The 72,089-nt window shown below is 47.2% G+C and overlaps 1 protein-coding gene across 5 annotated transcripts; it reads right to left on the reverse strand.

The window, feature by feature from the left end:
• Positions 1 to 2,179: 2,179 nt before the first annotated feature.
• On the reverse strand, positions 2,180 to 32,645 carry LOC114809003 (telomere repeats-binding bouquet formation protein 1-like). Of its 5 annotated transcripts, none has more exons than XM_029057384.2 (10): positions 32,522 to 32,645; positions 26,073 to 26,429; positions 25,282 to 25,395; positions 20,405 to 20,533; positions 18,526 to 18,586; positions 18,311 to 18,426; positions 11,078 to 11,203; positions 8,685 to 8,821; positions 7,099 to 7,298; positions 2,180 to 2,935 (listed from the first exon to the last, which is right to left on the reverse strand). In XM_029057384.2, the coding sequence occupies exons 5-10, from the start codon at positions 18,573 to 18,575 to the stop codon at positions 2,893 to 2,895; spliced, it is 672 nt and encodes a 223-aa protein (XP_028913217.1). In that variant the 5' UTR covers positions 18,576 to 18,586; positions 20,405 to 20,533; positions 25,282 to 25,395; positions 26,073 to 26,429; positions 32,522 to 32,645; the 3' UTR covers positions 2,180 to 2,892. The 5 variants fall into 5 exon arrangements, with proteins under 5 accessions (XP_028913217.1, XP_039767016.1, XP_028913216.1 ...); XM_039911082.1 differs by lacking the exon at positions 11,078 to 11,203 and adding an exon at positions 17,046 to 17,198; XM_039911084.1 differs by lacking the exons at positions 2,180 to 2,935; positions 11,078 to 11,203 and adding exons at positions 5,119 to 5,193; positions 17,046 to 17,198.
• Between the last annotated feature and the right edge of the window lie 39,444 nt (positions 32,646 to 72,089).

The raw sequence follows: 72,089 nt of genomic DNA on the forward strand, positions 1-72,089 counted from the left end.
CATTTTACCACCTCTATGTGGATGATGCCCAAATCTACACCTCCAGCCCTGACCTCTCTCCTTCCCTGCAATCTCACACTTCCTCCTGACTTGAAGATATATCTACTTGGATGTTCCACCGACATCTCAAATTAAACATGTCCCAAACTGAACTCCTTATCATCCTGCCCAAACCCTGTCCTCCCCGTCTTTCCCATCAATGTACACAACACCACTCTCCTACCTGACTCACAAGCCCATAACCTTGGTGTTTTCTTCAACTCATCTCTCATTTCACCCACATGTTCAATCTGTCACCAATCCTGTCGGTGCTACCTCCACAACATCGCTAAAATCTGCCCTTCCCTCTCCATCCAAACTACCACCGTGCTGATCCAAGCACTTGCCCTATCCCACCTGGATTATTGCATCTGCCTCCTCACTGACCTCCCACACTCCTGTGTCTCCTCACTCTAATTCATACTTCACCCTGCTGCGTGAATCATTTATCAACAAAATTGTTCAGCCCATGTGTCCCCACTCCTCAAGAACCTCCAATGGCTGCTCATCCACCTCCACATCAAACAGAAACTTCTTACCATTGGTTTTGATGCAATCAACTCGCTCCACCCTACCTCACCTCGCTGATCACCTACTCCAGCCCAGCCCACACACTCTGCTCCTTCAGCTCCAGTTTGCTCACTGTGCCCTGATCTCATCATTCTCACTGCTGACCTCTTTCCCACATCCTCCCCAAAGCCTGGAATGAATTCCATCTCCATTGAGGCCAGACCACCACTCTCTCCACCTTCAAACCATTACTGAGTCACATCTCTTCCAAAAGGCCTTCCCCGATTTTCACTGGCTCACTCTCCCTTCTGCAACCTGTACACACTTCTATCTGTGACCTTTGGACACTTGATATTCGCCCCACCCCCAACCCCACACTTATACATCTTTAAGTGATAATGAATTATATGGTCATATTAATGTCTGTCTCCCCCTCAAGACTGCAAACTCTTTATGGGCAGGGAACGTTTCTGTAGGTTCTGTAGTACTGTATTCTCCCAAGAGCTTAGTACAGTGCTCTCCACATAGTAAGTGCTCAATAAATGCGATTGATTGGCTGAGAATCATGTTTTATCTGCTGCCTCCCTCTGTTTCTGTGACTCAGATACTGATACTGTGACAAAACTGCAACGGTAAGAACTCTGTGACCGTTCTTCTGCGGTGCCCTTAATTCAATGTGTAGGTTAGTGAATACTCTTGGGCCTCGGTGCAGGAGAGGGCCTATTGGGTTATAAGGGGCAGAAAATGAAATCGGGGAATATTCAAATGACCTAGGGGCCTTTTACTACAATTGTACTATCTGTCTTCAGCTGTGTCTAAACCAGGTCGATGATCTAGAATCAGGCTGTCATCAAAAACAATCAAAATGAACATTGCTTAAGAGAGTGGGAATGATAGCACAGCTTTTGCCTGTTCAAATGGACAACAAATGTGGGGGCGATGGCAAATGCTGGCTCGATTTAAAGGGGAACTTGTCTCGAGGTACAGTCCGCCTGACTCACATCGCATCTGTTTTCTTAAGGAACCTCATCATCAGATGCTTGGTGTTCAGCTGGCTACAGAGTTCTCATTTCACTGCAGCGGTTTCAGATTTAATATACGTTCCGTTAGAGGGAGGTGGTGGCTGCCATTTCATTCTTTTTAGCCAGAAGCTCACCATCAGGTTACATCTCATTTGTCATCAACCAAAGGGCCAAAGTTGTGCCCCCTTACATTCCTCAGGGAAGTATAACACAAGGGAATGCCTGAGCAAGTTCTTCAGAGAAACAACTGGCTTTCCCACACCATCTTTCCAACAGGGCCATACTTAAATGAATCATATATATGGAGTCGGTGGCATTTTGGGATCAAGTGAAACTTTCAATTCCAGCTTTAAGAGCCCTGAGTGTATGCGTACGAAAACCTTTCTTTGTCAAGTCACGTAAAAGAAGCGAAGCCAATATGTACGTAGTTCAAGGACTAAGTCGGGGCGTCGGAAAGCATGGTAGACAATAGAACAAAAGAAATAAGAACTTAAAAATGTAAGAGAACCGGTGATGTATAAATCTGTGGGGCCAAGGAGGACGCGTACAATTTCTGCAACCCAGAAATGTCTCTAGAATAAAAAAACAACTCAAAAGGACTACTCAAATATGATTTTCAGGAAAAAAAACTTTTAATAATGTTTCATCTAACTTACTTAAAGTACACATTGATCAAAAGTGCCTTACATTCTCTTCTGCCCATCAGGCCAGAAGTGATGCAAATGCATTTGAGCAATGGGCTTCATAACTTCTTCCTTGGTGGTAGGTTTTGTTCTTAATGGCTTAGGCAGAATGACATCTTAACGTCCCAGAAATTATTTCATTCACTAAGAATACTTTTAACAAACAAATTCAATTAATACATCAAACCTCCTATTTTAAAATTTAGTGACCTCTGCCCCTGTTAACTTTTTGTCTTGGGAAAAACAAAAGGCAAATTTGAAAACAGTTAAAAGCAGTGTATACTCGTGCGCTTCTTCCTTTTCGGCGTACCTCTTTAGCAAGCCAAAGGTCTCCCCAACTCCTGTTACAAGAGGACCCTTTAAGAAACAATATCACCACCCCCAATTTGAATATCTTGCAAAGAAACAATGTGGGATTGGCAAGATGAAACTTGCTCAAAACAGAATTGCCTAAACAGAGAATGGTATATATTTTTTAAAATCTCTACACAAAAACTCTTTTGGGAATTATATATCACTCAATTTCTCTAACTCGTAGTATTTATGGTCCAAAGCCACTGCAGTCTTCCTTCCTAGGTAAAACCATGAAGCTGAATTCCAGTGGTTTCCTGGTTTCTTTACTGTAGTCAAGATGGTGGCTACTTTTTCTTCTGCACCTTCTTTAGGGATTTTCGGGTTGTTCTATAATGGTTATGTAAACATGTAAGATGAAAGGCTTCCTGAGTCTGCATATCTGCACTACCACCTGAGCCATCTGTCCATCCACTCTGCCCCCACCCCTCACTCGGACAGTCGTAATGGCTGAGAGACTTGCCTCCGCAGAGAAAGTGCAAAGAGGGACACTACCTTCCCCATGGACCACAGGACAGACAATGCTAGGGAGCATCAACCACCAAGGGAGATTGATAAATAGGGAACGCCAGCAATTCTCGCAATCCTCGAGAATTGCAATCCTCCAAGTGCCACCCCCTCCACCTGCGCCTCGGACCCCATTCCCTCTCACCTTATTAAAACCATCGCCCCTGCCCTCCTACCTTCCTTAACTTCTATTTTTAACCACTCAATCTCCAAGGGCTCCTTCCCCTCTGCCTTCAAACATGCCCACGCCTCCCCCATCCTAAAAAAACCCGCTCTTGACCCCACTTCCCCCTCCAGTTATCGTCCTATCTCCCTACTACCCTTCCTTTCCAAAATCCTAGAACGAGTCGTCTACAATCGATGCTTAGAATTCCTTAACTCCCATTCTCTCCTAGACCCCCTCCAATCTGGCTTCCGTCCCCTCCACTCTACCGAGACTGCTCTCTCTAAGGTCACCCGTGACCTCCTTCTTGCCAAATCCAATGGCTCCTACTCCATTCTAATCCTCCTTGACCTCTCTGCTGCCTTTGACACTGTCGACCATCCCCTCCTCCTCCATACCTTATCTCACCTTGGCTTCACGAACTCTGTCCTCTCCTGGTTCTCCTCTTACCTCTCTGGCCGGTCATTCTCGGTCTCCTTCGCTGGAGCCTCCTCCCCCTCCCATCCTTTAACTGTTGGAGTTCCTCAAGGGTCAGTTCTTGGCCCTCTTCTGTTCTCCATTTACACTCACTCCCTCGGTGAACTCATCCGCTCTCACGGCTTTGACTACCATCTCTACGCAGATGACACGCAGATCTACATCTCCGCCCCTGTCCTCTCCCCCTCCCTTCAGGCTCGCATCTCCTCCTGTCTCTGGGACGTCTCCACCTGGATGTCGGCCCGCCACCTAAAACTCAACACGAGCAAGACTGAGCTCCTCATCTTCCCTCCCAAACCCGGTCCTCTCCCAGACTTCTCTATCACCGTGGATGGCACGACCATCCTTCCCGTCTCTCAGGCCCGCAATCTCGGTGTCATCCTTGACTCGTCCCTCTCGTTCACCCCACACATCCTATCCGTTACCAAGACCTGCCGGTTTCACCTCTACAATATCGCCAAGATCCGCCCTTTCCTCTCCACCCAAACGGCTACCTTACTGTTACGGGCTCTCGTTATATCCCGGCTAGACTACTGTGTCAGCCTTCTCTCTGACCTCCCTTCCTCCTCTCTCGCCCCGCTCCGGTCTATTCTTCACTCCGCTGCCCGGCTCATCTTCTTGCAGAAACGATCTGGGCATGTCACTCCCCTTCTTAAACAACTCCAGTGGTTGCCTATCGACCTCCACTCCAAACAAAAACTCCTCACTCTAGGCTTCAAGGCTCTCCATCACCTTGCCCCTTCCTACCTCTCCTCCCTTCTCTCTTTCTACCGCCCACCCCGCACGCTCCGCTCCTCTGCCGCCCACCTCCTCACCGTCCCTCGGTCTCGCCTATCCCGCCGTCGACCCCTGGGTCACGTCCTCCCGCGGTCCTGGAACGCCCTCCCTCCTCACCTCCGCCAAACTGATTCTCTTTCCCTCTTCAAAACCCTACTTAAAAATCACCTCCTCCAAGAGGCGTTCCCAGACTGAGCTCCTATTCCCCCTCTACTCCCTCTGCCATCCCCCCTTTACCTCTCCGCAGCTAAAGCCTCATTTTCCCCTTTTTCTCTCTGATCCTCCACCTCTCCCTTCCCATCCCCACAGCACTGTACTCATCCGCTCAACTGTATATATTTTCGTTACCCTATTTATTTTGTTAATGAATTGTACATCGCCTTGATTCTATTTAGTTGCCATTGTTTTTACGAGATGTTCTTCCCCTTGACTCTGTTTATTGCCATTGTTCTTGTCTGTCCGTCTCCCCCGATTAGACTGTAAGCCCATCAAACGGCAGGGACCGTCTCTATCTGTTGCCGACTTGTTCATCCCAAGCGCTTAGTACAGTGCTCTGCACATAGTAAGTGCTCAATAAATACTATTGAATGAATGAATTCTGCAACCAGCATGGCCACTGCCGCTCCTTTCTCTTCAACAGCTTAGCGACACACTTGAGAGAGCTCTGTGAAGGAGCAGAGAACAGGGACTGTGTCTATTTCGCACCTGTGTATTCTTCCCAGGACTTAGTATGCTGTTCTGTACACGGTAAGCTTCGAGACCTCCAGGTGCTCTGAGTGCTCTCCACCATCTGGCCCTCCCTGACCGAACTGCTCTCTCTACCGGCTGTCCCCCAAGTCGCTCTCCTCCTTTCCCCAAAGCCAACCTTCTGACTGCACCTCGTTCTCGACTCTCCCACATCCAAACCCTCATTCGCCCCCTTCCCTCGGCTTGGAACTCCCTCCTTGCCCCCGTCAAACAGAGCACAGCTCTCCCTATATTCGAATGCCTCCTGAAATCTTACCTCTTCAGGCCAGCTTTCCCCGATTCATTTCCCAACACCTTAAGTCATACAGTCCCTGTGGCCAACTCTAGCAGTTGCGAATTTATGTACAGCCTCTAGCAATCACTTACCATGTACAGAGCACTGTACTAGGGGCTTGAGAGAGTACACTATAACAGAGTTGGCAAACTTATTCCCTGCCCACAATGAGTTTTCAGTCTAGCACTCGATCCCCCATTTCAGCATTGGCTCCTTGTGCCCAGATTATGTGCCACTTGGTTATTCTGAATTTCCCAAAAGCAGCCATCAAGTACAATGCACCTCACCAAGTGGGTGCTCAACGACTGCTGTCACCACTCCCACTATTACTATTTGGATCGGGACAAAAACAATTTCCCCGCCACAATTCATCCAGGTTCTCATGAATAGAACTTTCTTGGCATTGTGGTCACACTTTTCACCGTGAAACACTGCTCCTGATTATTCACTCCCAACTACCCATCCAGTCACCCCGTTGCCGAAAGGCTTCAGTTCCGAAGTGGAAAGATTCCAGGAGACAGAGCCACAAGTAGTGGGAGGTAAGAGCTGAGACAGCCACTTGAGACAGTGAAGAGTGGACCCACTCTCTCCCCTAAAGAGGCTTTCCTTGACTGAGCCCCACTTTTCCTCAGCTCCCCCTCCCTTCTGCGTCATCACGACTCGCTCCCTTTGCTCTTCTCCCCCTCCCCATCCCACAGCACCTATGTCTAAATCTGTCATTTTATTTATTTATACTGATGTCTGTCAACTTGTATTGATGTCTGTCTCTCCCCTTCAAGACTAGGAGCCCGTTGTGGGCCAGGAAGTGTCTCTCTTTATTGCTGTATTGTAATAATAATGATGGCATTTGTTAAGCACTACCTAGAGAAGCAGCGTGGCTCAGTGGAAAGAGCCCCAGCGGGGGACTCAGAGGTCAAGGGTTCAAATCCCAGCTCTGCCGCTTGTCAGCTGTGTGACTTTGGGCAAGTTACTTAACTTCTCTGTGCCTCAGTTCCCTCAGCTGTAAAATGGGGATGAAAATTGTGAGCCCCACATGGGACAACCTGATGTTCTTGTATCCTCCCCAGTGCTTAGAACAGTGCTTTGCACATAGTAAGTGCTTAACAAATGCCACAATTATTATTATTATTATATACCAAACACTGTCCTAAGCACTGGAATAGATATACGGTTATGAAGTTGTCCCTCGCGGGGCTCACAGTCTTAATCCCCATTTTACAGAAGAGGTAACTGAGGCACAGAGAAGTTAAGTGACTTGCCCAAAGTCACACAGCTGATAAGTGGTGGAGTTGGCATTAGAACCCAAGACCTCTGACTCCCAAACCCGTGCTTTTTCTACTAAACACGCTGTACTTTCCAAACCCTCAGTACAGTGCTCTGCACACAATATGTGCTCAATAAATACAACTGAATGAACGAAAGATAGGTTCCCTATCCCCTCTATCATACAATGCTAAAACTCATTGAAGTGATCTGGCTCTCATTGTCACACAGTACGGCTACGCTGAAGTAAATGAAACCACTGTGCTGCCCTTGGTTGCGGTTTACCTTCTGACGGGTTTCTGCTTGCCAGAAAGAGTACTTGAGGGATCCCCTCCAGTACTCTCTGACTGACTCTGGACCTCGTCGTTTGCAGGTGGGTGGTAAATCTGAGCACCTAACACAGGATGCTGCTTTGGAAGGTCCTTTTCTTGGCCCTTGCCTTTCAGCAAGGAATCTCCAATGACATCTGCTTTAGGGCCTTGTTCCTGTAATACAAGACACCACAGAAAGAATTTCAAAGAGACAGGTTTGCCTGTGACTCCGCGTAGCACCGCCCTCACACAATGTGGAAAATGAGTGGCGTTAACTCGAGGAAATACAAGTTTTAAAGCCAGGGATTGGGTCTGCTAATTCTACGGTACTCTCACAAGCGCTTAGCACGCTGCTCTGCGCACAGTCGGCGCTCAATGAATACGACTGACCGATCAACCATCGGTATTCATTGGCTCACAACAAATACTTTTGAAAAGCTCAAAATAATAAGAGGCTAAATCAAAAGCAGGGCCAGGAGATACCAATGGCCGAGGCCCAGAAAAGGACGTCCTTCAGATGCACGGAGTTTGGGAGGGGACCTCACTTGGGTGTCGGTAATGCGATCCCTGCCCACATGGAGCTTACACTCTAGACTTGAACACACCTGGACAAAATCTCACCTTGGGCAGGGTCATTTCCTAACATGAAGAATGACTAGATAGATGCCCTTCGAACTACAGCAAATCAATCAATCAAGCATATTTAGTGAGTGCTTATTGAGTGCAAATTCATGCTTGAAGTTGCTGCCAGTTGCCGCTGACTCCAAGTTAATGGGGCCCTAATCATTATGCTCCATCCTAGGACCAGATTCTTTCCACTGCAGTATTTCTGCCCTACACTTCAGCATGTGTTATTATGGCAGAGGGTCTCTTAAAGAGCAAACCAATACCAGTATCTCTGTTCCATTTGGTCCTCATTTCTCTCAGGGGCACCCCAGGAGGGGCAGGGCCCATAGCCTCCCACATGTGCTGTCCCTCTTCCCTGCTCCCCTCCGCCTCTTCTGATGGGTCTTTGCCCCATCACCCTGGGGGTTCCACCCTCCCCAGTCAGGTGACCCCAGGGAGCTACCCACGTGAGGAGTGGCGGGGGAGAGAAGGGGCACTGGGGACTCGGGTGCGTGGCTTTGTCCTTTGTTCCCCTCTCCTGCACAACAGCAACTGTCCAGAACTCCGTTCCCCAGGAGGGGTGGGGTCCCCAGGAGGAAGGAGGGACATGGAGCCATTCGCCCAACCGGTCCTTCCCTACAAATGGCCCCGATTCCCTTCCCTGAAAGTCTCCCTTCACCTCACACAGAAAATAACATAATGAAAAGCCTGGAGGAATGGCATGAATTGTCATTTTCTTTCCTTCCTTCCCAAAATTATCACTCACATGTAAAGAACTATTAATCAGTCGATTATTGATTGAGCGCTTACTGTATGCAGAGCACTGTGCTAAACGCTTGGGAGAGTATGCTATAACAGAGTTGGTAGACACGTTCCCTACCCACAACGAATCTCTCAGGCCTTCTCTAAAATCTTTGGAAGAAGATTTATAATCTTTGAAAGGAACAGGCAAACCTCATCTTCTTCTCTTTTAAATTGTTCTTTAAGCAGGGTGTTTTCTGTTTTCTTCAAGCAGCCAAGAGTGTTTCTTTGCTCTCTTTCAGAAGCATCTTGCGGAATGAATGCCAGAAGCTTATCAAGTAAATTCTCAGCTGTGTAAAAGGGTGAAAAAAAGAATTGGGACATTATTATAAATGCTTTAATGTTAATGCTTTATTGTCTTGAAATAAAATTCACAAAATTTGCCCACCCACCTCTCTGATGTCACCAAACTTCAATTCACAAAACTTCACATAACACACTAAGCTTATATCTCATTCTTTGTCCCAGAACCTCAATTGTCCTTTGGAAATAACAATGGGAGTAACAACAAACAGGGAAAATAACGAGGAAGCACTTAGTACAGTGCACACATTAAGTGCTCGGCACACAGTAAGTGTTCCATAAGTATGAGTGATTGATTGGAATGTGATCCTTATTCAGTATTTTATTTGCAGAATAAGGTTTGGGATGCAAGTCACTAACCTGCCGGTAATTTGGTATCAAATCGTTTAGCTCTCCTGTTACCTTCAACTGAAAATCCTAACGAGTCACAGATGAGAATGTTTTCCTCTCATTTTTTAACCTAACTGGAGCTCCAATTCTAGATGCCTAATGCCTGTTCTTTGAAATAAACCAGTGAATAGGGGAACTAACCCAAAGTGGGTAAGAGACCCTCCACATTGCTAAACCCGCCACTCTTCCTCCAAAACGCTGCCCGGGCGTGCCCCTTCCTCCTCAACCAGTCAACACACCAGTTCAAGTTCTCTTTGTCTCATTTCCTCCTTGGTTTCCCTGCCTTCAGGGTCGACCCCTTCAGTAGACCTGACATGCTGCTATCAGTCAGTCAGTCAATTTGGAGAAGCAGCGTGGCTCAGTAGAAAGAGCACGGGCTTTGGAGTCAGGGCTCATGAGTTCGAATCCCAGCTCTGCCACTTGTCGGCTGTGTGACTGTGGACAAGTCACTTAACTTCTCTGTGCCTCAGTTCCCTCATCTGTAAAATGGGGATTAAGACTGTGAGCCCCACGTGGGACAACCTGATTCCCCTATGTCTACCCCAGCGCTTAGAACAGTGCTCGGCACATAGTAAGCGCTTAACAAATACCAACATTATTATTATTATTATTTACTGAGCGCTGAGTGTGGATTAGACTGTAAGCCCGTCAAACGGCAGGGACTGTCTCTATCTGTTGCTGACTTGTTCATTCCAAGCGCTTAGTACAGTGCTCTGCACATAGTAAGCGCTCAATAAATACTATTGAATGAATACTAAGCGCTTGGGAGAGGACAATATAACACATCTCAGGACACCTATCTCCACTCCTCAAAACCTTCCAAAGGCTGCCCATCTACCTTCGCATGAAACCAGAACTACTTCCTTTGTCAGCTTTCTCCATTTTTAGATTAGTCCCCTTCATCTTCCACTGCCCTGCCCACAAATTAACTGTCCCTTCCCCTCGGCTCGCCCGCTACCACGCCCTCGGCTCACACTCGTCCCTGCCCTTCAATTCTCTCCCTGGCCAAATCCGCCAGGCTTCAACTCTATCCATCTTCAAAGCCCACCTAAAATTCTGTCTCCTCCCCCTTGCCATCCCTGATTAACTCTCAACACTTCATGTTAGAGCAACCCTACGGCCATGCTTTAGCCCTTAGGTTTCCACACCCATCCCTGGTGTGTGAATAGAGACGTATGGCTGATGGTTCATCTGACTGTTCATTCCGACTTTGACTCTACTCCCCTCTCCGATTCTCATCGTGCCAACTACTCCCACTATTGGTACAGATTTTGTAGGTCTGTCTCCCCCAAGAGGACTTCAGCTCCTTGAAAGTAGGGAACGTCTGGCTTCCTCTGCTCTACTCTCCCAAGCTGACTTTGGACACAGGTGGGAGCAGGGAGAAGGGGTGACCGCTGGTGGGTGCAGTGGGACCCAGAGAAGGCTTCTCTCAGAAGAGGGGAGACATAAGCTGGTTTGGGGGCCCTCTTGGTACCAAGGGCAGCTGGGGGAGATAAGGGGATGTGAACGAGGAGGCAAATCATGAGGTTATGAATGGTCTGAGTGACAATTCAGACCAGGAAGTGGAAAATCGGAGTTGGAGAGGAGAAAAATGCTGCAGTGTCCAACTGTCTGCTACCCAGGGAGAGAACTCCTTCTGATGCTACGAGGACAGGTCCAGAGGGTATCTGGGCCTGGATACACAAGCAATCGGCTGGTGTTTTCCTTATCCGCCTTTGAAGCAGATTTGCTTTCTACCACAAATTCACAGCCTCGAAGCACACCACAATTCTTAATCGTCCATGTACAAGGAAGCACAACATTTTGAAGCAGATTAGGGAGGATCATTTTTCCAACAATAATGATAAACTTACCCAAAACTTTACAGTTGTACAGCACAATAAAAACGATGTTGCTTAAAACCTCATAATGAGACTCAGCTAAGGAGTCGATGATAAATTTAAGGCCATTGCTCTGGAGAAGGCTATTCAGATTTTGCTCTGAAGGATATAATGAAGATACAGTTAAAATCGCCTCTAAATCCACCACTGCTAACACTTTTCTCGAAGGATGTCTCCACCCAGTTCAAACAACTGATGATAATAGTATTATCAATAATGATGGTAATTATAGTAATGGTATTTGTTCAACACTTACTATGCACCACGCACCGTGCAAAGCACTCGGATTGATACGAGATGATCGGGTTCACGGTCTAAAGGGGAGGGAGAACTGGTATTGAATCCCCATTTTAAAGATGAGAAAAATGAGTCACAGCAAGTGAAATGACCTGCCCGAAATCACAAAGCAAGCAAGTGGCAGAGACAGGATTAGAACCCAAGTCCCTCGGCTCCCTGTCTGGTGCTTTTTCCACCAGGCTTCGCTGTTTGTCTTTCAGAAAAATCCTCCCTAAATGCTTCTCTTAATCACTGATTCTATTCCTTAAGAGATGCCAGAGAAGACGAGGAGGTGGAGGGGAGAAAGGGACACAGAAATGGCTCATTTGAATACATCTTCCATTTAGGAAACACTCTTTCCTTCCAAGGCATGAAGGCTTTTTAAATGATTACCTGCAGTGCCAGCTACTAACTCTAAGAATATTCTTTTCCCTAATTTGAAGATGACTATATAGTCAACTCTTCCAGATTCTTCTACAGCCAAATTCCTTGTTTGTGGCTAATTTGGCAATTTTGCTTCATTCCCTGACTCTTGCTATGCTATTTGTGCATCTCCTTTGTCCTTAGCATCTTCCATCATCACCAGCAGAGCCTACCACATTCAGAGCACTCTAGAAAGTGCTTGGGAGAATACAATAAAGGTGGTAGACACAATCAAGTGGGGAAAACAAACAGGAGGAAGAAGGAAAGTGGATATTCATTGTTGTATTTATTGAACGCTTACTGTGTGCAGAGCACTGTAATAATAATAATGGCATTTGTTAAGCGCTTACTATGTGCAAAGCACAGTTCTAAGCACTGGGGTAGATACAAGGTAATCAGGGTGTTCCACGTAGGGCTCACAGACTTCATCCTCACTTTACAGATGAGGGAACTGAGGCCTGGAGAAGTTAAGGGACTTGCCCAAAGTCACACAGCTGACAAGCGGCAGATGCGGGATTAGAACCCATGACTTCTGACTCCCAAGCCCGGGCTGTTTCCACTAAGCCACTAAGTGCTATGCGAGTGAGCACGTGCTTAAGTAAGAGGGGATGGAAAAAAGTGCATCAGCTGATTGTGAACAGATAAATGACTAGTTGCTGACATGCTGAGGTGAGGGTTTTCATTATTAATAATAACAATAATGATAAAATGGGGGCATTTGTTGAATGCGTACTATGTGCCAAGCAATGTACTAACCGCTGAGGGAGATACAGGCAAGTCGGGTTGGACACAGTCGCTGGGCCACGTGGGGCTCACCGTCTCAATCCCCATTTTACAGATGAGGTAACTGAGGCCCAGTGAAGTGACCAACCAGAGGAGAGGAGAAATTGGTCAAGGGATGCGATTTCAATACTCCCCACCAACTAGAGCAACTGGCAAAATGTCTACTTGTCATGCCTAGAGATACACTCTTTAGATATACGGGACCCTACAATCGACCAGTGTACATTTATGCTGAGTAGACGGTGGTGGGATCAGTTCGTCCAGAGTAGGAACTTCCTGCTATTGCCTTGAAGGCACTCAATCAGCTCCTTCCGGCCTACTTAACCACTCTCTACTCCCACTCCGCTCCAGCTCGTGTGCTTCGTTCTTGCCGAGCTAACAGGGATCCCCGCGCCTCATTCTTGCTTCTCCTGTCACAGCCCTGTGGCTCACGCCCTGCCCCCCCCACAGGAAACCCCTTCACACCTCCTCAGCTTAGTTCTGCACAAAATAACCACTCAATAAATACCACTGATCAACTGACTGGTGTATCGATCACTCTGCCCACATGTCTCCTGCCCTCCAAACCCTCCCCTGGCTCCCTGCATCTCTCCCCATCAGGCATAGAGGCCTGCACGGCCGGCTTCCGGGCTCTCCACCATCTGGCCCCGCCTGAGCTACCTGCTCTCTCCACCTTGCTCTCCTCATTCCTCCCCAGCCAGCCTACTACCTGTACTTCGCTCTCTATTCTCCCTCCTCCGCCCCCTCATTCAACTTGTCCACCCGGCTTCAAACTCCCTCCTTCCCCACATAGGACAGACTACAGCTCTCCCGACATTCAAATACTTCCTCAAATGCCACCGTCTCTAACGAGCTTTCCCCACTTCACTTCCCAGCACTCTGAGCCTCATCATCCCTTCGGCCAACCTGAGCACTTGAGAGTTCACTTACTTTTCCTCTCTCCCCCAACACGCAATCCCCTCCCCGCCACACACCGTTAGCACTCGTTATTTGTATGTGTCGACTCCACCGATGTATTCTGACCACTCTAGTTGAAAATAATTTTCCGACTCTGCCCCGTTAGTGTAAACCTCTGGGCAACAGGTACCGGGTCACTTGGCTATTCTGTGGGGCCCGAGAGCCTACCAGGTAAAGGTACACTGTCCCAAGTATGTGCTTAATGAATGCTGCTACTACTAATACATCTGACAGTGCCTATCTTCAAGGCCCTTTTGAAATCACACCTTTCCCAGGAGGCCTACCTTGAAGCACCTGTCAACTCCTCACCCCATTTACTTCTCTGCTTAAAGCCACTTGAACATTTCCCAATCCCCTAAGCATTTGGGGAATCACCTCCACACCTGCAGCACTTACGGACATCTCTTTGTCAGGTACTGCTTCGCCTCCCTGAAATGTATTTCAGTGTCTGTCACCCCCCGCTAGATGACAAACTCTAGGTTACAAACTCCTCCTGGGAGGAGATCGTGGCTACAGATTCTACTGGTCTCTCCCATGTGCTTAATCCAGCACTCTGCACACTCAATAGGTGCTCCATAAAACCACGGCGATTGATTGATTGAACAAGATTAGAATGCTCATTAGGAAGAAAGCGACAAACTAGTCAATGCCAAATCATCGATTCAAATCATTTGCATGATTCCTTTGAATTTTTCATGCTGCTCAGTATTGCCATGCAGCTGATGTAGCAATCACACAAAGGCCTCCTCCGAAATTCATAGAATACAATTTTTGGCCTTTTAATTTAGAAAAATTTTTATGTTCTTCATTTTTCTAGAAAGTTCTATAACTTGATTTCGTCAAAGGAACATGGCCCTAATCATAAGAACCATTCATAATTTCCTTCCTGAACAGGAACTGTGACATCTGTATGAAGACAATACCAGTCAACACGATTTCCATTACCGCCACGGGAGAACTTCACTGGCAGTGCTGTCATTTTTAGGCATGAAGGAGGTGTATACAAATACATGCACCCATACACTATATAAAAATAAAAAATGGAAACGTGGACAAGCCCACTCACTGCTCCAGGGCTTAGTACAGTGCTTGGCACATAGTAAGCGCTTAACAAATACCACAATTATTATTAATAATACACATACTTACCACACGACTCTATGCAATGCCCAAGAGTAACCAGAACATTTGTTTTCTCTCCAGAATCCAGACACACCAGGAACAGCAAAGTCAAAAGTTTGGGCACAACTTCATGCTTCGCTAGAATTCTACTACCAGGAGCTAGCAGTATAAAATATTTTTCAACACAAGTATAATTGACACAAACATTTGTAATCATCAGGGTGAAACGCAAAATCCAAATAGACATCTTTCAGGTCCTCCTCTGCCCTTCCTCGAGCATACGGACCACTGTCCCCTGCATTAATCCTCAAACTCTTGCAAATCCAGAGCCATTCAATGACAGTGATCTTCTGCAAGGAATCAATTCCTATCAGGCACATGGGCGCCGCCGCATGGTTGCCTCTCTCAGGGGTGATTCCGCCCACCCAGGGTTTAGCTGTGCTGTCGCTACAACACGCTGATTCCTATCGAGCTGTGGACAGTGAGATACTTCCACCTGGCATACAACGGTGCTATTACACGAGGCTCTTCCACCTACCTGTCCTATCACGCTCACAGACACCACCGGGCCCCCTTGTCCCAAAAGAGAGTGCTCTCAAGGCACGTGATTTGCACTCTCTCTCTCTCTCATTCATCCATTCTCTTGTCACACCAGACCCCAGCATGCACTCTTCATTTCTTCCAAACTTTCTCGCTATGCCTTTTCAGCTCTCCTGCCTCTGACCCCTTGCTCGTATCGTCTCACCTGCCTGGAACTCCTTCCCCCTTCCAATCTGCCATAGTACAGCTCTCCCCATCTTCAAACTTTTTCCTAAAACCCCCTCTTCTTCCAGAGGCCTTTCCTACCTTTCCTGATTAAGCAAGCTTCCCAGGTTGTGTCCATCCAACAGCTACCCTTAGCCCTTCTGTTTATTTGCCTCATAATAATAATAATGTTGGTATTTGTTAAGCGCTTACTATGTGCAGAGCACTGTTCTAAGCGCTGGGGTAGATACAGGGGAATCAGGTTGTCCCACATGAGGCTCACAGTTAATCCCCATTTTACAGATGAGGGAACTGAGGCACAGAGAAGTGAAGTGACTTGCCCACAGTCACACAGCTGACACGTGGCAGAGCCAGGAGTCGAACTCATGACCTCTGACTCCGAAGCCCAGGCTCTTTTCCACCGAGCCACGCTGCTTCCCAACAGTACATAGACACATTCTCAACTTGTAGTAATTTACCCTTACCTATTCATTCTTCCATCCTCCTGCTACCAACAGTCATAGTCAGTCATAGTCAGTCAGACAATCAAATTTATTGAGCGCTTACTGTTTGCAGAGCACTGTACTAAGCACTTGGGAGACTACAATATAATAGACACATTCCCTGAATTTCTTTCCTCTCAACTGTGAATTCATTCTTTGCCTCTTTTGGTTGTGGCTAGTTGTCACAATGCTTTTCCTTTGACAGACCATCCCCACTCAAATGCCACTGACTGATCAACAAGAATCTTATCAAGGACTCATTGTGAGCAGGGAATATGTCCGTTTATTGTTGTAGTGTACTCTCCCAACTGCTCAGTACAGTGCTCTGCACACAGTCAGTGCTCAATAAATACAACCGAATGAGTGAATGAAAACAGGGACATCGTGCGGTTGGAGCGGTGATTGGAGGAACGGAGAGGAAGGAGACGATCTGTGATACGACACTGAGATAGAATCAGTGGGTGGGTCCTGGCGATGATTTCAATTTGGGCAAAGAATGAAAAAGAGGCATCTAAGATGATTCCAGTATTATGAGCAAGGGGGCAGAGAAAGGACAGTTAACACCTTTGACAGCAATGGGAAAGGTGGGAGGAGTTAAGCAGGGCACAGGATTAGCTCGATGGAACAGGACACAAATGCACCAACCCAGCATAGTTAAGGGGGTGACTGCTCCCTGCCCCAGAGTTGGGACTGCAGGGAAAAAGTTCCCAAGGCTTCTGAATGGATCAGGAGGGACTAACAGGAAATGGAGCCACCAGCTGGTGACTCCACTCAGCGGTGGCTGCCATCCAGGGTCAGATTTAGGGGGGGGGGGGGCGGGGAGGGGGGTGCTCAGTGAGATGACTGGGCAGGGGGCTTAACTCTTTCCCAACAGGCTCCTAGGTCTTCCAGGGCTATTTTGCATCCCCACCAGAACCTAGGGCGGTGGCAGTTGTGGCGACAGGAGGCGGAGGGTACTGAGTTTGGGATCCCAGAGGGAGAGCGGCAGTATGAATGATAAAAAAACCATAAGCCCTTCACAGCATTTGTGTGTGAATCAAGTCTCTAAAAACCAAATCCCAAACTGTGGAACAATCATACAAAATGGAATTACTGGAATACGAGATAAACATGCAAATGTTTGAATCACTCACAGTTATGGGCAATGCAGACACCCATGGTACTTGTCACTGCTACTGCCATCTTAGCACTAGGAATACTCTCTCTTGAATTGCTGACCAGCTTGGTAAAAATGTCAGCCAAACCATCCAATCCACCAACAGATATGAAGAATTCCTGAACTGGTGCTTCAGGAATAAAGTTATAAAACAGTCAATACTTTTATCAAGCAAAGGGATCATTGCTGTTCTGAAACATTCATTTCACTAAGCTAATTTTACGTGAGTATCACTCACGACCATGTACCCAACGAATACAACTACATCGACATTTCTAGGGCAGAATTTGTGTATTAAAAGGACACTTTTCCATGTGCATATAAAGAAGTATTTTAGTAGGGACAGGGACTGTGTCCTAAGTTCCTACCTTGGATCTACCCCAACACTTAGAACAGTGTTTGGCACACAGTAGGCGCTTAACAAGTACCATTATTAGTATTATCATTATTATTTGGGTGTAGAGGAAAAACAGATGGGGGCCTAGAACTGAGCCTTGAGGGATCCCTATTGTCAGAAGGTGGGGGGCAAAGGAGGGGACAGAAAAAGAGACTGAAAAGGAGTGGTCAGAGAGAAAGGAGGAAAACCAAGAGAGGACAGCCTCAGTGAAGCCAAGGTTGGATAAAGTTTCAAGGAGAAGCGGGTGGTCGAGAGTGTTAGAGGCAACGGAGAGGTCTAGGAGGACCAGGACAAAGTAGAGGCCATCAGATTTGGCAAGAAGAAGGTCACTGGTTACCTCAGAGAGGGCTGTTTCTGTGGAGTGAAGGGGACAGAAACCGGATAAGAAGAGATCTAGGACTTTACATTCCTTGAAAAGCGTCACTGCACTCTTCTTTATAAAGCGCTTATAAGCTGGTACCACCATCTGGGTTAAGTTTACCCCAGAAAAACTCAAGCATCGGACTGAATCATGTACACTTATTATTCCATGAGAATGGTTCTCCTAAATGCATCTCGATTAAGAAATAATTGACACTTATGGTTCCCTGCCATTACGAGGCCAATAAATAAGCTAAGGGGATGAACTACGTCAGGCTTGATTCGTGCTTCTAACAAGGTCTGTGCACACGGCAAAATGGAACTGCAAATCTTCTGATTTTCCTCTGACAAGAAAAGAAACTTAAACTGAATCAGGTCAAAGTTTAAGTTGGCACAGGTACACGACTGGAAAAATGCAGCCATCAATAATTTTGCCACGTTCATTTCAGTAGCCACCAATTCCATAGAAAATTCAAGATAATCACCATTTGGAGGATTATTGACAGCTGCAGTCAGAGCATTGCACACTGCATACCACAGGGAATATTTCTCCTGACAGCTTTGGATCGAGGAGTCAATTTCTGATTCTATGAGAGTTTCTCTATTAGGAAACAAGCAATTAAGATGGTCAAAATGCTTTAAATTGGCAGGCATTTGTTACTCATTACCTTGACCAGAGACTAGTTTCTTATTTGTTTACCTGAATAACTTTTGCAGAACAGGAATACAGCCCGTTTCTCTCAAAAGCATCTGTCCAGCCCCTAAAAAACAAAAATTGGTTAGATGTCATCATACAAATTTAACTAAGCCCTCAGTGACTCTACATATTCTTAACTGCTTGAGCTTATGGAAAAAGTAAGGATGGAGAAATATGGCCCCGAATGACAAAGACTGACAGGGTAGTAGCGGATCTCATTTTTCAATACACGAAAAAGCTCATTTTGCTTTTTCACAGTGCTCGGTGAACTGTGCTAAGTGCTTGGGAGAGTACAACAGAGTTGGCAGACACGATCCCTGTCCTTGAGGAGTTTAGTCCACTGGGGGAGACAGACATTTAAAAAATTACAGATAGGGGAGCAAAGCGTGCAGGCTGGATAGCCTGTAAACTCGCCATGGATGGGGAAATGTCTGTTGACTCTCGTACTGCACTCTCCCAAGTGCTCAGTACACCGCTCTGTAAACAGTAAGTATTCAGTAAAAATGACTAAATGAATGAATGAATGAATGAATCAGCATGGTACTCAGTGACCTTTGGCAGGTCACAACTTCTCTGTGCCTGTTACCTCATCTGTAACATGGGGATTAAGACTGTGAGCCCCATCTGGGACAGGGACTATGTCTAACGTGGATACCTTTTTATCAACTCCAGCTTTTTGTTCCTTTTTAAAAAATGTTTCTTTTTAAGCACTTACTATGTGCCAGGCACTGTACTAAATGCTGGGGTAGATACGAGTTAATTGGGATGGACACAGTCCCTGTCCCACATAGGGCTCACAGTCTTAACCCCCATGTTACAGATGAGGTCACTGAGGCCCAGAGAAGTGAAGTGACTTGTCCAAGGCCACACAGCAGATAAGTGGAGGAGCCGTATTTGGAACCCAGATCCTTCTGACTTCCAGGTCTGTGCTCAATCCGCGAGGCCATGCTTAGTAGAGTGTCTGACACACAGTAAGCTCTCAAGTACCACCAGCAAAAATGGGGCAAATAACATGGGTACTGTTTTTCTACATCCCTTCAATAACGCTACACTTACAGGGTTACAGTAGTGAGAATTAGCAAATAATTCTAGTTATCACCATAATAATGAAGTTAACAGTTCTACAGAGAAAACCATTCCTAATAATAGGGATTTTGACCTACGTGGAACATTCATTTATTCATTCAATTGTATTTACTGAACGCTTACTGTGTGCAGAGCACTGTACTAAGTGCTTGGAATTAACAATTCGGCAACAGATAGAGACAATCCCTGCCCAACAACGGGCTCACAGTCTAAAAAGGGGAGACAGACAGCAAACCAAAACAAGTAGTCAGGCATCAATACCATCAAAATAGATAAACAGAATCGTAGATATATACACATCATTAATAAAATGGAGTAATAATATATACAAATATACACAAGAGCTGTGGGGAGGGGAAGGGGTAGAGCAGAGGGAGGGAGTAGGGGGATGGGGAGAGGAGGAGGGGCAGAAGGAAAGGAAGGGCTCAGTCTGGGAAGGCCTCCTAGAGGAGGTGAGCTCTCAGTAGGGCTTTGAAGAGGGGAAACAGTATTCAGACAAGCAACTAGAATGCTTTAGAAACTTAATGATCAGCTCAATTTGACAAATTACATTTTCGGCTTCAGCTCAAGCGAATTACACACGAAAACTGTGCTGTTACTGAGTACTGACTGCCAGTAAATCACACAGTACTCTAATGGGCACTTGAGTATAACTGACATGGCTTTATTTGTTTTGGGATTAATACAGGACCCGGATAAAAAGTGGATGCAAAAATAGGGAAAGGAGAGAAAATAAGCCTAAAATGGTTCAAGGGGTGCAACAGAGTGCAAGAAGTGATCAAATGATCTATCTTACCATTAAATTTGGCCAGAGATCCTATGGTATACAGAGCAACTTCTTTTAATGAGCTGGGTGCATTTGACCATGCAAGATCACGTACCAACTTCAAACCACCAATATCTTGAAAGTAGACACTTGCACGGCCTGCAGGATTTGCAAACAAAATGAAAGATCAAACAAGATTGCAGAATTATTCTGAAGAAATGGGCGGTCAATGAGTTGCTTGCATTCATTGTGGCTAAGGCTACCGTATATCCCATTCCTTAGGTTTGTTCCCTTTCAGTGTAAAGCAATTTTCTATAAGAAACAGTCCTGGAATCATCCATTGCCATATTGGAGCCTGACTGGGGAACTGGAAGAAGGAAAGAAGGTAAGAGTGGGTAGTAAGGTTTCTTTGTCATGTTGGTTCCTGTGACCAGAGCCTTGTGGGTGGGTAGGGGGAGGAGTCTCCGCATGGCTATTTGATGGTGGCAAGGGCAGGGTGGCTGTTGACTAAACCTCCTCTGTGGGCCTATTTCTCCTTAGCCTGTGCTAGGATGACAGGTTTAAACGTGCTGGGGCCTGAGTTTCCTTTAATGTATAACCGTATGCCAGCTGCGGTTCAGAGGAGAGGAAAGGGAATGGTGGTTAACAAGACTATAGGAATAAAACCATTTCATTTGGTGGTTTCGCGCTATCCTGCCATCACTCTCCGGAGAATGGGGTAGCACCAGGGAGGGAAGGATACCCAGAAACAAGGATGGGGAAATCAAACCCGAGAGTGCAAGTGTCTGTCACTCCATCAGCAGCCCCCTACCTACCTCTGCCACACCCCACCTTGACCACAACTTTCCCAGCTTAGAAAATGCCCCATCTTAACTCTCCCTCTTTTATTTCTCGTGAATTCTCCCATTTCCTCTCATCCTACCAGCCCTAACTGGGAAACAGCATGGCCTAGTGCAAAGGGCACCGGCTAGGAGATCAGAGGAAATGGGTTCCGATCCCTGTTCACCACTTGCCCTAACTGGGAAGCATCATGGCTCAGTGGAAAGAGGACGGGTTTGGGAGTCAGAGGTCATGGGTTCTAATCCCGGATCTGTCACTTGTCAGCCGTGTGACTTTGGGCGAGTCACTTAACTTCTCTGTGCCTCAGGTACCTCATCTGGAAAATGGGGATTAAGACTGTGAGCCCCATCTGGGACAACCTGATTACCTGGCATCCCTCCCACTGCTTAGAACAGTACTTGGCACATAGTAAGTGCTTAACAAATGCCATCATTATTATTATTATTGCCTGCTGTGGGCCTCGGCATAAATCACTCAATTTCTCCATGCCTCAGTTTCCTCATCTGGAAAATGGAGATTCAGTACCAGTTCTCCCTCCCGTTTGGACTCTGAGCCCCTTGTGGGACAGAGACTGGGCCCGACTTCCGAACTGTGCAGTGCAGTGCTTGGCACACAATAAGCCCTTCATCAATACCACAATCCTTCCCTCTATCTGCAGTCCAGGCCAGTCTCCATCTATTCCGTCCACCACATACTCTCGCTCTCTCCCTCAGGCTCTCCCTCTCTGACTCACTCACTCTCATTCATAGACTTTCTCCCTTTCTTTCCTCTTTCTCTTCTCCCTCACCTTAATAGAACCGAGGAATTCCAGCATCTCTCCCAGTGCGTGCCTCACCCTGCCTCCCGGTTCCTCCTGCTACAGGTGACACCGGAGACTTTGACCCTATCTGACTACCAGTCAGCTCCCCTCTACTACAGGGGAAGTAAAATTCTTATTCGCCAGTAGCCCAGTGGAGCACCCAGAAGCAACAAGGCATCTGGCTGAGCAGAGGAGGGGCATTGGGAACTGCACACCAGGCCTGGAGAAGGAAGAAGGGTTGGAGACTCACAGAAACAGAAAACTCACAGCTTTTAGACTGCGAGCCCGTTGCTGGGCAGAGATTGTCTCTATCTGTTGCCGAATTGTACATTCCAAACACTTAGTACAGTGCTCTGCACACTGTAAGTGCTCAATATATACAACTGAATGAATGAATGAATGAATGGAAAGGGGCAGCGCAATCCTGAGTCACCCACGTCTCCCTTCACCTTACCCTGACAGCCCCAAGTGAGACAGGGATCGGGTCAGATCTGATCATCTTCTATCTATCCCAGCTTTGAGAACAGTGTTCTGACTGTAATAATATTATGATTATAATTCTCATTATTAGCAATAATGATGATTATAAAAAAAGTAATAATTTTGCTATTTCTTAAGCACTTACTATTCATTCATTCAATAGTATTTATTGAGCGCTTACTATGTGCAGAGCACTGTACTAAGCGCTTGGGATGAACAAGTCGGCAACAGATAGAGACGGTCCCTGCCGTTTGACGGGCTTACAGTCTAATCGGGGGAGACGGACAGACAAGAACAATGGCACTAAACAGCGTCAAGGGGAAGAACATCTCGTAAAAACAATGGCAACTAAATAGAATCAAGGCGATGTACAATTCATTAACAAAATAAATAGGGTAACGAAAATATATACAGTCGAGCGGACAAGTACAGTGCTGTGGGGATGGGAAGGGAGAGGTGGAGGAGCAGAGGGAAAAGGGGAAAATGAGGCTTAAGCTGCGGAGAGGTAAAGGGGGGATGGCAGAGGGAGTAGAGGGGGAAGAGGAGCTCAGTCTGGGAACGCCTCTTGGAGGAGGTGATTTTTAAGTAAGGTTTTGAAGAGGGGAAGAGAATCAGTTTGGCGGAGGTGAGGAGGGAGGGCGTTCCAGGACCGCGGGAGGACGTGACCCTGGGGTCGACGGCGGAATAGGCGAGACCGAGGGACGGTGAGGAGGTGGGCAGCAGAGGAGCGGAGCGTGCGGGGTGGGCGGTAGAAAGAGAGAAGGGAGGAGAGGTAGGAAGGGGCAAGGTGATGGAGAGCCTTGAAGCCTAGAGTGAGGAGTTTTTGTTTGGAGCGGAGGTCGATAGGCAACCACTGGAGTTGTTTAAGAAGGGGAGTGACATGTCCAGATCGTTTCTGCAGGAAGATGAGCCGGGCGGCGGAGTGAAGAATAGCCCGGAGCGGGGCGAGAGAGGAGGAAGGGAGGTCAGAGAGAAGGCTGACACAGTAGTCTAGCCGGGATATAACGAGAGCCCGTAATAGTAAGGTAGCCGTTTGGGTGGAGAGGAAAGGGCGGATCTTGGCGATATTGTAGAGGTGAAACCGGCAGGTCTTGGTGACGGATAGGATGTGTAGGGTGAACGAGAGGGACGAGTCAAGGATAACGCCGAGATTGCGGGCCTGCGGGACGGGAAGGATGGTCGTGCCATCCACGGTGATAGAGAAGTCTGGGAGCGGACCGGGTTTGGGAGGGAAGATGAGGAGCTCAGTCTTGCTCATGTTGAGTTTTAGGTGGCGGGCCGACATCCAGGTGGAGACGTCCCGGAGGCAGGAGGAGATGCAAGCCTGAAGGGAGGGGGAGAGGACAGGGGCGGAGATGTAGATCTGCGTGTCATCTGCGTAGAGATGGTAGTCAAAGCCGTGAGAGCGGATGAGTTCACCGAGGGAGTGAGTGTAAATGGAGAACAGAAGAGGGCCAAGAACTGACCCTTGAGGAACTCCAACAGTTAAAGGATGGGAGGGGGAGGAGGCTCCAGCGTAGGAGACCGAGAATGATCGGCCAGAGAGGTGAGAGGAGAACCAGGAGAGGACAGAGTCCGTGAAGCCAAGGTGAGATAAGGTATGGAGGAGGAGGGGATGGTCGACAGTGTCAAAGGCAGCAGAGAGGTCAAGGAGGATCAGAATGGAGTAGGAGCCATTGGATTTGGCAAGAAGGAGGTCATGGGTGACCTTAGAGAGAGCAGTCTCGGTAGAGTGGAGGGGACGGAAGCCAGATTGGAGGGGGTCTAGGAGAGAATGGGAGTTAAGGAATTCTAGGCATCGATTGTAGACGACTCGTTCTAGGATTTTGGAAAGGAAGGGTAGTAGGGAGATAGGACGATAACTGGAGGGGGAAGTGGGGTCAAGAGCGGGTTTTTTTAGGATGGGGGAGACGTGGGCATGTTTGAAGGCAGAGGGGAAGGAGCCCTTGGAGATTGAGTGGTTAAAAATAGAAGTTAAGGAAGGGAGGAGGGCAGGGGCGATGGTTTTAAGAAGGTGAGAGGGAATGGGGTCCGAGGCGCAGGTGGAGGGGGTGGCACTTGTGAGGAGGGAGGAGATCTCCTCTGAGGATACTGCAGGGAAGGATGGGAAAGTAGGGGAGGGGGTCGGTGGGGGGGAGGGGAGAGGCGGAGGGGTGACTTTGGGGAGCTCAGACCTGATCGTGTTGATTTTCGTGAGGAAATAGGTGCCAAGTGCTGGGGTAGACAGAAGATAACCAGGTCAGAGAAAGACCCCGACCAACTTGGGGCTCCAAGTCTAAGTACGAGGCAGAACGGATACTAAATCACCATTTTACAGATGAGGAAACTGAGGCACTGAGAAGGGAATGGTCTTGTCCATTGTCACAGCAAACAAACGGGATTAAAACCCAGGTTTTCTGACTCTCAGGCCCATGCTTTTTCTACTAGGCCATGCTACTTCTTAGGGTAAGCACTTAACAAATACCCCAATTATCATGATTCTTACTATCACAATTAGGCCCGTGGGTGAGGTGAAAACCTTAGCATTTATCATTAAGCATTTACTCTGTGTCAAACACTGCGGAAGTGCTGGGGTAGATAATCTAATTCGACTCAGTCCCGGTTCTTCATGAACCTACTAGTCCACCTTATCCCAGGTTCAAAAAAAAAAAAAAAGCCCGCTCCTTCCTACCTATGCATAACTTTAGAAAACTCTTTTTAGCAGAAAATAAAGACAAACATTTTTGCATCATGTGACCTCAAAATGTATAAAGAGAACGCCAGATCAAATTTCAGTGAATCATCTTACTGTTTTCTTGACAAATCAAAACAACTGAGAACAAAGCAGTCTTTATAGCAGGAGCGTTGTGTGCCCTTAGCTCCTACTTAATGCACTCCAGCAGTAAGTCCATATTCTTCTTCACTGTTTCAGAAAACAAACAAAAACAACGTTTAATGAAGATTGTACCTGCTTTCCCCATTGAACATGAACCTTTTAACATTTGGGGTTATTTTTCCTCATGTATAATAACTCTGAGAGAAACAGAAAATACTCAGATAAGAGTCCTCCTTAAGTGGGAGACTCTATCTTTTAGGTAAATAACTGTCACACAAATGGTATTATGAAATTATGCGATACATTCTGTTCCCAAATTAAAATGAAAAGCACAGAAAACAGTCATTTTCTGTCGAGCTACTTCATTCAAATGGCTTTAACTGTTCTATTTATGCACATAAGCACGGAGCTTTTTGAGAGAGATTTGGAGTGAGGCCCAGGGGTAAGGGGGAATGGCTGTTTTGCATGAGTTGACAGGAGAAGGAGGCCAAGGAGTTGGGGGTCGGGGGAAGGGGCAGTGAGGGAATGGAACTGAGACTGGAGGTGATGCCGGGGTGAAGGTGAGGCGAGCACGGCGGGGGGGGGGGTCTAACAAATACCACCTTTATCATTAATCATCATTCTTATTCTAGTACGTAGACTGCAGGGGTGAGAAGTTGGAGGGAGGGAGACCTACTTAAGGGCACTAAAAAACAAAACAAGAAACAGTACATTAACAAGAAAGAGGAAAACTGATTCAAGGAACATAACCGAAGGGATTTTACCACAAGTGAGTTCCTTGCTCTTCTCTTCTTCCATACTTGCTTTTGTGTCTTATTCTCCATCTACACGAAAAGTGTATTTACGTCAGCTAATTTCAGAACATTGCCAGTACAGGAAAACGGTACTTGGCTCATAGTAAGCACTTAACAAATACCATCATTATTAAAATACGCAAACGGTGCAGGCAAATTTCACAGACAACACTCATTTTCGGGCTATTGGATTTTTCAGTCTCTTTTATGGGGCATATTTTCCCAGGGAACAGAAGACCTAGCTACTTTCCATAGTTCTGCCATTCATTTCCTGGACAGGGTTTCGATCTCCGGATAATCAGAAACCTTCTCTGCATCTGAATTTCCCTGGTGGAAAAAAAGGAAGTCGGGTAATTTTCCAACTGTCTAATAGAGCTGTTGTGAAGATAAATTGGGATTAAAATTTAAATCCCCAACCTCTAGGTCTTACATGATTGTTTAGGGCAATCAGTCCCCTCCCCACCCCACAAACATTCGCTCTTTGCGAATCCCGGTACTAAGTCCTAAGGAAGTTACAAAGGACCTATGTGACACGATCCCGGTCTTCATGTAGCTTCCTAACCCAGGGAGGGGCAGGAGAACACAACAGGTTACTCATGATAAATGTAAAAATAGAGATACAGCCCACAGCCTGATAGGTTCAAGAAACACCAAACCTTCAAAACCCCCTCCTCCTGCCACACACACCCCCCCGCCCCGCCCCCTGCTTTTTATATTACAAATATTCCCTCTACCCCGAAATTCCTGGGATTCAATCTGTCGGGGTATTCATCGAGAGCTAGTCATGTACCAAGCACTGTACTAGGCACTTGGCAGTGTACTACACAGTAGTTTATTACCCTATTTATTTTCTTAATGAGGTGTACATGTCCTTGATCCTATTTATCTTGATGAAGTTGTCTTGTTTTTGTTTTGTTCTGCTTTGCTTTGCTGTCTGTCTCCCCCGTTTAGACTGTGAGCCCGTCACTGGGCAGGGATTATCTCTATCTGTTGCCGAACTGTACATTCCAAGCGCTTAGTACAGTGCTCTGCATATAGTAAGCACTCAATAAATACTACTGAATGAATGAATGAATGAATGAATGAATGAATAGTTGGAAGATAAGTCCCCTCCCCACAAGCTTTCAGTCCAGAGTGGGAAACAGTCAGTAAAATAAATTACAGTTGGGAAAAATGGGAGAGTATCAGGTCATGGACATGAGTGCTGTGGGGCTAGGAATGGGCTAACTTCTCCCCTTCTTTCCCTAGGGCATCTCTTCTTATCGCTCAGCACATCAAAGGGTAAGAAAAGCACTCGACCTCAGCCCTCCACACCGTCAGAGCCCTCCTCAAATCCCAGCTCCTGCAACAAGCCTTCCCTAATTAACTCCCAACATCCCTAATTATATCAGCTAGGGGTTATTACAAATTATTTATTTATTCCTGATAATACCTGTCTCCCCCGCTAGACTCGTTATGGTCAGGGCCCATGTCTACCACCTCTCTTATCTTGTACTCGCCCAAGGGCTTAGTATACTGCTCTGCACACCGTAAACTCTCAATAAACACGACTGATTGATAGGTTTAGTACTCATTTTCCAGATGAGGTAATTGAGGCAGAGAAGTTAAGTGACTTGCCCACGATCACACAGGAAACAAGTGGCAGAGCCAGGATTTGCACCCAGATCCTCTGATTTCCAGGCCTGTGCTCTTTCCACCAGGCCAGGCTGTGTTCTGTTTTTCTATCGTTCTTAATCAATCAATGGGTGGTATTTGTTGAGTGTTTACTGTATGCAGAACACTGCACTCAGCACTTTGGAGAAGACAACACCACAGAGTTGGTAGACACTTCACCTGCCCATAGGGACCTCTAGTGATGCTTAATAAATAGTTATCACTACTACTCCTACTCCTACTACTCCTCCGACTTGTGACACAATTGGATCCTGAAAGTCATGTTAATAGAAACATTTTCTAATGAAACCCATTTTCTCATGGGGCTAAACGTAAAAATAGAGGGTTGTTCCAAGGTCAGACACTTTGTTTTTAATCAAAATTAGTAAGCACTTTTTACTTCTTTACAGATGCAGAGCTACATGCATGAATTTATACTGAAAACCACCAGGCTGATCCAACCACTTAAGTCCCAGCTCGACTACTACATCACCCTCCGCACTGACCTCCCTATCTCCAGCCTTCCCCCTCTCCAGTCCATACTTGGCTCATCATCAACAACAACAGTATTTATTGAGTGTTTAACTGTCTGCAGAGCAGTGCTTAGCACTTGAGAGAGTACAACGCCACGGATTTGGCAGACGCTTTCCCTGTCCACAGGGACCTCCAGTGCAGCGTGGCTTAGTGGAAAGAGCACAGGTTTGGGAGGCAGAGGTTGTGGGTTCTAATCCCGTTTATGCCATTTGTCAGCTGTGTGACTGTGGGCAAGTCACTTAACTTCTCTGTGCCTTGGTTACCTCATCTGTAAAATGGGGATGAAGCCTGTGAGCCCCACGTGGGACAACTTGATTACCTTGCATCCACTCCAGCGCTTAGAACGGTGCTTGGCACATAGTAAGCGCTTAACAAATACCATTATCATTATTATTAGCAAATACTGTTACTACTACTGCTACTACAGGAGGTCCTCATACATATGACAGAATTGGTTCCTGAAAGTGATGAGTCAAGTACAAACAGTTTTAGCTAGAACAAATTTCCTCAGGGGAATAAACTGGTAAACAGAGGGCTGGTTCCAAGTTACAGATAAGAATACAATACAACAGAGTTGGTAGACATGTTCCTTGCCCTCGGGATTACATCCAGTGGGGATGGGGTTGGGGGGGGGGGGGAGTGTGGGGAGGGGGGGACGGCACACATTAACGTGAATAAACGATTTATAATATACAATACTTTGCTTTGCTGCCCGGATCATTTTTCTATAAAAACTTTCAGTCCCTATTTCCCCCATTCCTCAAAAACCTCCTCATCAAGCAGAAACTCTTCATCATCGGCTTTAAGGCACTCAATCAGCTCTCTTCCCCCCACTTAGCCTCACTCCTCTCCGGCCGGCACACTTCACTCCCCTAACCCCAACCTACTCCTCTCTCTAGCTTTCAATCACTGGCTCAAACCCTCTCTCCTCCCATGAGCCCTTCTCCCCCATCCTCCCCCACCCTCCCCCACCCCCGGGCCTTATCTGAGAGATCATCCCCTGCCCATCTTCAAAGTCCTGCTAAAATCCTATCTCCTCCAGGACCTCTTCCCTCCCTAAATCTCTCATCTCCCCATCCCATTTTTCCTCTTTTCTGTCACCTAGGCTCTTGAGAACCTACCCCCTCAAGCACTAAAGGCACTTACCACCCCACAATGTACAATGTGGGGTTGCCTCTCCTACTTGTATTGCATTTTCACATCTATACCCTCACAGCTCGATCTCTCTTGTTGATGATGGTGACGATGGTATTTATTAAGCGCTTACTGTGTGCCAAGCACTGTTCTAAGCGCTGGAGTAGATACAAGGTAATCAGGTTGTGCCACAGTCTTAATCTCCATTTTACAGATGAGGTAACAGACACAGAGAACAACAACAATAATAATAATAATGGTATTTGTTAAGTGCTTACTATGTGCAGAGCACTGTTCTAAGCGCTGGGGTAGATACAGGGCAATCGGATTGTCCCACGTGGGGCTCACTTTTTTTAATCCCCATTTTCACAGATGAGGTAACTGAGGCACAGAGAAGTTCAGTGACTTGCCCAAAGTCACACACCTGACAAGTGGAGGAGCCAGGATTAGAACCCACCACCTCTGACCCCCAAGCCCGTGCTCTTTCCGCTGAGCCAATATCGCTGTCCTCCTCTTTTCTATGGTTTTTCTTTGTACCGTTTTCTCGTCCCCTATGTCCCTGTCTGCGTCTCCCCACTTGTTCCTGGAGGGGAGCCCCTTGTGGGCCAGGGCCTGGGTCTCATTTGTGGGCCAGGGCCTGGGTCTCATTTGCACCCGTGTATTTACTTCACGGCCCTACAAAGAGTAAGCACTTGAGAAATACCATTACGACTACTACCCCAACTACTACTTGGCCCTCTTCTGTTCTCCATTTACACTCACTCCCTCGGTGAACTCATTCGCTCTCACGGCTTTGACTACCATCTCTACGCAGATGACACGCAGATCTACATCTCCGCCCCTGTCCTCTCCCCCTCCCTTCGGGCTCGCATCTCCTCCTGCCTCCAGGATGTCTCCACCTGGATGTCGGCCCGCCACCTAAAACTCAACATGAGCGAGACTGAGCTCCTCATCTTCCCCCCCAAACCCGGTCCTCTCCCAGGCTTCCTTATCACCGTGGATGGCACGACCATCCTTCCCGTCTCTCGGGCCCGTAATCTCGGTGTCATCCTTGACTCGTCTCTCTCGTTCACCCCACGCATCCTATCCGTTACCGAGACCTGCCGGTTTCACCTTTACAATATCGCCAAGATCCACCCTTTCCTCTCCACCCAGACGGCTACCTTACTGCTACGGGCTCTCGTTATATCCCGGCTAGACTACCGTGTCAGCCTTCTCTCTGATCTCCCTTCCTCCTCTCTCGCCCTGCTCCGGTCTATTCTTCACTCCGCCGCCCGGCTCATCTTCCTGCAGAAACGATCTGGGCCTGTCACTCCCCTTCTTAAACACCTCCAGTGGTTGCCTATCGACCTCCGCTCCAAACAAAAACTCCTCACTCTAGGCTTCGAGGCTCTCCATCACCTTGCTCCGTCCTACCTCTCCTCCCTTCTCTCTTTCTACCGCCCACCCCGCACGCTCCGCTCCTCTGCCGCCCACCTCCTCACCGTCCCTCGGTCTCGCCTATCCCGCCGTCGACCCCTGGGCCACGTCCTCCCGCGGTCCTGGAACGCCCTCCCTCCTCACCTCCGCCAAACTGATTCTCTTCCCCTCTTCAAAACCCTACTTAAAACTCACCTCCTCCAAGAGGCCTTCCCAGACTGAGCTCCCCTTCTCCCTCTACCGCCCCCCCTTCACCTCTCCGCAGCTTAACCCTCTTTTCCCCCCATTTCCCTCTGCTCCTCCCCCTCTCCCTTGCCATCCCCTCAGCACTGTACTCGTCTGCTCAACTGTATATATTTTCATTACCCTATTTATTTTGTTAATTTTGTTAATGAAATGTACATCGCCTTGATTCTATTTAGTTGCCATTGTTTTTACGAGATATTCTTCCCCTTGACTCTATTTATTGCCATTGTTCTTGTCTGTCTGTCTCCCCCGATTAGACTGTAAGCCCGTCAAACGGCAGGGACTGTATCTGTTGCCGACTTGTTCATTCCAAGCGCTTAGTACAGTGCTCTGCACATAGTAAGCGCTCAATAAATACTATTGAATGAATGAATAATGGTATTTGTTAAGGGTTTATTATCGTCATGCCACGCACTGCACGACGTGCTGGGGTAAACACAAGGTATCCAGGCTGAACCAATCCCTGAGAAGCTGCGCGGCTCAGTGGAAATAGCCCGGGCTTGGGAGTCTGAGGTCATGGGTTTGAATCCCGGCTCTGCCACTCGTCAGCTGTGTGACTGTGGGCGAGTCACTTCACTTCTCTGTGCCTCAGTTACCTCATCTGTAAAGTGGGGATTAACTGTGAGCCTCACGTGGGACAAACTGATTACCCTGTATCTACCCCAGCGCTTAGAACAGTGCTCTGCACATAGTAAGCACTTAACAAATACCAACATTATTGTTATTACTATTATCCCTGCCCAACATGGGGCTCCCCGTCTCAATCCCCATTTTGCAGATGAGGTAAGGCGGGCACTGAGAAGTTTGGTACCCTGCCCCAAATCACAGCCAGACAAGGGGTGGAGGGCAGATTAGAACTCAAGTGCTCCGACTGCCGGGCTGGGGCTCTTTCCACTAGACCATGCAACTTCTCTACCACATTCTCCTCGACACACTCTCCATCCCAGCATTCTTTCCACTTTCACCGTCCTGGATTCTCCTTCCGCGTGGGCGGCCGCAGTGGGTTCGGTGTGTCACCCGCTAGACCGGGTGCATTTATTTCAGCGCCCCGAGTCCCGGGGCCTCCCCCCGCCCCTGCCCTGAGATCGGTCGGGCCCGGCCTTCCCACCGAGGCCTCGGCCGTCCCGCCTCCCTCCGCCTGCCCGCCCGCCTCTAATGCCCCCCCCAACTCGGACGACAGTGTCCGTCTGCCCCCCTTCCTCTGTGGAGGAGATCAACTCTGTCCCGAGCGCTCTCCCTTCCCCCGTGGAGGAGAACTCTGCTAAGAGTGCCACCTTCAGTGGAGAAGGTAAACTCCGTCGAGTACCCCATCTTTCCTCTGAGGAAGGACGTAAACTCCGCCCATCGCGCCCCTCGACCCCTGTGGCGGGGGCAAACTCCACTCCCACCCAAGATGGACGGCTTCTCGCCCTTCCCCGGCCCCGCGGCCTCACGTCCTCATCGGGGTCCCTCCCCGCCGGCGGCTCCTCCTCAGCGAGGCGGCTCTTCCTCCTCGGCCTCGGCGCCTCGGCCACACCCGCCTCGGCCGGCCCGTCGCCTCGCTTTTCCCGCGCCCCGGGCTTCTGCCTGGCCCCGCCCGACGACGGCGCCTGCGCGCGACGCCTCCCGCCTCTCCCCCAACTGCCAACGGCCGCTCTCCCCTCCCCCCGCTCCCTTCACGGCCGCCGCCGGCCAGGGCCCTCTGCCTGCCTTCTCCCCTCCGGCCGCACGGTGGCGCGCCGCCCTCGGAAGCCCCAGCACTCCCTACCACCCTCTACCGTCCCGAGCAGCGCCTCCCCAGAGCAAGCCCGGCTCCAGCTCTCGGCTCAGCCCAGCTCCCGCACTGGCAGTCAATCAATCAATCAAAGGTGTTTGGTGAATTCTTACTTTCTGCAGCACACTGTACTACTAAGCGCACGGGAAGATGCAATATAGTTATTAGACCCAATCCTTGCCTTCAAGGAGATTAAGATTCAAGGAGAGGGAGCAGTAATAATAATAATAGTTCTGTGCTTACTCTGTGGCAGATACAAGCTAATCGGGGAGGAACAGTCCTCTCCCACATGGCATTCTCCTTCAAAGCGGGAGACTTGGTATCTGTAAATTATTTATTTCTGTTAATTTCTGTGTCCCCCACTGGACTGTAATCTCGTTGTGGGCAGGAATGTATCTACCATCTCTACTGTACTGTCAAAAAGCACTTAGTACATGGCTCTGCACACTTTAAACGTTCAACAGATACCACTGATTGATCTAATCCCCCCATTTTACAGACGAGGAAAAAGGTAGATATCTTAAGTGACTTACTTGTGTCTGTGTGTATGCGTGTATGAAACAACTTTCAATAATGTATTCTGATTTCACTGTTGGTTGATATTTTGAGACCTGCCTGCCCAATTAAAATGCAAGCTCCTTGTGGGCAGGGAACTTTTTTTTCTATTATACTTCTCAAGCATTTAGTAGGTGCTCAACAATTACTGTTATTAATACTACGACGACGATGACATACTACAGGCAGTCTTCAGGCGAATGACAAAAATTGGTTTCTGAAAATCACGTTAAGTAGAAACATTTTAACCTACGATAAATTTTCTCATGGAAATAGTTTTGTGAACAGAGGCCTGGTTCGGAGGTCTCAAACCTTATTTTTAACCAAAATTATTAATGAGTTCCAACTTCACTCGGCTCTCTAGCTCATTTTTCTAAAAATGCGTTCAAGCCCCAAACCTCCTCCAAAACCTCCAATGGTTGCCCGACCACATCCGCATCAAGCAGAAACTCTTCGTGATCGACTTGAAGGTACTCAATTAGCTCTCTTCCCCGTTACCTAGCCTCACCTTCTTCCACTCCAACCCAGCCCGCACACTTCACTCTTCTAACACGACCTCAATCTCGTCTATCTCGCCGCTGGCCTCTCACCCACGTCCTGTCTCTGATCTGGAACGCCCTCCCTTCTCGTATCCAACAGATCATTACTCTCCCCCCATTCAAAGCCTCACTGAAGGCACACCTCCTTCCAGAGGCCTTCCCTGACTAAATCGTCTTTTTCCATCCACTTCCTTCTTGTTCGTCCTGACTTGCTCCACTTATTCATCCCCTCCAAGCCCCCTAGCGCTATAGGTGCATATCTGTAATTTACTGATTCATATCCATGTCTGTCTTCCCTTAGACTGTAAGCTCGTTGTGGTCAGGGAATGGTATGTGTTCAACTGTACTCTCCCAAGCGCTTAGTACAGTGCTCTGCACACCGTAAGCACTCCATACCTATGACTGACTGAAGCAGCGTGGCTCAGTGGAAAGAGCCCGGGCTTGGGAGGCAGAGGTCATGGGTTCGAATCCCGGCTCTGCCACTTGTCAGCTGTGTGACCGTGGGCAAGTCACTTAACTTCTCTGTACCTCAGTGACCTCATCTGTAAAATGGGGATGAAGACTGTGAGCCTCACGTGGGACAACCTGATTACCCTGTATCTACCCCAGTGCTTGGAACAGTGCTCTGCACATAGTAAGCGCTTAACAAATACCAACATTATTACTATTATTATTGCTCCGTGTGCCTCAATCTCTTCTCTCTCACCTGCAGTCACTGGCTCCCACCCTGGACTTCCTGGCTCCCCTCCTTCCCCCAGTCCTTTCAATCAATTGTATTTATTGAGGGCTTACTGTGTGCAGGGCACTTTACTGAGCAGTTAGGAGAGTACAGTAAAATAAGAGTTGGTAGACAGTACAATGTAACAGATTTGGTAGACCCGTTCCCTGCCCACATATCTGACAGATCAATGCTAGCCGTCTTCTAAATCCTGCTAAAATCTTATCTCCTCCAGGATAATCTCTCATCTACCCATGCTATTTTTCCCTTTTTCTTGGTCACCTAGGCTCTTGAGACCTCAGCCCCTCGAGCACTTAGGGATTTACCAGCATTTATGCAGATATCTTTACAATCAGTAATCAGTGCCCCAACCTTTATTTCAGTGTCTATAATAATGAGGGAATTTGTTAAGTGCTTACTACGTGCCAAGCACTGTTCTAAGCATTGGGGGAGGATACAAGGTGATCAGGTTGTCCCACGTGGGACTCACAGTCTTAATCCCCATCCCCATTTTACACATGAGGTAACTGAGGCACAGAGAAGTTAAGTGACAAGCAGTGGAGCCGGAATTTGAATCCATGACCTCTGACTCCAAAGCCTGTGCTTTTTCCACTGAGCCATGCTGCTTCTCTGTGTATATCCAGAACCTCTTGCTGTGTATATCCCTGTCCTTGTCTTTTCTGTTGTGTTTGTGTTTCTATTGTTTCACCTTCCCTTTGGTAATCCCAGCCCCACCACTTGTCTGCTGTGTGACCTTGGGCAAGTCACTTAACTTCTCTGTGCCTCAGATACCTCATCTGTCAAATGGGGATTAAGACTGTGAGCCCCATGTGGGACAACCTGATTACCTGGTATTTACCCCAGTGTTTAAAACAATGCTTGGTATATATTCATTCATTCAATAGTATTTATTGAGCGCTTACTATGTGCAGAGCACTGTACTAAGCGCTTGGAATGTACAAATCGGCAACAGATAGAGACAGTCCCTGCCCACTGACGGGCTTACAGTCTAATTGGGGGAGACAGACAGACAAAAACAATAGCAATAAGTAGAATCAAGGGGATGAACATCTCATTAAAACAATAGCAATAAATAGAATCAAGGGGATGAACATCTCATTAACAAAATAAATAGGGTAATAAAAATATATACAAATGAGCGGATGAGCACAGTGCTGAGGGGAGGGGAAGGGAGAGGGGGAGGAGCAGAGGGAAAGGGGGGAAAAGAGGGCTTAGCTGAGGGGAGGTGGGGGGTAGAGGGGGAGCAGAGGGAGCAGAAGGAAAAGGGGAACTTCAGTCTGGGAAGGCCTCTTGGAGGAGGTGAGCTCTAAGTAGGGTTCTGAAGAGGGGAAGAGAATTAGTTTGGTGGAGGTGAGGAGGGAGGGCATTCCAGGACAGCGGGAGGACGGTGGGATAGGCGAGAACGGGGGATGGTGAGGAGGTGGTCGGCAGAGGAGCGGAGAGTGCGGGGTGGGCAGCAGAAAGAGAGAAGGGAGGAGAGGTAGGAGGGGGCAAGGTGATGGAGAGCCTTGAAGCCTAGAGTGAGAAGTTTTTGTTTCAAAGAACTTACTGCTTTATAGTAAACACCTAATAAATACCACTATTATTATTATTTGTGGCTGTCACCATCTCTCCCCTGTTTTCACTAGACTTAAGGGCCTTGGGGGCCTGGGTCCATATCTAATTTTCACCGTGTATTCTGTACAGTTTTTATATACTTTGTATATTTGCTCTAAAGAGCCTGGGAAAAGTCATAAAATGTGCTGATGTAACTGCCACAAAAACACAAATTGCCACTTCTATGGTGTTTCCAATGACAATGTACGGATCCGGAAGCTAGACAGTGAAAAAACAGGATAGAAAGAACATCGACTCTTTAAAAATGTATTGGGGCAGAAGGCTTTTGCGAATACGACGGATTGCCTGAAAAACAAAAGGATTTTGGAGCCAATTAAACCAAAGTGATCTTTGGAAGGCCTAATGACTTCCCGTAGATGAGCATATTTTGGACACATACTCAGGAGGACTAATTCTCTGGAGAAGACACTAATGCTAGGAAAAGTCCAGGGACAATGTGGAAGAAGAGGCAGAGCAGCAGCTAGATGGATAGAGACCAGAACAATGATATCGGAAGAACCTTTAGCCGAGCTATGGATTATGGTAGAAGAGAGGGCATTCTGGAGAAAATCTAGAGAAGCAGCGTGGCGCAGTGGAAAGAGCACGGGCTTTGGAGTCAGGGCTCATGAGTTCGAATCCCAGCTCTGCCACTTGTCGGCTGTGTGACTGTGGGCAAGTCACTTAACTTCTCTGTGCCTCAGTTCCCTCATCTGTAAAATGGGGATTAAGACTGTGAGCCCCACGTGGGACAACCTGATTCCCCTATGTCTACCCCAGCGCTTAGAACAGTGCTCGGCACATAGTAAGCGCTTAACAAATACCAACATTATTATTACCCATAGACTCGCTCTGGATCGGAAAGGACTCGACGGCACTTGTTAATAATTTTCTATAGTGGTGCTCTGCACAGAGTGAGCACTTAAATACTATTACAACAACAACAACAACTACTACTCCTTACCTCACTCTTCTTCCAAATGTTGTTTCCTGGATTTTCCTTCAGTTTTGGCTGCTGCAGGGCATTAGGTTCGGGCCCTCGGAGGCCCCCGCTCCCGTTATGGGGAGAAGGCGATGGCGTTGGTGAACCCGATGTCTACCCTCCGGACGCTGACTGTGTCGGGTGGAGGAGGACGGGGGCGGAGGAGGCATACTATTGACTACAACATTACAACATTAATGATAATGTTATTAATCGATCATTTATTTATTACTTATTATTAATCAACTGGTTAATTAATGTTATTAATCCCTCTGTTCTACTCCCCTCCCCACCCCACAGCCCTTGTGCATATATGTGCATATTCTATTTTATTAATGATGTATACATAGCTATAATTCTATCTATTTATATTGACGCTATTGATGCCTGTCTACTTGCTTTTTTGCTTTGTTGTCCGTCTCCCCCTTCTAGACTGTGAGCCCGTTGTTGCGTAAGGATTGGTCTCAATTTATTGCCGAATTGTACTTTCCAAACGCTTGGTACAGTGCTCTGCACACAGTAAGCGCTCAAGAAATACAACTGGATGAATGACAGCTCACCTCCTCCAGGAGGCCTCCCTGGACTAAGCCCCCCTTCTCCTCTGCTCCCCTCCCCTCCTCGCCACCCCACTCGCTTCCTCTGCTCTACCCCCTTCCCACTCCACGGCACTGTGTGCATATATGTACGTATTTAGAATTCTATTCATTTTATTAATGATATGTATATATCTATAATTCTATTCATTTTTATTGATACTGTTGATGCCTGTTTACTTGTCTTGATGTCTGTCTCCCCTCCCCACCTTCTATACCGTGAGCCCGTTGTGGGCAGGGATTGTCTCTAGTTGCTGCTGAATTGTACTTTCCAAGTGCCTGGTATAGTGCTCTGCACACAATAAGTGCTCAATAAATATGAGTGAATGAATGAATGAATGAATGAATGAATGAAGAGTGAGTGAGTGAGTGAGTGAGTGAGTGAGTGAGTGAGTGAGTGAATAATGATAGATGTTCTGTGCCCCTGGCGGGCAGGGGACGTGTCTGTTATATTGTTCTGTTTTACTCTCCCAGGTGCTTAGTACAGTGCCCTGCGTATAGCAAGCACTCAATAAATATGATTGACTGAAGCACTGTCCTAGATGGGAGATAATCAGAGAGGACACAGTCCGCTCCCACACGGGACTCACAGTCGAAGGGGTGGGGACAAGTGGGATTGAATCCCCATTTTAGAGAAGAGAGTGAAATTGAGGAACGGAGAGTTTAAGGAACTTGCCATAGGTCCCCCAGCCGGCAAGCGGCAGAGGCAGGATTAGAACCCAGTTCTCTTGACTCCTGGATCCCGGGCTCTTCTCACTGGGCCAAAATAGAGTGCTTCTCCAGTACACTACAGTGACGGGCAGCAGCCAAGTGTAAGGATACAGACGCAAGTGCTGTGAGGGTAGTTAGTGAATGGACTCCGCCTTTTTGTTATGTTTTTTTGTAATGGTATTTGTTAAGTGCCAGTGGGCCAATGGGCCAGTTACAGTGGGTTAGCACAGTGGGCCAGGCACTGTACTTAGCGCTGGGGTAGATATGAGGTTGGACATAGTCCATGTCCCCTATAGGGCTCATGTTCTTAATCTGCATTTTCCAGATGAGGTACCTGAGGCACAGAGAAGTGAAGTGACTTACCCAAGGTCACCCTGCGGACAAGTGGAACAGGGATTAGCGCTCACGTCCTTCTGACTCCCAGGCCCGGGATCTCTCCACTTGGCCACGCTGCTTCTCCTAAGAGCCCAGATACTTAGGGAATATGGACTCAAGTTTGTGGGTGAGGAGGTTACAAGCAAGTAGGGTGGGGAGATGAAAGACTTGTCAGGAAAGGCCTCCCGGAGATGAGAGGTGATTTTATTAGGGGTTTGTCGGTGGGGAAAGCGGAGGTCTGTCAGACGTGAATGGGGAAGCAGGTCCAGACAGGAGGGGGTGGCTGTGAGTCCCCCAGTCCCCAAGCTCCAGTCCCCTGCTCCCACCTCAGACCCAACCCCGGCCTCCTCCCGCTCGGGCATGAGAGGCATTTCTCTCCTCCCCATCCCTGCCAGACCCGTCCTTGCCACTCCCTGGCCTCGGAGGGGTCACCCCCCAAGCCAGTCCCGGGTCGTGCAGCAGCCGGGCACCCAATCCCCCAGGGCGACCACCCGGGATCCAGGTTCCCCTCTGGTTCAAAGGGGAGCATTTCAGGGACTCTAGGTGCTCCTTCTACCATTCACAGCACACGCCTATACACTTGAGTCCCTGCCCCTACATGACATTTGTATTACTGTCTGCCTCCACCAGTAGACCGTAAGCTCCTTCAAGGCAGGTATTGTCACTTTCTGCCACTGTGCTCTCCCAAGCCCTTAGTACAGTGGTCTGCCCACAGGAGGCATTCCGTAAATACCACTGAAGGGTCGAATGCTCACCGAGCAGTACATTTGCCTCATCGCCTTGGGCTGCGAGAGCCTCGTCTCGTGTCTCAGAGCGAATGGCTTCTCCGGTGCCATAGGAAGGCGGCCTGTAAGACGTCAGTCACCAGGTGACCCATCTGCTGGGCCGCCTACTGGAGGGAGACTTTGTTCAGGCCAGGGAGGGAAGCGCTGCAAGGGGTGGGGGAGCGGGGAGCCCCACTCGTTTCTCCAGCGGGAGTGAAGGGTTGGGCTGAGCTAACCACACGCTTACCCCATCACCCTGTGACCAATTCATCAATTGCATTCGTTGAGCACCTACTGCGCATTTAGTGTTTTGGCCCTGTTTTCTCTCAATCGAATACCACTGATGGATTGATCTTGCCCCCTTGCGCTCTTTCCGCATTCGATCTGACACCAAATCCTGTCGGACTTACTTTCGCAATACCTCTAGAATTCATCCCTTCCTCTCCATCGAAACTGCTACCTACTGCGCTGGTCCCAGCACCTGGCCTATCCCACCTCGACTGCCGCACTAGCCTCCTCGCTGATCTCTCTGCTACCCGTCCATACTTCACTCTGCTGCCATCATCATTCTTCTAAAACCGACGTTCTGTCCAGGTTTTCCCACTTCTCAAAAACCTCTAGTGGTGGCCTGTCCATCTTCCTATCAAACAGAAATTCCTTACCATTGGCTCTAAGTCAGAGGACCTGGGTTCTATTCCTGGCTCTGCCATTCCCTCCTCTGTAAAACGAGGACTAAGATGGTGAGCCGTCTGTGGGACAGGGGCTTAGTCCAACTCGATTATCTTGAATCTATCCCAAAGCTTAGTACATTGCCTGGTGCAGAGTTAAGTGCTTAATAAATCCCATAAAAAACAACAACAGGGTCCCCAAATGAGCTCTTCCTCTCCTACTGTGGAAGCGCAGTGGTCTAGGCCTGGCATTGGTCCTTTTTCATTCAACCATTCCCTCTGAGCTGTTTTGTTACTAGGACTGTGTTTGATTGTCAGAAATGACAAGAGCAAAGAAATACTCAATAGGACCGCACCAATATATTTTCAGGAAAAAAATCCAACTTTTTATTTAATAATGGCATCTCGTTTAACTTTTCTAAAAAATTTCTCTTATCAATCAAAAGTGACTTACATTCTCTTCTATTAGGACATAGAAGACATGACTGCATGAGGACGATGGGCCATGTCTTCCCCTGGTACATAACTCACTCCTTGGTAGTAAGTTAGGCTCTTACTGACTTAGACACAAGGATATTTTTAACATTCCACAAATGATTTCATTCACTAAGAATGTTTCTTAACAATCAAATTCAATTAAAACATCAAAAATCCTACTGAAGCAGTTAGTGACAGCCACCCTTCTTAATCATTTATCTCAGGAAAAACAAAAGTCAAATTCTAAAAGCACAAACCAGTTAACATTAGTGAATTCTTGTGTGCTTCTTCCTTTTCGGTCTGCTTCTTGAACAAACGCAATAAAGTTCTCCCGAACTCACACTACCACACATTCCTTTGTTAATGAATTGTACTTCGCCTTGATTCTATTTAGTTGCCACTGTTTTTACGAGATGTTCTTCCCCTTGACTCTATTTATTGCCATTGTTCTTGTCTGTCCGTCTCCCCCGATTAGACTGTAAGCCCGTCAAACAGCAGGGACTGTCTCTATCTGTTGCCGACTTGTTCATCCCAAGCGCTTAGTACAGTGCTCTGCACATAGTAAGCGCTCAATAAATACTATTGAATGAATGAATGAATGAATTCCTTCAGAAGACAATATTGCGGCCGCCCCCACCCCCCCACCACATTTGAATATCACACAGTGAAACGAACCAGGATAGGCAGGACACAACTTGCTTCAAATGAAGAATCATTATCTTTTTTAAAAATCTCTACACACACACACACACAAATATTTTTTTTTTAAAAAAAAACCTCTTTCGGGAATTACATATCATTTAATTTCTCTAACTTGTAGTATTTATAGACCAGATGCACTGTAGTCTTCCTTCCTGGGTAAGACCATGAACTTCAATTCCAATTGTTTCCCAGTTTCTTTACTGGAGTCAAAATGCTGGCTACTCTTTCTTCTGCTTCTTCTTTAGGGATTCTCAGGTTGTTCTGTAATCATTACATAAACATCTAAGATGAAAGACTTCCTCAGTCTGCATATTTGTAGTACCTCCCCAGACCCTCTGTCCATCCGTCCATCCACCTGCCCCCACCTCTCGACCGGATGGCCGTAGTGGCTGAGAGACTAGGCTCCGCAGAGCAACTGCGAGGAGGGGCAATACCTTCCCCACACAGTGTGGACAAAGCTAGGGAGCATCATCTTCCAAGGGGGGTGATGAATAAGGTCCGCCAGCAATTCTGCAACCAGCACAGCTGCCCCCGCTCCTTTCCCTTCAATGGCTTAGTGACACGTGTGAGAGAACTCTCTCTAATTCCCACCTGTATATTCTTCCCAGCACTTAATTTGGTGTTCTGTACACTGCAAGCACTTAATAAATACCACTCCCCCCACGACAAACTGCTGCACAGATCATCTTCCCGAAGCATCACCACTTGACCCACATCTCTCCTGTCCTTCAAACCCTCCACTGGATCCCCGAGTCACTTCACATCGAACAAAACCATCCATACAATTGGCTTCCAGATTCTCCCCCGTCTGGACTTGCCTGACCTAACCGCTCTCTCTAACCGCTATCTCCCAAGTCGCGCTCTTCATTCCCCCACAGCCAACCTTCTCACTGGACCTCACTCTCGAGTCTCTCACTCACCCAGTTTTCCCAGCTTGGGACTCCCTCCTTCCTCACATCAGACAGACCACAGCTCTCCCCACTTTTGAAACCCTCCTTAAATCCTTCCTCCTCCAATCGGTTCTCCCCGATTCAATTCCCAGCACCTTGAGCGTGCCATCCCTTTGGCCAACGCTAGCATTCAGGTACACAGCCCTAATTCATTTTAAAGACTGTCTCCGCCACTAGACTGCAAGCTCCTTGTGGGGTCTACCTTGTGGGAGCTTGTGGGGCCAACCAATTCCATTACAATTTACATTTCCAATCGCTTAGTTTAGTGCTCTGCAGAGGATAGCACTCAATAAATACCATCAATTGATCAATCGAGTAACTCTGAACATAATGACATCAGATCGAGACAAAAATGATTTTTCCTTCAAAATTCTTCAACGTTCCCATGAATAAAACTTTCTTGCCATGGTGGTAGGGCTTTTCACCCTGAAAACAATGTTCCTAACTCTGAACTCACAACTACCAAACCAGTCTCCCTGTTGCTGAAAGGCTATAGTTCAGAAAATGAAAGGTTCCGGGAGACCGAGCCATCCGTAGTGGGAGGTAACAGCTGAAACAGCCATTGGAGGTGGTGAGGAGTGGACCCGTTTTCTCCCTTCAAATTGCCAGCTAAGTTTAACACAGAGGAGAGAAAACATTTGCTACTGTACCTTCCTTTGGTGGCTGCTGTGCTCTATTTCCATCTTCTGCAGCCGCATGGTCAAACATACATTCGCTAAAAGCAAAGGGACAGTAGATTAAAAGAACATAATGGATGGTTCTAGTGAATATCTTGATTAATGCTCAGGATGAACAAATTGTGAGTATGCTCATCAAATTTACAGTCAGTACAAAACTGAGTAGGGTGGCTGACATTTTGGAAGACCAAGTGACCCTGAACAAATGATCCTGTAAAAAGACAACGGAAGACAGAAAGGACTGTGTCAGTTAGTATACTTCGGGAGAAAAAGGGCAATCCAATGGGGAAAGCCTGTCCAGGCACAGAACATCTGAAAAAGACCTGGTGGCGGGAGAGTGGGGGACGGGTTGGTCATAACCAACCACAATCAAACAATCGATCAATGGCATTCACTGAGCTAAGCACTGTCCTAAGTACTAGGGAATGTACAACGGAAGCAGGACACACACTGCCTGCCAGAAGGTGTAGAGCCATGAAGCTGACTGTGAGTTGTCATCTCTCGCGGAGAGACACGGGATTTTGGGAAAGGGCGGGCCCAGGTGACAGCTCAAGGTTCCTTCCTCCATTTCTGGGATTCTTCATGGGTCAGACTCTTCGCATGAGCTCAATCACGTCAGAACTATGGGGGTTTTGGTTTGGGGCAGGAGGAAGGGGCCAGGTAGGTTCCCTATCCCTCTATCACACACTGCTAAAACTCGTTGATTTTTCATTTAAACTGGATTTCGTATTCCCAAGGTACGGCTAGTCCGGATTAAACGTAACTTCTGCCGTTACCCTTCGTTACGGTATACTTTCCAATTGGTTCCCGCTCGCCTGAACAAGCACTTGCAGCATCTCCTCCAGAACTCTCTAATTGAGTCTCCAGCTCATTGCTTGCAGGTGGGTGGTAAATCTGAGCACCTGACTCAGAACACTGCTTTGAAAGGGCCTTTTCTTGCTCGCTGTCTTTCAGCACAAAATCCCCAACATGGTTATCTGTTCTAGGAACTTGTTCCTGCAATACAGGACACCACAGAAACAACTCCAAAGAGGCAGGTTTCCCTGTGGCTCCATGTAGCATCGCTCTCCCACAAAGTGGAAAATGAGTGGACTTAACTAGAGGAAATAAAATTTAAAGAAAGGGATCGGGCTGCTAATTCTACGGCAGTCTCCCAATTGCTCACAAAGTGTTCTGCACACAGTTGGTGCTCAATAAATATGACCGACCAAAGAACCGGTAGGTTCGCAGTAAATACGACTGGAGAGATCACAGTAGTAGCAGGTCAAATCCAAAGCAGGGCCAGGACGTGCAGATGGCAGAGGCCGAGACAGGGACTTCCTTCGGGTGCACGGTCACCACTTGGCTGTCGATAGACGTGATCCCTGCCCTCAAAGAGCTTACAATCTACGCTTGCGCACACTTGGACAGGATCGCATCCTGGGCAGGATCATTTTCTAACAGTAAGAACAGTTACATAGATGCCCTTCAAACTACTGTAAATCAAGCAATCAGTTAATCAATAAAGGGTATTTTACTGAGTGCTTACTAGGTGCAGATCCACTCTTGAAGTTTCTCCCAGCTACAGCTGACTCCAAGTTAAAGGGGCCCTAATTGTCACCCCCCCATCCTAGGACTAAATCCTTCGTGCCGGAATATTTGGCCCTCTATTTCAGCATGTGACATTGTGGGAGACGGTCGCTCATGGAGCCAATCAATAGCAGCGTCATTCTTCCATCTTGGCCCTCATTCCTCTCAGGGGCATCCCAGGAGGGGCAGGGCCCATGGCCTTCCACGTGTGCTGCCCTCCCTCCTCCCTCACCCCCAGCCCTTCTGATGGGTCTCAGGCCCCTCACCCTAGGTGGTCCCACCCTCCCCGGCCAAGGGACCCCAGAGAGCTACCCGCGTGAGGAGCGGTGGGGGAGAGAAGGGGCACCGGGGACTTGGGTGTGTGACTTTGTCTGCCTCTCCAGCACAACAGTGGCTGTCCAGAACTCCATTCTCCAGGAGGGGTGGGTTCCCCAGGAGGAAGGAGGGATGTAGAGCACTTGCCCCCACTGGCCCTTCCCTATGAAGGGCCAGGATTCCCTTCCCTGAAAGTTTCCCTTCACCTCATATCTCTATGCAGAGAATGAGAGAATGAAAAGTCTGGTGCATTGGCAATTCAGTTTTCTGTCCCAGTCCAAATTATGATTCTCACTGAGAGAATTATCAGACCTTCCCTAAAACCTTTGGAAGGGGATTTATAATCTTTGAAAGAAATAGGCAAACCTCCTCTTCTTCTCTTGGTTTTCTGCAAGTGGCCAGGAGCTTTCCCTCATTTTTTTTTTCCTTAGAAGAATACCCGCAAAATTTAGCGAGTAACTGTTTAACTATGAAACATTGGGGGAAAAATAGGAATTGGGAAATTACTACAAACGTTTCAATGCTGATGCTTTATGGTCATGAAAACTAGTTCACAAAACCTGACCACCCACCACTTTTAACGTCACCAAACTTCAGTTCACAAAACAGCACATAACACACTAAGCCTTATATCATATTCCTTCTCCGGGATCCCCAGTTTCCCTCCCGAAACAACCTTGGGCAAAAGAGACACATCTCCTTAAAGGAAACAAGGACGGTAACAGAGGTAATCCTCAGTCACTTCATCATTTGCAGAAGAAGCCCATCAATGGGCAGGGATTTTCTCTATCTGTTGCCAAATGGTACATTCGAAGCGCTTAGAACAGTGCTCTGCACATAGTAAGCGCTCAATAAATACTATTGAATGAATGAATGAATGAAAGGCTTGGGATCCAAGTCACTAACCTGTCAGAAATTTAGTATCAAATCGTTTAGTTATCATGTTCTCTTCAACTGAAAATGCTAACAGAACACAGATGAGAACATTTTTTTCCTCATTTTCTAACCTCATTGGGAGTCCCAATTCTAGATGCCTAATGCCCCTTCTTTCAAATAAGTCAATCATTATGGCCACTAACCTTTGTTTTTCCACAAGTCACTAAAAGTCACTCCATACGGCTAAATCCCGCCATACTTCCTCCAAAACACCACCTAGATGTGTCCCTTCCTCTCCAACCAGACACCACTGTCCTTCAAGATCTGTCCAGATCGTCTCCGCCCTGGGCTCCCTTCCTATGTCATCTTCCCCGTTCAGTTTGTTCTACCCGCTGCTACCTGTTTCAACTTCCTGAACCACAGCTCAGCACACCTATCTCCACTCCTCAAAACCCTCCAATGGCCATCCACCTCCCTTCCCTTAAGCCATCAATGGCGCCTTGTCATTGCCAACTTTCTCCATCTTACAAATCAGTCCCCTCCATCCACCACTGCCCTGGCCCACAAACCTACTGTCCCTCTCCTTCAATTCACCCACTACCACACACTTGGCTCATGCTCTTTCCCCCGACCTCCAGATGATTCATTTATTCATTCAATAGTATTTATTGAGTGCTTACTATGTGCAGAGCACTGTGCTAAGCACTTGGAATGTCCAGTTGAATGTCCAGTTCCCTCCCCGGCCAGATCTGCCGGTCTCTGGCCCTGCCCACCTTCAAACTCTGCCTCCTCCATCATGCCTTCCCCGGTTAATTCCCTACACATCAGGTTAGAGCGACCCAACAGCCACACTTAAGACGCTGTGCGTTTAGGCCCATCCTTAGCATGTGTATAGAGGCGGACTGCCAAGGATCCATCTGATTGTTCATTCCAACTTTCACTCTACTCCCCTTTCCGATCCTCATCCTGCCAACTGCTTCCACTATTACTACGGATTTTGTAGGTCTGTCTCCCCAGGAGAATGTCAGCTCCTTGAGGGTAGGGAACATATGGCCTGCTCTGCTGTACTCTCCCAAGCTGACTTTAGATGCAGGGGGGAGCAGGGAGATGGGGTGGCCATTGGAGACTGCAGTGGGAACCAGAGAAGGCTTCTCTCAGAAGAGGGGAGACTCGGGCTGTTTTGAGGGATCCTATGGGTACCAAGGACAGCTAGGGGAGGTGAGGGGATGTGAACGAGGAGGCGAGTCACGGGTTTATCATTGGCCTGAGAGTGGCGATTCAGAGTTGGTGAGCTGAGAAAGGCTGCAGGGTCCGACTGTCTGCTACCCTGGGAGAAAACTCCTTCTAACTCTATGTCGACAAGTCCAGAGGGTACCTGGGGCAGGTTACAAGGGGAATCAACTGCTATTTCCCTTATCCACCTTTGGAGAATATTTGCTTCCCCTTATGAATAGCTAGCTTAAAGCACATCACAAGAGTCATTAATGTAAAAAGAACCACAGCCTTTTGAAACTGAAATGAGGTGGGATCATTTTTCCAACAATAACCTTACCCCAAATCTTACGTTTGACCTGAATAAAAAAACCATGGAGTTTACAATCTCATTATGAGTCGCAGAAAAGGAGTCTTCTATAAGTTTGAGGCCATTGTTTTGGAGCAGGAGTCCCAGATTTTCATCTGCACAATATGATGAAGTTAATTAGGGGCTTCTCTATTTCCATCAACCGCTAACACTTTTCTTTGCAGGACACCTGCATCCAGCTCAAAAAAAATTATGATAATAATGATAATAATAGCAAGAGTAACTATAATAGTAATAATGATAGTATTTGTTAAGCGCTTACTATAGACCAAACGCTATATGAAGCACTTGGATTGATATGACATAATCAGGTCTGATGGAGTCCCTGCCCCACATGGGGCTCACAGTCTAAGGGGGAAGGAGAACTGGTACTGAATCCCCATTTTACAGATGAAGAAAATGAGTCACAGTGAAGTGAAGTGATGGGCCCAAGATCACACAGCAGGCAAGTGGCAGAGTCAGGATTCATTCATTCAAAAGTGTTTCTTGAGTGCTTACTATGTGCAGAGCACTGTACTAAGTGCTTGGAATGTACAATTCGGCAACAGATAGAGACAATCCCTGCCCATTGATGGGCTTACAGTCTAATTGGGAGAGACAGACGGACAAAAACAAGACAACTTAATCATGATAAATAGAATCAAGGGGATGTACACCTCATTAACAAAATAAATGGGGTAATAAAAATATATACAAATGATCACAGTGCTGAGGGGAGGGGAAGGGAGAGGGGGAGGAGCAGAGGGAAAGGGGGGAAAGGGGGCTTAGCTAAGGGGAGGTGAAGGGGGAGCAGAGAGGGAGCAGAGGGAGCAGAGGGAAAAGGGGAAGCTCATTCTGGGAAGGCCTCTTGGAGGAGGTGAGCTCTTAGTAGGACTTTGAAGAGGAGAAGAGAGTTAGTTTGGCAGAGGTGAGGAGGGAGGGCATTCCAAGACAGCGGTAGGACGTGGGCCAGCAGTCGAGGGTGGGATAGGCATGAACAGGAGACACTGAGGAGGTTAGCGGTAGAGGAATGGAGTGTATGGGGTGGGCAGTAGAAAGAGAGAAGGGAGGAGAGGTAGGAGGGGGCAAGGTGATGGAGAGCCTTGAAGCCCAGAGTTTGAAGTTTTTGTTTTGTGCGGAGGTTGATAGGCAACCACTGGAGGATTTTAAGGAGGGGAGTGACATGCCCAGAGTGTTTCTGCAGGAAGATGATCCGGGTAGTGGATGGGGAGAGACAGGAGGAAGGGAGATCAGAGAGAAGGCTGACACAATAGTCCAGTCGGGATATTATGAGAGCTTGTACCAGTAAGATAGCCGTTCGGATGGAGAGGAAAGGGCAGCTCTTGGTGATATTGTAAAGGTGAAACCGGCAGGCATTGGTGATGGATTGGAAAACCCAAGTCCCCTGACTGCAAGTCCTCTGCTGTGTCCACCAGGCTTTACTGTTTCTCTTTCCAAGGAAACCTCCCAAAATAATTCTAATCATTGATTCCATTCAGAAAGAGATGCTAGAGAGGATCTGCAGGGGCTGGGGCAGGGGTAGGAGGGGCGGTGTTGGCAGTAGGGAAACGGAAACAGTTGGCTTAAATACATTTTCCATTCAGGAAATATTCTTTCCTCCCAAGCCTTGAAGGCTTTTTAAATGATTATCTGCAATTCCAGCTACTACCTATCAGAATGTTCTCTTTCCTGATTTGAAAATGAATTTGTAGTGAATTCTTCCAGATTCTTCTTGTCTGTGGCTACTTTGGAATTTTACTTCTCTTCCTGTCTCTTGCTTTGCAATTTGTGCATTTCCCTTTTTGCTAGCATCTTCCATCTTCACCAGCAGCGACATTTAATGGGAGCCTAACATGTGCAGAGCACACTAGGAAGTGCTTGGGAGAATACAATTGAGGTAGTGGACACAACTAGAGGGGAACAAAAACAAGAGGAAGGAGGAAAGTGGACATGCGAGTGAGCAAGTGCTTAAGTAGGAGGGAATGTACAGAAGTGCATCTGGTGGTTTGGAGTAGATAAATGCCTGGTTGCTGCAAAAGTGCGGAGGCGGTGTTTGGGGTCAAACCAGTAGAGACGAGAAAACAGTCAGGGAAGACCTCCTGCAGCCGCGTTTTCAGTACTGCCCTAACTATAACAACTGGAGAAATGTCTACTTCTCTGCTGATGTATCAATCCTGTCCTGCTCATACCTAGAGATACATTTTTAGATATATGGGATGCTAAGATCAGCCAGTGTTTATTTAGGCTGACTAGATGGTGGTGGGATCCGTTCCAAGTGCACAGGTGACAAAGAAGGGAGGAGGAGGAGGAGGGGGAATGAGGGCTTAGTCAGGGAAGGTCTCTTGAAGGATATGGGATTGTAGGAGGGTTTTCATTCATTCAATTGCATTTATTGAGTGCTTACTGTGTGCAGAGCACTGTGCTAAGTGCTTGGAATGTACAATTCGGCAACAGATAGAGACAATCCCTGCCCAACAACGGGCTCACAGTCTAAAAGGGGGAGATAGACAACACGGTGGAGAGAGTTGTGGTCTGTCATATATGAAGGGGGAAGTTCCGGGCCATGGGGAGAATGTGGGCAAGGGGTTGGCGTGATAGACCAGATGGAGGTACACTGAGTAGGCTGGTGTTAGAAGAGTAAAGCGTGAGGACTGGGTTATAGTAGGAGATCAGCAAGGTAAGGTATGAGGGGGAGAAGTTGATGGAGGGCCTGTGAGCCCCATGGCATTCTCGACTTTCTGCTACCTTTCAGCTCTCACATTCAGGCTACTGACTACTCACCCAGCCGGTTTCCACTTGCGATTCCAAGATCTGCCCCTTCCTCTCCTCCACCCCTGAAGCACTGACATATGTAACTTTATCTTCTATTGCTTCCTTTCCCTGGAATTGATTTTAATGTCTGCCTACATTACAAACTCCTTCGGGGCTGGGATCGTGGCTAATGATTCTACGGCACTCTCCCACGTTCCTAGTCCAGCACTCTGCGCATTCAATAGGTGCTCAATAAAACCTTGGTGATTGACCGGTCGATAGGATTGGAATGCTATTTGGTAATGCCAAATATAGACACTAGAGAAGCAATAGCCATCAAATGTCAATGCTCAGTAGGGAGAGAGTGTGATTTTCATTTGGAAACTGAAAATGTATAAAAGTCCTTTCACTAAGGGGTCTGGGAGTCAGAAGGTCATGGGTTCTAATTCCAGCTCTGCTACATGTCTGCTGTGTGACCTTGGGCAAATCACTTCGCTTATCTGGGGCCTCAGTTACCTCAGCTGTCAAATGGGGATTACGAGTGTGAGCTCTATGAGGGACAGGGACTGGACCTGACTAACTTGAATCTACCCCAGAGCTTAGAACAGAGATTGGCACATAGTGATCACTTAACAAGTACCATAATTATTATTATTATTATGGTCTAGATCAAATATGCAGTATTCACCTAGGCAGCAGAACATGCATATGACAGTACGGGAAAAAACAGGAATCATATGGTAGAATGATTTGGTGATAAAAAAGAGTTGATTGGCAAAAAACATTTCCAGCTGCTGTTGCAGACCCAGACCTGAGGAGCAGTGACATTCAAAGTCCTGTCTTGGGCTCAACTATAGAAGCCAAAACCCACCTGCCTCCTTTCAGTTTCCACGGGTGCATGATGGGGGAAGGAGCAATGACTCGGGTCATGTTAATGGTGTTATTGATTAACAGAGTGATTGATAAAAGAGTTGGATCTAGAGAAGGCCCGGAGGCCTGAGAGTTTGAGGAGCTGGGTTCTAATTCCGCCTCCACCGCTTGCCTGCTGGGGCATGTGGGGCAAGTCACTTCACTTCTCTGGGCCTCAGATCCCCCATCAGTAAACGGGGGACTCAATACCGGTTCTCTCTCATTCATTCATTCAATCATATTTAATGAGCGCTTAATGCGTGCAGAACGCTGTACTAAGCACTTGGAAAGTATAATTCAGCAACAAAGAGAGACAATCCCTACTCAACAACAGGCTCACAGTCTAGAAGAATACTGGTATTTGTTAAGCACTCATTATGTGCCGAGCACTGTTGTAAGCGTTGGGGTAGATACAAGGTAATTAGGTTGCCCAACGTGGGGCTCACAGTCTTAATCCTCACTTTACAAATGAGGTAACTGAGTCCCAGAGAGGTAAGCCCAAAGTCACAAAGCTGACAAGCAGTGGAGCCGGTATTAGAACCCATGATCTCTGACTCCCAAGTCCATGTTCTTTCCACTAAGCCATGCTGCCCCTACTTAGTCTGCGAACCCGATCTTGGACGGAGACTGTGACCCGATTCTCCTATATCTACCTCAGTGTGTTCTACAGTGCTTGGCACACAGTAAATGCTTCATAATCACCTGAATTATTATCATCATTATTATCATCACCTAACAAGTGAGGAAAAAAACTGCCCAACTAGTTTTATTACTAGAATCTTCCGAATTGCCGAACCCCTTGTCTACAAGAAAATGTTACTCTATAAATGATCTTCAATGTGACAGCAAATCAAACACCTCAGAATTCTCAACCAATAGGCTATCAGTGACTCATACAGCATCTAATCAAGACTTTAGGAAAATTCAATTGGCATTCCAGAAGTTGCCAAATGACAACTTGTTATTGTGGCTGTTCCCTTTTGATCAAATCATTTGTAAACATAACTTCAAAAGGAACTCCCTCTCCCTCGTATGCAACCGACTACTCTCTTCCCACTTCAAAGCCTTATCAAAATCACATCTCCTCTAAATATTGATGTACGGCTAGCTGGTCTAGCAATTATACAACAGATTCCCCTGAAAATGATGAAATACATTTTCTGACCATTGAATTTAGAAATATTTTTATGGTCTTTATTTCTCTAGAAAGTTCTAAATCTTTACACTGTGAACAGATCAGTGGCCCTTATCCTAGGCAGTATCATCATTTCCTTCATTGTTTCCTATTAAAGTATTATCACTTCCTATTAAACAGGAATTGTGACATCTGTATCAGGATTACATTTATGAAACAAGATGACCATCCTCCCCACAGGTGAACTTCATTGGCAGAGGTGTCAATTTCAGACAAGAAGGAGTTGTCTACACACACACACACACACACACACACACACAATGTATATAAAAAGTGGAAAACATACTGGACTCGCTGTAGCGTCAAGCCCACTAAATGCTACACCTACTTGTCACATGTCTGTATGCAACGCCCAAGGGTAACCAGAAGAGTAGTTTTTTCTAAGGAATTTAGACTCTCCAGAACCAGCAAAGTCAAAAGTTGGGGCACAACCTGATACTGTGCCAGAATTCTACTACCAGGAGCTAGTAATAGAAAATATTTTAAAACATGAATATAATAGAAACAAACATTTTTAATCGTCAGGGTGAAAAACAAAATCAAACAAAAAACAAAAAAAAATAGAGCTCTTTCAGATCCTCTTCTGCCTCCCTGTGAGCATTTGGGCCACTGTCCCGTATGTTATCACCTCAACTCTTCCAAAACTGGAACCATTCGATGACAGCAATTGTCGGCAAGGAATGGATTCCTTAGGAACAAGGGTGCTGCTGCACGACTGCTTGTCTCGGGGGCTACTCCACCCACCCACGGTTTAGCCGTGCCATCGTTATGATAGACTGATTCGTATCAAGCTGTGGACGATGTGATACTTCCACATGGCATACAACGGTGCTATTACATAGGGCTCCTCCACATACCTGTCCTGTCACACTCGACGACACCACTGGGCCCCCTTGTCTGAGAAGGGAGCGATTTCAAGGCACGTCGTAAGCTCCCTCCCTCTTCCTCAGCCACTCGTTCTTCACACTAGACCTCAGCTTGCATTCTTCATTCTTCCCAAGTTCACTTTCCCACTGTGCCTCGTTTTTGGCTACGACCCCTGGCTCAGACCGTTGCCCCTGTTTGGAACTCCTTCCCCCCGCGAACCTGCCCAAAGAGAGCTCTCCTCATCTTCAAAGCCTTTCCTGAAATCCCCCTCCTCCACGAGGCCTTTCCTGATTATGCAAGCTTCCCCGGTTGCGTAAATCCAACAGCTGCATTTAGCCCTTATGCTTATTCACCTCAGTACTTGGGCACATTCGCGACTAGTAGTAATTTACCTTTATTCATTCATTCATTCAATAGCATTTATTGAGCGCTTACTATGTGCAGAGCACTGTACTAAGTGCTTGGGATGAACAAGTCGGCAACAGATAGAGACAGTCCCTGCCGTTTGATGGGCTTACAGTCTAATCGATATCCCTGCTATTTACAACCATAAAGTTGTCTCTTCTCAACTATCTGTGAACTCATATTTTTGCCCCTTTTTGTTGTGGCTAGTTGCTTCCCGGGGTAGATAGACCATCTCTATTCAACAAATGCTACTATTGACTGACAAACAGGGAGGTTGTCAAGGTAAACCGGGAACACGGTGTAGTTGGGGCAGTAACTGGATGAAGGGAGATGAAGGAGATGATCTGTGATACGACGCCGAGGTAGAATCAGTGGATCACGGTGATGATTTCAGTGCGGGCAAAGAACCAGAATGAGGGAGCTAAGATGATTCCAGCGTTATGAGCGAGGGTGGGGGTTAGGTCAGTGCTTTTGACAGGGATGGGAAAGGTGGGAGGAGTTAATGGGGGAATAGGGTTAGCTCAGAACAGGACACAGAGGCGCCAATTTAGGGCAGTGAAGGGGGCAACTGCCCCCGTGACCCAGAGTTGGGATCGGATGGAAAAAGTTTCCAAGGTTTCTGAGAAAATGGAGAAAGAATGACAGGAAAAGGAGCCACCAGATGGCAGCTTCACTCATAGGTAGGTGGCATCTAGGGATAGGCAGACTGTGTGTTTGAGGAGTGGGGGGGGGCGGGCGGTCATCGGGCGGTGACACGACAGGGCAAGGGGCTTGACCCTTTCCCAACGTGCTCCTAGGTCTGCCAGTGGCATTTTGCATCCCCACTGGAATCTATGTTGGAGGATGGTGTGGCAGGAGGCAGTGGAGAGTATTGAGTCTGTAATATCAGAGGGACAGCAGCAATGTGAATGATAAAACATCATAAAGTCATTCGTAGCACTTGTGCGTAAATCAGCTCTCTATACAATCAAGCACTGAAATGAAGAATAATCGTACAAAATGAAATCATTGCAATATTACACATGCATGTATTTTAATCACTCACAGTTACAGGAAATGCAGTTACCCATGGCACTTGTCACTTTAACTGCCGTCTTAGCACTAGAAATAATTTGATGTGAATCTCGGACCAACTTGGTAAAAACGCCGGTCAAAACATCCAGTCCTCCAATAGATATGAAGAACCTCTGAACCGATGCTTCAAGAATAAAGTTAAAGAACAGTTGATTTTTTTTTTCAAGCAAAGGGATAATCGCATCCATCTACAAAATGGATCCATCTACATCAACATTTCTAGGACAGAATTTCTGTGTTAACATGATACTTTCCTCCTTGTGCATTAGAAAAACCTGTCTTTCCTGTTAGGACAAATTAATGGCATGATCCAGTTCAGGCTATTGAACAGAGAATCCCATGGAATCCATTCATTCATTCATTCATTCATTCCATCGTATTTAATGAGCGCTTACTCTGTGCAGAGCGCTGTACTGAGTGCTTGGAAAGCACGAGTCCCTGATATTGGGGTCAGCAGGCTGCCAATTTTCTCTTCCCACTTTCAAAGCCTTACTCAAATCACATCTCCTCCAAGAGGCCTTCCCCGATTAAACACTCATTTCCCCTTCTCCCCCTCCCTTCTGCACCACCTATACACTTGGATCTGCACCCGTTAAGCATCTGATATTCACCCCACCCTCAGCCCTGCAGCACTTACAGACATGGCCGTAATTTATCTGAGTGTCGGTCTCCCCCTCGGGACGGGAAGCTCCCTATGGGCAGGGACCCAGTCCATCAATTCTGTTGTAATGCACTCTCGCAAGAGCTTGGCACGGTGCTCGGGAACACGGTCAGTGCTCAAAAAACACCCTTGATAGACTGATTGACGGAGACGGTTCCTTTCACTTAATCACTTAATCCATACTTTGGTTACTTTCTGGGATGTATGCCCCTAGGTAGGGGGCCCTAACAATGTACCTTCTGAGGCACCACTTCACATATACCTTTATCCCCTTAACAACTGCTGTCCAAGTAACCTTACGACAACTAACGAATGGACTGTGCTGCTATGTGATGCTTCCCAAACAGAAACAGACACCCATTTTGTTTAAAAGAACATGAAGATGGCTCCAAACCGGCGTCCTCTTCCTCCTTGTCCTGGGGCCTTCTCAGCGGCAAGCAAATATCCTGTCCCCAAAGATGGACACCTCTCCATGCGTTCACATCTTGGGCAGAGCCCTGAAACTAGACTTCCCCCAATCCAACACTCTTTTCATCAAGAAGCTTTCTAGACATCTAAAGACTGTAACTTCCTTGTGCGCAGGGATCGGACCTGCCAACTCTGTTGTACTGAACTTTCCTACGTGCTCAGTGCACAGTAAGAATTCAATAAATACCATTCAGCGATTGATCAGCTTATTTCAGAAACCCCTTCTAATGCAGAATGTTTCCAAGGATGGTTGAAAAAGCAGGGAATGTCATAGTGAAAAGCAAATGAGAAAATGGTGTGTTCAAGATTTACCCCTCCCTCAGCCCCACAGCCCTCATGTACCTATCCATGATTCATGTATTTATTTGACTGTCCGTCTCCCCATCTAGGCTGTAAGGCCATTATGGGCAGGAAATGTGTCTGCTTATTCCATTGTACTGTCCTCTCCCAGGTGCTTAGTACAGTGCTCTGCACATAGTAAGTGCTCAGTAAATACCATCGATTGATGGACAGTAAGCACTCAATAAACTCCACTGATTAATATGCTTTATATCAAGGGGACCTAGGAAATGGTGTGTTTTATCACTTGATCCATGCTTCTCAGTGGCCCTGAATTTCCCCTTGCTGTCTTTTCCTTAGAATTCCATTGGCTGCAATTTGGGAATCAGACTTCCTTGTTGAGTGCAAACTCGGTGTTGGCAGGGAACAAGTCAACGAACAGTGTTACGCTGTACTCTCCCAAGTACTCAGTCCAGTGCTCTGCACACAGAAAGGGCTCAATAAATAAGACCGAGTGATGGATTGATTAAGCTTCTTAAATAGGTTCGATATCCTGACCTGATAAAATCAAACCTATTTTATGATTTATCCAGAATTTTCAGTGAAATGCATCAAACTCGTCAATCAATCCATCAATTGTATTGATTGAGCCCTTACTGTGCACAGAGCACTGTACTGAGCACTTGAGAGAGTACATTATAATAGAGGTGGTGGACACATTCCCCGTCCAAAACGACCTTACAGTCTAATGGGGGAAAGATATCATAATAATGTTGGTATTTGTTAAGCGCTTACTATGTGCCGAGCACTGTTCTAAGCACTGGGGTAGACACAGGGGAATCAGGTTGTCCCATGTGGGGCTCACAGTCTTAATCCCCATTTTACAGATGAGGTAACTGAGGCACCGAGAAGTTAAGTGACTTGCCCAAAGTCACACAGCTGACAAGTGGCTGAGCCAGGATTCGAATATCATCAAAATAAATAAATACATACATAAATACATACATGAATAAATAAATAATGCATACCTACAAAAGTGTTGTGCACCTGAGAAAGGAAGAATCAAGGGTGCAAATCCAAAGGCAAGAGCTATGTCGAAGGGAGTGGGAGAGTTCTGGTTTACTTTGCTGTCTGTCTCCCCCTTTAGACTGTGAGCCTGTTATTGGGCAGGGATTGTCTCTATCTGTTGCCGAATTGTACATCCCAAGCGCTTAGTACAGTGCTCTGCACATAGTAAGTGCTCAATAAATACTACTGAATGAATGAATGAACTCATCTCGTTTTCCAGCTCCCCAAGCAATACTGGCATAGTGACTTCATTTACAGTGGGTATAAACCGTTACTCTACCATACTTTATAAAGCATTGATAAGCTGCTACCGCCATCTGGATCGGGTTTATCGTAGAGAAACTCCAGCACTGCTGGGGATCAAGTATACAATCATTCCACAACAGTGTTTCTCCCAAATGCGCCTCGATTATGAAATGGTCCACACTTACGGTTTCCTTCCACTATGAGTCCGATAAGTAGGCAAAGAGGACGAATTATGTCAGGCTTCATACATGCTCCTAACAAGGTCTGTGCATGGGGCAAAATGGAACAGCAAATTTTCTGATTTTCCTCTGACAAGAAAAGAAACCAAACCCAAAGCAGGTGAAAGTTTGACTTTGCTCAGGCACTCTACTGGAAAAACTCAGCTGTCAACAATTCACGGAGTTTCTCACTTTTCAATGGCCACAAAAAAATGTAGAAATTGACAATAATTACCATTTCTAGGCTTGTTGACAGCTGCACCCAGAGTATTGCACACTGCATACCACAGGGGATACTTCTCCTTACAGCTTTCGTTCAAGAAATCAATTTCAGAATTTGTGAGAGCTTCCCTATTAGGAAACAAGCCGTTCAAGTGGTTAAAAAGGTTTTACATTTGCAAAACTATGTTCCTTACTATTTTGACCAAAGATGAGTTTCCTAGTTGTTTACATGAATAACTTTTGCAGAACGGCAATACAGCCTGTTTCTCTCAAATGCATCTGTCCAGCACCTAAAAATAACCCGAAAGGGTTTATACATCATGTAATAATAATAATAATAATGGTATTTTGTTTAGCACTTACTATGTGTTAAGCACTATATTAAGCACTTGGGTACATACAAGATATTCAGGTCCCATAAGGGGCTCACAGTTTTAAGTACAAGTAGAACAGGTAATGAATCCCCAGTTTGTGGATGTGATTAACTGAAGCATAGAGATGTTCAATCACTTGCCCAAAGTGGCAGAGCCGGGATTAGAATCCAGGTCTTCTGACTTCCAAACCCATGTTCCTCCCCCTAGGCCTAGCTGCTTCTCATGGGAATTTTTGGAAGTCCTCAGTGATTCAATGTACTCTTAACAGGTGTTTGATCATATAAAATATAGTGCAGCTTCCTTAGTACTTGTGGAAATAATGAGGGTGGAGAGATGTGGCACTGAATGACAAACAATGATAGAGTCACAGCAGGTCTAATTTTTCAGTACATGAAAAAGCTTATTTTGTACTTTATCAAAAGTACAAAATTTGATGAAATAGTGGAACAAATTTCTGATTTTCTAAAGAAAATGAATCTTAACTCTTCATCTACTTAATACTTAAGGCTTCATTGATAAGATGGCAAAGATGGCAGCAGGGCTGCGTGAGAAGGCTGCGAGAGGCAGCGGCGATGGCACCAGGGGTCCGAGGTGGGGCAACCCCTCCAGACCCACACACAACGTGGAAGGTCGCTGACGTTCCCCCCGTCCCCCGCCCCCGGGGCACCCTCCCTGCCTGTGGGGGCGTCTGTGACTGCATCGGAAAGAAGGGATGCCGAGCTCCCCAACCCCTGCCCTCTCCCTGACGGTCTAGGATCACGCCCGAGGGGAAGGGTCGCCCTCTGTATTCGTGGGTGCCTAAGGACTGAGCAAACAGGGGATGGGGGATGGAGGCATAGTTGTCCCCCCAGCCCCACCTACCGGAGGCCTGGGACTGCCCAGAGGGAAAAGACCCCTGCTCTCTGCACCCCGTGCCCACCCACATTCACAGGGGTTCTAGAACACATTGATGGGAAACCCTCGTCCATGCACCGGGGATTTGGGACTGCACGAGGAACGAATCGCCAGATCCCCGCCAAAACCCCGACTCCTCAGGCCTGGACGCACCGCCAAAGAAACAGGATAGTCACTCACTGAAGGGATAACAATGGTGTCAACTATCACTCCACAACTCACGACTTGATGGCGCTTTCTCATGCACTCTGGGCAGCCGCTTTAATGATGAGTTAATGACTTGCTAATCACAGCTCAGATCTTGTGGATTCCCCCAGGCTGGGATCTGCTGAGTCCCCATCCACTAGAGGAACCTGCACTGGACACTGGGGCTACAGCTCAACTGCTGCAGCTCCGGACAATCTTTCCCTTACACCTTAACCTTTCATTCATTCATTCAATAGTATTTATTGAGCGCTTACTATGTGCAGAGCACTGTACTAAGCGCTTGGGATGAACAAGTCGGCAACAGATAGAGACAGTCCCTGCCGTTTGACGGGCTTACAGTCTAATCGGGGGAGACGGACAGACAAGAACAATGGCACTAACCAGCGTCAAGGGGAAGAACATCTCGTAAAAACCGATGGCAACTAAATAGAATCAAGGCAATGTACAATTCATTAACAAAATAAATAGGGTGACGAAAATATATACAGTTGAGCGGACGGGTACAGTGCTGTGGGGATGGGAAGGGAGAGGTGGAGGAGCAGAGGGAAAAGGGGAAAATGAGGCTTTAGCTGCGGAGAGGTAAAGGGGGGATGGCAGAGGGAGTAGAGGGGGAAGAGGAGCTCAGTCTGGGAAGGCCTCTTGGAGGAGGTGATTTTTAAGTAAGGTTTTGAAGAGGGAAAGAGAATCAGTTTGGCGGAGGTGAGGAGGGAGGGCGTTCCGGGACCGCGGGAGGACGTGACCCGGGGGTCGACGGCGGGATGGGCGAGACCGAGGGACGGCGAGGAGGTGGGCGGCGGAGGAGCGGAGCGTGCGGGGTGGGCGGTAGAAAGAGAGAAGGGAGGAGAGGTAGGAAGGGGCGAGGTGATGGAGAGCCTGGAAGCCTAGAGTGAGGAGTTTTTGTTTGGAGCGGAGGTCGATAGGCAACCACTGGAGTTGTTTAAGAAGGGGAGTGACATGCCCAGATCGTTTCTGCAGGAAGATGAGCCGGGCAGCGGAGTGAAGAATAGACCGGAGCGGGGCGAGAGAGGAGGAAGGGAGGTCAGAGAGAAGGCTGACACAGTAGTCTAGCCGGGATATAACGAGAGCCCGTAATAGTAAGGTAGCCGTTTGGGTGGAGAGGAAAGGGCGGAACCTCCGCCGTGTGCCATCAGTCCCCTTCCTATGATCTCTTCCTCTCTCTCAATTCAACCCACATGTTCGAAACATCACTAAATCCTGTCGGTCCCACCTTCACAACATCGCTAAAATCCTCCCTTTCCACCCCATCCAAACTACTACCAAGTTAATACAATCACTCATCCTATCCCGCATGGATTACTGCATCCACTTGGATGTCCTCCGTCACCTCAAACCGAACACGTCCAAAACAGAACTGCTTATCTTCCCACCCAAATTCTGCCCCCCATCCGACTTTCCCATCACTGTAGACAGCACCACCATCCATCCTGACTCATAAGCCCGTAGCCTTGGTGTTGTCCTTGACTTCTCTCTCTCATTCAAACCACATATCCAATCCATCACTAAATTCTGTCGGTCCCACATTCACGGCATTGTGTAAATCTCCCCCTTCCTCTCCATCCCAACTGCTACCACATTAATACAGTCATTCAGCCTATCCCGCCTGGATTACTGCATCAGCCTCCTTGCTGATCTACCAGCCTCCTGCCTCTCCCCACTCCCGTCCATACTTCCCTCAGCTGCCCGGATCATCTTTCTTCAAAAACATTCAGGACATGTCACCCACTCCTCAAAAACCTCTAGTGGTTGCCCACCCACCTTCACATCAAACAAAAACTCCTCACCATTGGCTTTAAAGCACTCCACCACCTTGCCCCCTCCTACCTCACCTCGCTACTCTCCTACTACAACACAGCCCGCACACTATGCTCCTCTAATGCTAACTTTCTCACTGTGGCCTCCATTTCGTCCATCTCACCACCGGCTCCTCGCCCATATCCCGCCTCTGACCTGGAACATTTTTTGTCCTGAAATTCGACAATTACGCTCCCCCTTCAAAGTCTTATTGAAGGCACATCTCCTCCAAGTAGCCTTCCATTCGTTCATTCATTCAATCATAATGATTAAGCGCTTACTGTGTGTGCAACACTGGACTAAGCGCTTGGAAAGTACAATACAGCAATAAAGAGAGACAATCCCTGCCCACATTGGGCTTCCAGTCCCTAAGTCCCCTTTTCTGCTTCTCCCACTCCCTTCTGTGTCGCCCTGCCTTGCTCCCTTTGTTCTTCCCCCTTCCAGCCCCACAGCACTTATGTACATGTCTGTAATTTACTTATTTATATTAATGTGTTTCCCCCACTCTAGACTGTAAGCTCGCTGTGGGCAGGGAATGTGTCTGTTTATTGTTATAATGTACTCTCCCAAGAGCTTAGTACAGTGCTCTGCACATAGTAAGTGCTCAATAAATACAACCAAATGAATGAATGAATGAATGACTCCCCCCAACCTTGCCCCCTGCATCTACCACCCCTCCTCGTCACGTTCCCCCCACACCGGTACCTCTCAATTCACTCCCATCCAACCCCTCCTCAGCCCCATCCACATCCCCCTATTCCACCACCGCCCTTCATTTCCCCCCTCCACGGAAATTACAGAGAGGGGAGTGAAGTATGTGGGCTGGCTTCTAGTGGGAGATCAGTGAGGTAAGAAGGTAGGAGGGGGAAAGACGCCACTCAGTCACCTGGTGATAAGGTCAGCCCATGGTAAGGAGTTTCTGCTGGATGGAGAGAGGGACGGGCAACCACTGAAGGTTCTTCAGGAGTGGGGAGGCTCGGGCCAAATGATTCTTATTGGGGTTTTTTTCTTTAAACAGATACGGACAGCCACGTAAAGTAAGGCCTGTAGTGGGGAGAGACTGGAGGCAGGAAGGTCAGAGCTTTACTGCTTCTCAACTTGGACACCTCTCAAGTACTGAACACCTGAAAGCACCTGGATATCATTTTTATGACCCCACCAAATCCAGAACGTTTTATTAACTGGAAAGGTGCATACACAGTCTTCAGATGGCTTCGGTGGAACCTGGCTTAAAAGGGCTGAGAAGAGCTGCTCTAGTACATGGACCATATCAAACAGAAAACCAAATATTTATGTTCCATGGAGATAATTCTCCTTGGAAAATCCACACTTACTGCTCTTTGAAACCAGGCCCAAAAGAAGGGAGACAGAGACTGTTTGCAAATCCATGCTGGACTTATCGTCAACTAGGTGTATCTTCATTTCGTCAAAAAATTCATGAATACAGAGACTTTGCTGACAGAGGACTGAAACAAGAACACAAGTCATAAGAATGGCTATTACACAGCACAAATACTTTTAAAAACAAGTTGAACAAATTAAAAGCTGGCACTGCAGAAACTGGGCCAATTTTCTGTGGCTCCAATCGAACTGTGCACAGTATAAAGCCAGTGTGACCATAATCCAGAGCAAATGAGTCACATCTAACTCATTCCAAAAGAACTGGGCATTTCCTTCCCCCTCAGGTGCACACAATTCTCATTTCAAACTGGGGTCTTTCTGCCCTCAAAATGAAGCAACTTGGGGAAAATTTCCTCTTTAATACCAAGCGCTTAGTAGAGTACTCTGCACACAGTAAGCACTCCTTAAATATCACTGAATGGGTGAATGAATGAACTCTCTCTCTCAAAAAAAAAAAAAAAATCCCACATACTGGGAAGCACTGAAACAGTTTTCCATGTTAAGCAAACCATATAAAAAAGAAAAGAAAAATCATTTTCAGATCCACGACTCCAAATGGTACTCTGGAAAACAATGGGGCATCTGACCTCTCTATTGCATCTGCCTTCTTGCTGACCTCCTGGCCTCCTGTCTCTCCCCACTCCCATCAATGCACCAGTCTGTTGCACCGATCAGTTTTCCAAAACAAGTTCAATCCGTGTCTCCCCATTCCTCAAGAACCTCCGATGGTTAAGGCCCATCTGCCTCTGCATTAAACAGAAAATCCTTACCATCGGCTTTAAAACACCCGAGCAGCTCGCCCCCTCTTACCTCACCTCGCTGATCTCCTATAACTGCCCAGACCGCGGGCTTCCCTCCCCTTGCAGCAGCTTACTCACTTTGACCGGACCTCGTCTATCTTGGCGCCGACTCCTTTTCTTCCCAAGTCTTCCCCCTTGCCTGAAGCTCCTATCAACTCCATGTACGCCAGAAGATCGCTCTTCCCACTTGCAACGCCTTATTAGGGTCACCTCACTTCCAACAGGATTTCCCCGATTAAACCCTCTTTTCCCCGGCTCCCTCTCCCTTCTACATTGTCTATGTACTTGGATCTGTGACCTTTGGGGATTTGATATCCGCACCTCCCTCAATCCCACAGTACTTTCATTCAATAGTATTTACTGAGCGCTTACTATGTGCAGAGCACTGTACTAAGCGCTTGGAATGTGCAATTCGGTAACAGATAGAGACAATCCCTGCCCAAGGACGGGCTCACAGTCTAAGCGGTGTACACATCTGTAAACGATATATTATAAATGACTTATTTACATGAATGTCTGCATGCCCCTCTAGACTGTAAGCTCATGGTGGGCCGGGAATATGTCTATCAACTCTGTTGTGCTCTACTCTCCCAAGAGCTTACTACAGTGCTCTGTCCGAAGGGAGCACTCAATAAGTCCCATTTATGTTGATGATCATGACACTGGGACTGTTTTTCTATATTCCTTCAATAACTTTACACATAGAGGGGAGAGTAGCAAGGATTAGCAATGAATTCTAGTGATCACCGTAACCATGACGTTAACAGTTTTGAAGTCAAAATCATTTATAATCATCAGGATTTTGAACTACTCAGAACGTGTACTCAGATGAATAACTATAATGCCTTTGAAGCCCAATGATCTGTTCTATTGGACCAATTCAAATTTCAATTTCAATTCAAGTAAATTGAATAGGAAAATGGAATGCACAGTCATTAAATGCCAGTAAATCACACAGAACTGTGACGGATTTGTTAGTTCGAATGACTCTGGTTATTTGTTTGGGGATCAATAAAGCACATAGGTAAAACCTGGATGCACAAATATGGCAAATAGAGAAGACTAAAATGACTCGACAGGTGAATCGGTGTACACTATGAGATAAAACGATCGATCTTACCCTTAGAATTGGCCAGAGCTCCTAATGTATATAGGGCGACTTCTTTTTAATTTGCTAGGCGCAACTGAAAACTCACAAGATCATGTACCACCTTCAAACCACCGATATTGTGAAAATAAACACTGGCACTGTCTACAAGATTTGCAAACAAAATGAAAGATCAAACAAGGTTTCTGAATTAATCTGAAGAACCAGGTAATCAAAGCCTTCCTTGCAACAGTTTTGGGATCCTTCCATCACTCTCCTGAGAAGGGGGGTAGGGTGGCCCAGGAGCACCGGGGAGTTGAAGATACCCACAAACAAGGTTGGGGAGATCAAAGCCAATAATGAAATAGTCTGTCACTCCGTCAGCAGCCCCCTACCGATCTCTGCCCCACTCTGAACATAACCTTCCCAGCTTAGAAAATACTACATCTACACTCTCCCTCCTTTATCTCTCATGAATTCTCCCATTTTCCCTGCTCCTGCCAGTCCTAATAGGGAAGCAGCAGGGCCCAGTGGAAATGAGCAGAGGCCTGGGAGTCAGAGGAACTGGGTTCTACTCCGGCTCTGCACTCACATGTCGTGGGACCTTGGGAAAGTCACTTCTCCGTGCCTCAGGTTCTTCATCTGTGAAATGGGGTTGCAGTACTTGTTCTCCCTCCTGTCTAGATTCTGGTCCCCACGTCCCCCACCTGTTACCTGGTATCCACCCTCAGAGTTTAGTGCAATGTTTGAGACATAGCAAATGCTTAAGAAATATCACAACTATTCCCTCCACCTGCGATCCAGGCAAGTCTCAGACTACTCCAGCTACCACATCCCTCACATTCCCTAGCTCTCTTTAGTCACTCGGTTACTCTCATTCATATTATCTCTTTCTCCATTTCCTCTCGGTTTGCTCCCTCACCTCGTCTGTAGAACCCAGGAATTCCACCATCCCTCCCAGTGCGTGCCTCTCACCTGGGTCCTGGTCCTGGTTCATCCTACTACAGATGGCACCAAACTTCTGGACCTTATCTGACTACCGCCCAGCTTCCCTCTACCACAGGAAAAGTACAGTCTTGCCTCGCCGACAGCCCAGAGGAGCACCCAGAAGCAACAAGCCATCTGGCTGAGCGGAGGAGGGATATTGGGAACTGCGCACCAGGCCTAGAGAAGGAAGAGGGGAAGGAGCGAGGCAGCTCAACCCTGAGTCACCCATGCTTTCCTCCACCTTACCCTGAGAGCCCCAGGTGGGACAGGGATCGGGTCTGATCTGATCATCTTGTATCTATCCCAGCTCTAAGTAGAGTGTTAGGTAACAAAGACATATTTGATGGATGGTCGTCACCATTATCATTACTATCATTGTCATCATATGACAGTAATGATAACCGCGATGTTTGTTAAGCACTTACTAACTGCCAAACATTGTACTAAGCATTATGCTAGCTCAAGACAGTCACATCGGACATGGTCCCTGTCACGCATGGGACACAAAGTCTAAGCAGGAGGGAGAATGGGTACTGAATTACCATTTTATAGATCACGAAACTGAGGCAGAGAGATGTGACTTTCAATTTTGTAAATCTAACTAATTACTAATATCCATCTACATACCAATCCAAGCTGGTCACCCCACCTCGCCCACTCATCAACCTGGACACACACTCAATCTCATCATCTCTAAGCACTGCACAATCTCTTCCCTTACCGACTCTCAAATCCCTCTGACCACACCTTCCTCACTTGACATCTCCCCCATGCACCTTCTCCCCATAAATCTGTACTATTTCCCCACAGAGACCTCCAATCCCTGGACCCCATCCAATTTTCTCAATGCATCAATCCTCACAAAGCCTCCATTCCCAAAATACCCACCTTCACGACCAAATAGATGTTCACACCACCACCCTCTCTACTGAACTCAACTCACTTGCTCCCCTATCTCTTTGGCAATCTCATACCACTAACACCTAGGCCTGGATCTCCTGCACAGTCCTCCTACTTTGCTCCTGCATTCAAGCCACAGAGCACTGATGGTGGAAATTTAATTATCAGGCTGACTTTGTCCACTTTAAGTTTATCCTTGCTTGCTTTAACTCTGCCCTTGCCTCTGCCCAGCAACTATTCTCTACCCTTATTGTACAATGCCCATTGCTCTCGCTAGTTGTTCCAGATATTTAACTTTCTCCTCAGGTTCTCTGACCCCCCACCTTCCCTATCCCTTGCCCCCAATGACCTGGCCACCTACTTCATTAAAAGAAATCGACACCATCGGGTGTGAGCTCCCTAAAATCGCCCCTGTCCCTTCTCAGTCCGGCCCCTCTTCAACTCTCCCATCTTTTCCTGCAGTTTCTTGACAGATATCCTGCCTCCTCTCAAAAGTCACCCCCTCTAAATGCGCATCAGACCCCATTCCTTTGCACCTTATCAAAACTCTCACCCCCTTCCTCCTTCCCTCCCTAACAGCCACCTTCAACCATTAGCTCTCCAAGGGCCTCTTCCCTACTGCTTTCAAATATGCCCATATCTCCCCTATCTTTAAAAAAACCTCCCTTGACCCCACGGCTCCCTCCTGTTATTGCCCCATCTCCCTCCTACCATTACTCTCCAAACTCCTTGAGCGAGTTGTCTACACCCACCGTCTCAAATTCCTCTTCACCAATTCTCTCCTGGACTCCCTCCAATCTGGCTTCCATCCCCTTCACTCCACAGAAACCACCCTCTCAAAGGTTAACAACGATCTCCTTCTTGCCAAATCCAACAGCCTCTGGTTGTTGTCTTATGCTGTCAAGCCGCGTCCAACCCATAGGGATGCCATGGACACAGCTCTCAGAATGCTGCACCTCCATCTGCAATCGTTCTGGTAACTCTATAGAGTTTTCTTGGTAAAAATACGGAAGCTGTTTACCATTGCCTCCTTCCATGCAGTAAACCTGAGTCTCCATCCTTGACTCTCTCCCATGCCGCTGCTACGCAGTATAGGTGAGTTTTGACTTATACCCGATTGCCTTCCACTCACTAGCCAATGCTCAAGCTAGTAACGGAATGGCTATGCCTAACTCATTCTCCAAACTCATTCTCTTCCCCTCTTCAAAACCCTACTTACAGCTCACCTCTTCCAAGAGGCCTTCCCAGATTGAACTCCCCTTCTCCCTCTACCGCCCCCCTTCACCTCTCTGCAGCTAAACACTCTTTTGCCCCCATTTCCCTCTGCTCCTCCCCCTCTCCCTTCCCATCCCCTCAGCACTGTATTCATCTGCTCAACTGTATATATTTTAATTACCCTATTTATTTTGTTAATGAAATGTACATCGCCTTAATTCTATTTATTTGCTATTGTTTTAATGAGATATTCATCCCCTCGATTCTATTTATTGCTATTGTTCTTGTCTGTCCGTCTCCCCCGATTAGACTGTAAGCCCGTCAAAGGGCAGGGACTGTATCTGTTACCCATTTGTACATTCCAAGCGCTTAGTACAGTGCTCTGCACATACTAAGCGCTCAATGAATATTATTGAATGAATGAATGAATATGCCTCTGCTTGACTCTCCCTCCCATAGTCAAGATTGGTAGGGTACTGGAAACTCTCCAGGTCCAACCCTGAGAGGAACCAACAGCCTCTACTCCATCCTAATCCTCTTCGACCTCTCAGCTACCTTGGACATTGTCAACCATCGCCATCTCCTGGAAACGTTATCCATACTTGGCTTCACTGACTCTACCCTCTCCTTGTTCTCCTCTGATCTCTCTGGCCGTTCATTCGAAGTCTCTTTCACAGGCTCCTCCTCTGCCTCCCACTCCCTAACTGTGGGGTCCCTCGAGGTTAAGTTCTGGGTCCCTTTCTATTCTCCGGCTACATCCACTCACTTGGAGAACTCATTCGCTCCCATGACTTCAACTACCATTTCTATGCAGATGATACCCAAATCTCCATCTCCTCCCCTGATCTCTCTCCCTCTCTCCAGGCTCACAACTCCTCCTGCCTTCAAGATACATCCATTGTATGTCCTCTTGTCATCTCAAATTCAACATGTCCACAACAGAACTCCTTATCTACCCTCCCAAACCCTGCTCTTCCCCTGACACTCCCATCACTGTAGATGGCATCACCATTCTTCCTGTCTCACAAGCCCATAACCTTGGTGTCATCCTTGACTTCTCTCTCTCATTCAACCCACATATTCAAACCATCTCCAAATCCTGTGGGACCCACCTTCACAACATCGCTAAATTCCATGCTTTCTTCTCCAGACATACTGCTGACCCTCATGCTATCCCACCTGGATTACTGCATCAGCCTCCTTGCTGACCTCTCTGCCTCCTGTCTCTCCCCACTCCAGTCCATACTTAACTCTGCTGCCCAGATCATTTTTTTACATAAACATCCTGAACACATCACTCCACTCCTCAAAAAACTCCAATGGTTGCCCATCCACTTCCATATCAAACTAAACTTCTTCTCAATTGGTTTTAAAGCACTCCATCTCCTTGCCCCTTCTTACCGCACCTCACATTTCTTCTTCTACAGCTCAGCCCACACACTTTGCTCCTCAAGTGACAACCTTCTTACTGTGCCTCCATTTCACCTGTCTCACCACCACCCTAGCCGACATCCTGCCTCTGGCCTGGAACACCCTCCTTCCTCTAATCTGACAGATAACCACTCTTCCCTGCTTCAAAACCTTATTGAAGGCACATCTCCTCCGTAAGGCCTTCCCAGAGTAAGCCCCACTTTTCCTCATCTCCCACTCCCTTCCACGTTGCTCTGACCCACTCCCTTTGCTCTTCCCCTGCTGCCAGCCCCAAAGCACTTGTGTACCTATATGAAATTTTGTTTGTATTGATCTCTGCCTCCCCCACTCTAGACTGTGAGCTTGTTGTGGGCAGGGACTGTCACTTTATTGTATTGTACTTTCTCAAGTACTCTGTACAGTGCTCTTCACACAGTAAGTACACTATAAATAACGCTTGAATGAATGAATGAATGAAATGTATTCATTAAACTCCACCTCAGATATCCTCACCTGCTCTATCTCTGTCACAGTTGTAGTAGGATTTAAGTGCTTTCTCTGGACAGAGCACTGTTCGCATTACTGGGGAAAGTACGATACAGTAGAGCGGGTGGACACAATCCTTGACCTCCAGGTGCGGGTGAGGTGAGAAGCAGTGTGGCTTAGTGACCTGAGTTCTAATCCCAGCTTTACCACATGTCTTCTGTGGGACCTTGGACAAGTCAATTCACTTCTCTCTGCCTCAATTACCTTCTCTGTAAAATGTGGATTAAGAGTGTAAACTCCATTTGGGACAGAGACTGAGTCCAACCTGATTAATGTGTATCTACTCCAGCGTCTAGAAAATAGTGTTTGGCACAACGTAAGTGCTTAACAAGTACCAAAATATTAATTAATTATTCATTAATCACTAAGGCACCAACAACCTGGTGGTTGGCATCTGTATTTTGTGAGCTGTCCATCTCAGTGCAATGACTCCATATATGGCCAGTACCAGGCCAACAGGTGCCATTCTTCTTTCTGGGCCATGACCGTTCTCCCAGCCACTAAGCATCCTGATGTTGGGCTGCTGACAGATTTTCACCAGGCAAGAGTTGAGCTCACCAGTTGCGATCTCCTGCCGATCCCAGTCTGTGTAGGTGGACCGGGCAGTGTTCAAGGCACCATTTTGTTGGTCCTCCGGCAGTATTCAAGGCACCATTTTGTTGGTCCTCCGTCCCCACTCTCCAGCTCCCCAAGTGAACAGAATGTGCCTAGACAGGGCTGTTCAGACATCTGTGGGCCGCCAGTGGGAGTAGGATGGGTGTCGGGGGGGCACCCCTACAACCTCAGCCACCAGGTGACAAGATCTACTGGGCTGCCTACTGGAGGGAGACTTTGTTCAGGCCAGGGAGGGAAGCATCGAAAGGGGTGGGGGGAGGGGAGCCCCACTTGTTTCTACAGCAGGAGTGAAGGGTTGTACTGAGCTAATCGCCCTCTTAGTGAATCTCCGATTGCATTCATTGAACACCTATTGTGTATTTAGCATTTGTTAGAGTCTGGCCCTGTTTTCTCTCAATCCAATACCACTGATCTTGCCCCCTTGATGCTCTTTCCACATTGGTCTGTCACCAAATCCTTTCGGGCCTATCTTCACAATATCTTTAGACTTCATCTCCTCTCCATCCCAACAGCTACCTTCCACACTAGTTCCAGCACATAGCCTATCCCGCCTTGACTACTGCACCAGCTTCCCTGCTGACCTCTCTGCCGCCTGTCCATACTTCACTCTGCTGTCATCATCATTCTTCTAAAACCACCATTCTGTCCATGTTTCCCCACTTCTTTCAAAACCTCAAATGGTAGCCTATCCATCTCCATGTCAAACAGAAATTCCTTACCCTTGATATAAGTGAGAGGACTTGGGTTCTAATCCCAGTTCCACCACTTGTTTACAGTGAGATCTTGGGCAAGCCACTTAACTTCTCTGTGCTTCAGTTATCTCATCTGTAGAATGAGGACTAAGACTGTGAGCCCCAAGTTGGACATGGATGGTTTCTAACCTGATTAGCTTGTATCTACTCCAGCTCTTAATACAGTGCCTACAACATAATAATGATGATGATAATAATAATAATAATGATAATAGTAATAACTGTGGTATTTATTGAGCACATTCTATGTGCCAGTCACTGTTCTAGGTGCTGGAGTAGATACAAGATAATCGGGTTGGACACAGTCCCTCTCCCGCATAGGGCTCCCAGTCTCAATCCCCATATTATGGACAAGGTAACTGAGGCACAGAGAAGTGAAAGGACTTGCCCACGGGCACGCAGCAGGCAAGTGGCAGACCTGGGATTAGAATATAAATCCTTCTGACTCCCAGGGCTGTACTTTATCCCCTAGGTCACATTGCTTCTCTAGTAAGCACTTAGCAAATACTTTTTTTTCAAAAAAAAAGGTACTCAATGAGCTCTTCCTCTCTTACCTAACCTCACTAATGCCCTACTACTAGCCAGGGCACAAATTTCATTCCTCTAACATCAACCTATTCAATGTACCTCAACCTCTTCCTTCTCACCACCTACCCCTTGCTCCCATTTTCCTTCTGGCTTTGAAACTCCATCTTCACATCCAACACACCTCTATCCATCCATTCACTCATTCAATCGTATTTATTGAACACTTAAGGTGTGCAGAGCAACATACTAAGTGGTCGGGACAGTACAACACAATGATAAACAGACACATTCTCTGCCCACAATGAATTTACAGTCTAGAGGTGGGGGGTGGGGGCGGGCAGGGAGAAGACAGACATTAATATAAATTACAGACGTGTACCTGATAGCCTACTAATAATAATAATAATGTTGGTATTTGTTAAGCGCTTGCTATGTGCAGAACACTGTTCTAAGCACTGGGGTAGATACAAGGTAATCAGATTGCCCCTCATGAGGCTTACAGTCTTAATTCCCATTTTACAGATGAGGTAACTGAGGCACAGGGAAGTTAAGTGACTTGCCCAGTCACACAGCTGGCAAGTGGCGGAGCCGGAATTCGAACCTATGACCGCTGACTCCCACGCCCGTGCTCTTTCCACTGAGCCACGATGCTTCTCTACCTGCAAGGAGCAACCTTTCCTGACTTACCCTTCATTTCCCCACCCTATTTTC

Source organism: Ornithorhynchus anatinus, unplaced genomic scaffold (genome assembly GCF_004115215.2).
Source record: "Ornithorhynchus anatinus isolate Pmale09 unplaced genomic scaffold, mOrnAna1.pri.v4 scaffold_93_arrow_ctg1, whole genome shotgun sequence".
NCBI lineage: Eukaryota > Metazoa > Chordata > Mammalia > Monotremata > Ornithorhynchidae > Ornithorhynchus > Ornithorhynchus anatinus.

Excerpts from the sequence above, each read along its gene's own strand:
- LOC114809003 (XM_039911082.1), bottom strand. The coding sequence starts at position 18,575 with ATGCTTTTGAGAGAAACGGGCTGTATTCCTGTTCTGCAAAAGTTATTC. Across the intron at positions 7,299-8,684 it reads TTAAAAGAGAAGAAGATGAG|GAACAAGGCCCTAAAGCAGA; the intron begins GTTTGCCTGTTC and ends CTTGTATTACAG. Across the intron at positions 2,936-7,098 it reads AAGCAGAAACCCGTCAGAAG|AACAACCCGAAAATCCCTAA; the intron begins GTAAACCGCAAC and ends TAACCATTATAG.